The 68,997-nt window shown below is 44.3% G+C and overlaps 3 protein-coding genes and 2 pseudogenes across 3 annotated transcripts; all 5 read left to right on the top strand.

The window, feature by feature from the left end:
* The first annotated feature begins 8,252 nt into the window (after nucleotides 1–8,252).
* On the top strand, nucleotides 8,253–15,777 carry LOC122491194 (carbonyl reductase [NADPH] 1-like). Its single transcript, XM_043593642.1, has 3 exons — nucleotides 8,253–8,606; nucleotides 9,162–9,269; nucleotides 15,093–15,777. The coding sequence occupies exons 1-3, from the start codon at nucleotides 8,318–8,320 to the stop codon at nucleotides 15,572–15,574; spliced, it is 879 nt and encodes a 292-aa protein (XP_043449577.1). The 5' UTR covers nucleotides 8,253–8,317; the 3' UTR covers nucleotides 15,575–15,777.
* Nucleotides 15,778–20,280: 4,503 nt separating this feature from the next.
* LOC122491192 lies at nucleotides 20,281–21,395 on the top strand (annotated as a pseudogene).
* Nucleotides 21,396–44,437: 23,042 nt separating this feature from the next.
* On the top strand, nucleotides 44,438–51,037 carry LOC122492252 (carbonyl reductase [NADPH] 1-like). The gene is given in 4 exon segments (XM_043595970.1): nucleotides 44,438–44,497; nucleotides 44,813–45,104; nucleotides 50,497–50,814; nucleotides 50,817–51,037. Coding segments are annotated over 4 exon segments (891 nt in total).
* A 2,153-nt stretch (nucleotides 51,038–53,190) lies between these two features.
* LOC122491191 (carbonyl reductase [NADPH] 1-like) lies at nucleotides 53,191–61,061 on the top strand. Its single transcript, XM_043593640.1, has 3 exons — nucleotides 53,191–53,601; nucleotides 54,172–54,279; nucleotides 60,573–61,061. Exons 1-3 carry the CDS (start codon nucleotides 53,313–53,315, stop codon nucleotides 61,052–61,054), a joined length of 879 nt encoding a protein of 292 aa, XP_043449575.1. The 5' UTR covers nucleotides 53,191–53,312; the 3' UTR covers nucleotides 61,055–61,061.
* A 4,727-nt stretch (nucleotides 61,062–65,788) lies between these two features.
* LOC122491189 lies at nucleotides 65,789–66,903 on the top strand (annotated as a pseudogene).
* The last annotated feature ends 2,094 nt before the right edge of the window (nucleotides 66,904–68,997 follow it).

The following is a 68,997-nucleotide window of genomic DNA, read 5'->3' as shown; positions in this document are numbered from 1 at the left end:
CAGCAGTGCCCTCTGTCCCACTGGCCTTTCACAACTGGCTTCTTCTTCTCCTTTATATCTTCATTCCAAACTCTCCTCCCAGAGGCCTTTTTCTGGCTCTGTGTCCTCACAGGTGCACTTCCCTGGGGATTTCTTCCTGGACCCTTTCTTCTCCCTTTCCCTCCTTCTGAGTGGTTTTATTCAGGCTAGTGGACTCATCCCTATCCAAACTTGTTTAGAGCCTCCTAAAATCCTTCACCTGCCTAGAACATTCCCAGAGCTCCAAACACATAGTTCTCTTCCTGCCTCTCCCTTTCCTCAGGATGTCCTCCCTTCCCTTCTCAAATTGCAGCCCTCCAGTCCCCTACACACACCCCCATCTAAACATCTAAAACATGTCCAGATGACACTTGTACTTTCCTAATATCATCCTGGTCACAGACCCCACCATCCACTCACTATGATAAATGAGCTCACTATGCCCACCTCCTGATTATCACTGACCAGATCCTAACAGTTGTCCTTTGGGTTTGTCCCCACCTTCTCCATTCCAGCTCTTCAAAAGAGACTCGGCTGTCATTTCTGAACCATTGCAACCCTTCCTAAGAGACTCTGCTTCTTCAGTCATTTCCTTTCTGGTTATTCTCTGTACTCTTCGAGTGCTCACTTACTCCCAAAAGTCTTTTAAGAATGAAGTGACCTCTAAGGGAGTTGTAATAGCCTATGCAGCATGATATTTTACCATTACCATCCTTTAAATAGGAGCCATCAGGAAACCATAAAAAATCTGCATTGGTTAGAGGAGTTTCCTGTAAATTGTCATGGGGAGTCAAAAGGTAACCTGTCAGTTGCTAGCAACGCCAAATCCTCGGAGTCCAAATACAGTTCTCATTTCAAGATCTCATGCATTAAGTTTCTGACCTGAGTCTGGGTTAACTGCACTGGTTTCCCTGGAGCCCTTATGTCTCTTTATGGCCCAAGTTTTAACAGGTAGATGCAATCTTCCTGTGAAGTCGGTTGAGAAGGTGAACAGAGAAGCAAATCATCTACATGCTGAGACAAAGGGTAGCCTGCAGAAAACTTACTATCATCCAAATCAGCCTCTAACCATGTGTCAAAACAGAAAGGACTCTCTGTGTAGCCCTGGGACATTACTGTCCCTGTGCATTGCCATTCTTCCCAAGTGAAGGCGAAAAGAGACTGGCTGTCCTTATCAACTACAATCATAAAAACTGTACTGCATAGGGCTATTACAGTGAAAAATTTGCCTTCAGCAGCAATGGATGTCAGTACCTTTGTTCGTGGGTTGGGACAAATAGGGTGCTGAGGTTAACAATGTTATTGGTTGCTCTGGGGTTTTGGACAAACCTCCATCCTCAGTGGTTAGGGTTTTTTGGTTGTTTGTTTTTTCTGTTTTTTACAGGTAAAACAGGTCTGTTACAATGACTTGTGCAGGGGATGAGGCTCTTGAGCCTTGTAATCTATTATGGGCTTGATGCCTTGAAGGGCTTCTCTATTTGTAGGGTGTGGTTTTGAGGGACCTATGTGAATCTTGATGGGATGTACACTGTGGATTCTGCCCATATGGGTTGATGGTTTTACCCATAAGAGGATGATAGCTGATCCAATAGGAATAGATTAACAGCACCCTCAGACTCAGCTATAGTGCCCTCAGAGAACCCACACAGGAAAGGTGCCCAAGGGTCACTTATTTTCCCTTGTTGGTGATTTTGGTTACGACTGTCAAATTCTAGAATCCCTTCCCTTTTCTGGGAGTAATTCTGGTATGATACGTTTCCAGCAAAACTGAGTGCAAGAAATGGATAGGGGCAGGGGAACTAAGAAGAAAAGGGTGTGTATCTGTGCAAGGGGTGAGACGCAAAGGAAAAGGTTCAGAGACAGGAACCTGTTAAAGTTTATTAGAGATCCCTCTATTTCAATTGTTTTAGTACTCGAGGCAGTGGAGCTGCTTTAGAGCAGCGGGGTTAAGCAATGAGAGTGTAGATCCTGTGCCAATAAGGATAGAGAGAGATTCATTCCCAATCTGGAGATGCTTTGCCCAAGCTGATGAAGAGGGAAGATTGGGAAGAGCCCTTATAGTTCCTCAGAGCCCCACCACTGGGAATCAGGAGGACATGGGAAAAGTTGGCTAGTGGGCTAAGGTGCATGAAGTGCTTCCATGTGTTACAGTCTCTTTCCCAAAGTCCTGATACCTTACAACAGTAGCAGAAATTACACTTCCGGTTCTGTTTTGGGGCCTTCATTGGCTGCACATTAAAAATTTCAGTAGGTCCTTCCTATAGGTGATTCATCTAGGGTGACCCCAAGCTGGTTTTCCAGGTCTGTTAAATCTGGAGTGGCCATAGTTTCCCATGCTATCCTGGTCCTTTTGACTAAAAGGGAAAGATCCCAAATCAGCCCAGTAAGAAACACAGACTGAAATGCTACCCAGGTGGACTCACATCTAAAGGAAGACCAGAAGTTTTCTTTAAAGACATTTTTGAGTTGACTGCAATTATTATGAACAGATTCATCAGGCCTTTGTATACAACCCTGAATTTTGTTCCAATCAACGGGCTTAGGAAAAGCCACTGTCCTTGCTCAGTGGACATTTCCAGCGAGTATCGTAGCAGAAGTTCAGGGTCTGTTCTTTATATCCTGTTCAAGATGTTCTTGCTGAGCTAGTTTCATCCAATGTTTTGCCTGGCCCTCACCAACAAGCATGTGACCAATTGAGAAACCTGTTGGTAACGTTTGGCTAATTACGTTAAATTCTTCAGCAAACGTATGGGTGTTCTCAGTGACTTTAGGAAACTCTTTGACTCTGAATTCAGCCTTAGTCCAGGGAATATAAGAAATGTGGGGTCTATTTAGATCTTTAGAAGACTTAACTTGAAAGGGGCAGGTTTGAGTAGGTTCAGGAGAGGAGGAAGCAGAAGGAGCTTCAAATGAAAAGGAAAGTTCAGCAAAAGGATCAGAATGAGAGGGCCCAGAGAAAGAGGAAGGTGCAGAGACAGAGGAAGATGGCTGCCTCCTGTCTGTAAACGAAGAAGGTAGACATGAGGGAAAGAGGCCTCAGAAGCCATTTTGTTTAAAAAAATGTTTTAAGTTTATTTATATATTTGGGGGGGGGGGGGGGCGGTCAGAGAGAGAATCCCAAGCTGGCTCCACAGTCAGCACAGAGCCTGACTCTGGGCTTGACCTCCCAACGGTGAGATCGTGACCTGAGCCAAAACCAAGAGTCAGATGCTTAACCGATTGAGCCACTCAGGTGCCCCATCATTTTGCCTCTTTCAATTGTGTGCCTCAATGAATTTAGAAACAGTACTTTCCAAAGAGGCAAACAGAATCCAAACACATCTGCAAGAGTCAAGTTATCCTTTAAATTTTTTTTTTAAGATTATTTATTCTTGAGAGACAGAGAGAGACAGAGCATGTGCAGGGGAGGGGCAGAGAGAGAGGAGGAGACACAGAATCCGAAGCAGACTCCAGGCTCCGAGCTGTCTGCACAGAGCCCAATGCGGGGCTCGAACTCACGAACCGCAAGATCATGACCTGAGCCGAAGCTGGACGCTTAACCGACTGAGCCACCCAGGTGCCCCAAGGTACCATTTAAAATAGACATCTCATTCTTTTTTTGTTTTGATTTTATCTTCTTTCAAGAAGAAACAGTTTTTTAACTTAATTTTGAGTAAACCAAGTTTGGAGATATTGAAAGTCCTCCATTATGGCCACTGAAGTTTCTGAAAGTTTGTAACAAAAAACCTCACTAAAAATGGAATCAGGAGGTGTCTGCAGGGAAAGTTCTCATGCCCTACCACTCCTACTCAATTGCAGGCTCAACTGCAGACTCAACAAGAAGAGACGAACTTGACCTTAGAAGGATTTGACCTTGCCCATGGCTACTACTCTACTATACCAGCCAGAAATAGAGACACTTTCCTTTTCCCCCTAGGCAACACTCAGCCACTGAAAAGCCACTGCACTTCAGACACCCAGTTTATGCCAAGGGACTTTTAATTTATAAAAGCCTTCCCAACTGCCCCTTTTCTTCTTAAAAAAGCATACCTGTCCTTTGTTCCCTGGACTTGTCTCCAGGTTTTGCTGCAGCTTGATTTTCCTGACTTGCAGTTCTCTTCACTCTTTTTTTTTTTTAATTTTTTTTTTTCAACGTTTATTTATTTTGGGGACAGAGAGAGACAGAGCATGAACGGGGGAGGGGCAGAGAGAGGGAGACACAGAATCGGAAACTGGCTCCAGGCTCCGAGCCATCAGCCCAGAGCCTGATGCGGGGCTTGAACTCCCGGACCGCGAGATCGTGACCTGGCTGAAGTCGGACGCTTAACCGACTGCGCCACCCAGGCGCCCCTCTTCACTCTTGAATGTATGCATCTGTTACTGGTAAATTAACTGGCAGTTTTACTTTTAAGGTTAACAAGTCCTGAAATGCTTTTGTTTAAGGCGGTCCATTTAGTTAGGAATGTGCCTACAGAACAACCATAGATTTTAAACATAAAATGAGCCATAGTCCCAAAGGGGAGGGGTGTCACGAAGCATTTTCTTGCAGGGGATCCCATTTTCTTTAGCAGTTTTCCGGGAACAACCGAGTTCCAGAATGACTCAGACCAGAGGCCAGCAGGTTCCAAGAGGAATAGTCCAGTACCAAACAGAACTCGGACCCAAGGCTAGTGCACTTCCAACTGGCACAGTTCTAACTGCAACAGTCCAATCCCGAAAAGAATTTAGACAGAAGGCCTATGCAGCTCCAAATGGTACCATTCCAACAGGAACAGTTCAATCCCAAAGCAGAATAGGACCAAAGACCAATGCAGTTCAAACTGGTACTTTTCCAACAGGAGCAGTCCAATCCCAAAAGGAATTAGACCAAACGAGAAAGGAGTTCCGTTAGGAACAGTTTGATTCTGAGAAGGAATCAAAGGCCAAATGAATACTCTCAGAGATCTAAAAAAACAAAGAAAGAAATCACAGACAAAAAGCATGGAGCTGGAAGTCCAGGAGAAAAGCTTACCCTCAAACCCTATGGTTGGTGAGAAAGCAGTGAGCCCAAACACCTCCATGGATACCACACCTGCTTGCCCACCAGAGTAAGAGGCCTTGGGGATCTTCCCTGGATCCCCACATGTGTCACCAAGGAATGTTAGTTGTAAAAATGTAACCTGCCAGTTATTTCACCAGCAAAGTTGGGTTTCTTCGGGAATAAAGAGAATTGCAATCTGGGAAAACCAAGCTGTGGCAAAACTATAGGCAAGTCCAGGGAACAAAGGACAGGTACATTTTTAAGGAGAAAAGGGGTAAGTAGGGAGGGCTGTTTTAAACTAAAAGTCCAATGGAGTAAACTGGGACTTAGAAGCGTAGTGCTTTTCATTGGCTGGGCTGTTGCTCCAGGGATTTAAAACAAGCATATTTTACTCTGTCTGGAGTAGTACAGTTGTGTTCATGTGCAAGGGCAGCTCCCTTGATCAAGTCTCTCTCTCTTCTTGTTGGGACTGCAGTTGACTGGGAGTGGTAGGGCATGAGTTGCTCCCACTGCTGGCTTCCTGACTGCATTTAGTGAGGTTTCCCATTACCGATTTTCCACAAAAGATAAAGATGGGTGGATTGGAATTGAGCACATGCAGGTACATCTTACTCTCAGTTCTGCCCCCTTTCCCTGTCCTGTCTGAAAAAGTTCTACTATTTGTACCAGTACTGAGTTCACTGAGTTCACCTCAAACAAAGGGCAGCTCTCAAATCTCCCCTGACTCCTTTACTCACCACAACATTGATGAGGGACAAGTTCTTTGTGCCATCACCACACATCCTACACATATCCCCCTTAGAAGGCAAAAATCACTTCTGGCTGATTGTTTTCTCACTTACTCAATAGTGTCATCGCCTGCTGTGTATTTGGTCGTGGACCAGAATGAGGAATGAGTGTTCTTCTGCATTTGCTAAGGCAGGCTCTAATCAAATATTGATCTTGCCTCAGGAAAACTAGACTCAGGGCCATGAAAATGCAAGCTCTGTTCTCAGTGTAAGACCAGGGTTCCCTTGCCTTTGGAAATAAGAGAGTTCTTCCATTATTTGAGGGGATGGCAGCCACAGTGGTTCATGTTATCAGGACATTATCCTCTTTGGGGAGACTATCTGGGAGAAGTCCTAGCTAGGGAAGCCAAAGGAAATGCTGTCCCTCCTCCCCCATACTTCAGAACCTTAGATACAAAAAACAGTCTTGAATGTTTTGCACCAGATCTCTGTGGGGGCAGAACACATCCAAAAAGTCAATGTTTACCTTGTTGTTTACCTTGGAAGGAGAATATCAGAGTAGGATGACCTTATGGATAGGATACCAAAGGATAATAGATGTGGATTTCTTCTTCTTACTTTTTTAAAAAAAATGTAAAAAATGTAAAAAAAAACTTTTTTTAAAAAAATGTAAAAAAATGTAAATTTCTTTCTTTTTAAAAGAAATTTCTTCTTACTTTTTTATTTATTTTGAGAGAGAGAGAGAGAGAGAGAGAGAGCAAGGGAAGGGCAGAGAGAGGGAGATAGAATCCCAAGCAAGTTTTGCAATGTCAGCCCAGATCTAATGTGGAGCTGAAACTGATGAATCATGAGATCGTGACCTGAACCAAAATCAAGATTTGGACGCTTAACCGACTGAGCCACCCAGGAGCCCAACTTCTCCTTACTTTTTAATGCTTTCTGTAAAAACAGTGTTTCTGAAATAACCTAGCCACAGAAGATATAAGAATCTACAGCGACCAGTAGCCCACCCTCTATCTTAACCCATCAATCAATGTCAGGGCCATGGAAACCCCTTCCCACATTCCATGTCTTTTCCCTCTCATTCCCCCAGAATTCCTCTTCCTGATTTTGGAGAATATTCTCTTTAATGCTCATTAGCTGTTATTCTTCTTTTTTCTCATTAAATTATAATATGCATTTATTTCCAAAATATATTATGGAATGACCATTCTGAGGAATCAAGCACACCTGTGAAATCTGAACACTCTTGTTCATCATACAGTAGCTGTAAAAGTTCTAGGAGCAAAACAGTCTTGTTAAGGCACACACACTATGTAAACCTTAAAGAAGGTGTTATCAACCTTGATTTGAGGTACTGCTTTTCAATGTCCAATAGTCTGGAAAATCACTAGAGGAATCAGCTGGCAGGGGGGAATTACCACAGTAAAGGCACCTCCCTCACACACCCACACTCTGACATATTATAGTTCTAGAAAGGTGGGGTGTATGGACATTACTACATTTGATGTGCTAGGCATTTTGTATATTGTCCCCATCAAGAACATGAAGGAAAAACAGATCTCAAGGTCCCATGCACAGCCTGATGTAGACCAAGTTCATGTAGCTTCCAGCCTAATGGTTCTTCTCACTACTCAGGGTCCTCAAATATTTTATGCTGAGGATCCTGTTCCTCAAGTGATTTCTTGCCCAGTAAGGCTAGAGGGACAGCCGATAAAGAAACTCACCTTGACTGGGGCCAATGGCTTCCCACCACAGAGCCCCTTGATACTTTGAAAATAACACCTATTTATATATAACACATTAACTGTAACCTTAAACAGAACCAAAAAGTAGGGATTTCAGGAAAAAGGGGCTAATGTAACCATTAAATCAAACATTCCAAACAATTTGTTGGCCACAGTGAGCTTCATAAACATTCCCTCCCACCCAGGACCCACTGAAAATCACACAGAGGGAGGAGCCCTGTCCACACCCCCATCACAGCACAGGACCTAATTCTCTGTTCCTCACTATTGAGATTCTCCGAAAAAAGTAAAGGGACTGTGTCCTCAGAGGCAGTTCCCCTGTGCAAGCAACTTCATTGCATCTTGGAAGAAAGCAACCTTTCCCATTCTGCAGAGGAAGAAGGACACATTCCCAAGACAATATCTGTACTCCTTTTTTACTTTTGAGGGTTTCCAAAAGTAATTTTAACTCGCCTACCATGAATCACTAGCCCCCTATTAACCCCAGGGCCAACCACCTTAGTTTGGGGAGCACATCAGTTGACCTCAAACCATTGCTTGGCTCAGAGGTAGCATCCTAAGAGGACACAGTCCTGGTTGGGCTCAGGGTACAGCCCCAGTAGGTATGGATTTGATACAGCTTCATTAAACTACTGGAACTCTGGCCCCTCCTTTCATGGAGGGTTGGGGGTGGGACCTCAGCTCTAGGAGCCACAGCGCTGGATCCAAGAACACAGTTCTACTGGCATCACTGACTGTGGCCAGGCCTCCGCACCACTAGCCCTCGGTGTGGCCCACAGCACCATCGGCTCCACACACGGGCCTCCCTAGCAATCCACACAGTCATGTCGTCACACATCCGCGTAGCGCTGGTGACCGGGGCCAACAAGGGCATTGGCTTCGCCACCGTGCGCAACCTGTGCCGGCAGTTCTTCGGGGATGTGGTGCTTACGGCACGGGACGAGGCGCGGGGACGGGCGGCCGTGCAGCAGCTCCAGGGCGAGGGCCTGAGTCCGCGCTTCCACCTGCTGGACATCGACGACCTGCAGAGCATCCGCGCCCTGCGTGATTTCCTGCGCAAGGAGTACGGGGGCCTGGACGTGCTGGTCAACAACGCGGGCATTGCCTTTGATAGTAAGAACGTGGGAACTAACTCTTAGGCCAGGAGACCTCCCTTAGGGGACCAGCCAGGGTGGGTTTGGGGCTGGTGTCTAAACCGCTGCTCTGGGGTCCAGACCTCTGAGGGCCTCCCTAGGGAAGAAGATGGACTGGAGACACAGGGAGAGCAGGACCTTCCAGCAGTTGCAAGCATTTCCAGCCAGAGGACCTTGGCATTGTCATAGATTAGTCTCTCAGGGATGTCACCCAGGTTTTTGCAAGTGTCTCTCTGACTGAATCTGAGTCATTTGGTAAAGATTTAACCTATTTTGCAATAAACAACAACACATTTAAACAAGGATACACAGAAATACCATTGTGCATCCTTCCTTTAGCCTCCCCACAGAGTGCCCACTTACAAAGCTGCACAGCATCAACCAGCCAAATAATTCACACCCAGACAGTGGTGTTACCTAACACAGAAATTGCTGAAAATTCACCAGTTTGCACATAAAAAAAAGTTATTGTCACTTCATGGAATATTTTCACAAGGCTACTACTTACTAACCTATTCTCCTTCTCCCCTACAAGGTGGTGACCCCACCCCCTTACATATTCAAGCGCAACTGACATTGAAAACAAACTTCTTTGGTACTCGAGACATGTGCACAGAACTGCTGCCTCTAATGAAACCACAAGGTAGGTGTGACAACTCACAGCGGTACTGTTTCTGGAATGATCTGGCCCCCAACTCTCTGACCTCATCTACAGGCCCTGCTCCCTCTCCCTGCTGTGTCCCCACCTGCACAGGTGCCCTTCTCCTCAGGACTCTGTACACGTGTGTCCAGCAGCGAGCAGTGCCTTCTGTCCTGCTGGCCTTTCACAACTGGCTCTTTCTTCTCCTTCACATCTTCATTTCAAACTCTCCTCACAGAGGCCTTTTCTGCACTGTGTGCCCCTCACAGGTGCACTTCCTGGGGATTCCTTCCTGGACCCTTTCTTCTCCCTTTCCCTCCCTCTGAGGATTTAATGCAGGCTAGTGGAATTTTCACTATCCAAACATGTCAGGCTCCCCTAAAATCTGTCACCTGCCTAGGACATTCCCTAGAACATTCTCTTCCTGTCTCTCCTACTCCTCAGGATGCCCTCCCTTCCCTCCTCAAATCTGACCCTTCCTGCCCCTCACCCTCACCCCCATCTAAATATCTAAAACATGTCCAGATAACACTTGTGCTTTCCCAATATCATCCTGGTCACGGAACATTCCATCCACCCACCATGAAAAATGAGGTCACCATGCCCACCTCCTGATTGTCACTGACCAGGTCCTAGAGTTGTCCTATAGATTTTGTCCCCCAAGCTATCCTCATCCCAACTCTCCTCCAACAGAGACTCAGCTGTCGTTTCTGGACAATTGAAACCTTCCTAGAGACACTGTTTTTTCTCTTTTCCTTTATGTTATTCTCTCTACTCCCCGAGTGCTCACTTACTCCCAAAAGTCCTTCACGATCAAAGGCAGCCTGAGCACAACTTGTAGGGATCCGTCTTGTCAGACCTGCCAAAGTCCAGGCCCATCAACCTCCCTTCACCTTGATCATTGTTTGCACAAACAAACTGCCACAATTCCTTGGTTGTTAACTACTGCAATATTTACCCCCACATTAATGTGATGGGGGAACCACCACCCATTCAGTACACTGACTAAATAAGCCGACACTTTTAGAAAGATTAGGGTTTCTGGCTTGAATGAGTACGTGCATGTACAGTTTACCCTCAGTTCTGTCCCCATTCCCTCTTCATTCCTGGAAACTTCCATCACTTCTACCACTGGCTTCATTGGCACCCAAAGGGCAGCTCTCAAATGTCCCCCGACTCCTTTACTCACCACAACGTGGATGTGGGATGAGTTCTGTGTGCCAGCATCACATCCACCACCTTAAGGCAAAAATCACCCTTGTGGCTGACTGTTTTCTCACTGACTACAGAGTGTCACTGCCTGCTGTGTATTGGCCTCAGGCCTGAATGAGGAATGAGTGTTCTTCTGCATTTGCTAAGGCAGGCTCTAATCAAATATTGATCTTGCCTCAGGAAAACTAGACTCAGGGCCATGAAAATGCAAGCTCTGTTCTCAGTGTAAGACCAGGGTTCCCTTGCCTTTGGAAATAAGAGAGTTCTTCCATTATTTGAGGGGATGGCAGCCACAGTGGTTCATGTTATCAGGACATTATCCTCTTTGGGGAGACTATCTGGGAGAAGTCCTAGCTAGGGCAGCCAAAGGAAATGCTGTCCCTCCTCCCCCATACTTCAGAAACCAGGATACAAAGAACAATCTCCAATGACACCCACCAGTTCTCTGCGGGTCAGAACACATGCAAAAGGCCAACGTGTGCTCTGTTTTTAGGTATGTAAGGACAAGCCAAAAGACAGAATTGTGACTTTAGGGATGTTGAGAGATAGTACCTACTGATTCTTCTTATTTTTTTTAATCAATTAAACCAATACTCAACAAATTGAACCACCCATGCACCCCTCTCCTTATGTTTTTTTAAGTGTATTTATTTATTTTGAGAGCAAGAGTGCCAGTGGGGAGGGGCAAAGAGAGTAGAAGAGAGAATCCAAGCAAGCCCCATGCTTTCACTGCAGAGCCCAAAGAGGCCTTGAACTCATGAACCATGAGATCATGACCTGAGCAAAATTAAGAGTTAGACGCTTACCCAACTGAGCCACTCAGGCACTGCATTTCTTCGATATTAATTCTTTCTTCAATAACAGCTGTAGTTAATATTTTAGGCAGAAAACGAAGATAAGAATTTGCAACAACCAGGTGCCCAACACCAATCAGTCTAAAGCATGTAATTAGTATCAAAGTCATATAAATCCCTTCCCACATTCCATAACTTTTCATTCTCATTCCTATTCCTGAATTTGAAAGATATTCTCTTTAAAAGGATAAGCTGTTGTTATTCTTTTTGTCATAAATTACACTTATTTCAAAAATCTATTAAGATAGAAAGCACTCTAAGGAATTGAACAAACATTGAAAATATGAGCACTCTTTGCATCAGACATAAACTTAAAATAGTACGTAGAAATATGATCTTATTAAGGCTACTGTAACCAAGGAAACCTTACAGAAGTTGTTCTCAACCTTCCTTTGAGAAAGTACTGCTTTGCAATATCCCGTAGTCTGAAAAACCACTAGAGGAATTTGGTGGGAAAATTATAATAGTAAACATATCTCAGTCACACACACACTCTGACATATTGGTTCTATAAAGGATAGGTGGCTGGACATTTCTAGATGTGATGTGCTAGGCATTTTATATATGGTCCCCATTAAGAATCTGGAGGAATAATGGATTTCAAGGTCACAAGCACAGCTGGCTGAAGACCGAGGTCATGTGACATCCAAACTAGTGGTTCTTCCCACTACTCAAGGTCCTCAAATCATTTTCCCTACATATCCCTTCTTCAAATGAAGCCTTACCCAGTAAGGCAAGAGAAACAGAAAATAAAAGGACTCTGCTCTATTAGGCCAATGTCTTCCTTATGGCAAGACTCCCGGGTACCTCATGGAAAACCACAGGAGGCACATTTCAAAACTTGAAGTGTTTTCTGAAAAACCCTTATCAGTCAAGACACTAAAGAACTGGTCCTCTTGATATTAGAAAACATGGATCTTCCAGGGAATGTGACAAATGTTAAATCATCAAAGGTCATGAGAACCAGCTTGGGCTTACAGATTCTGAATAGCCTTGAGAGTCAAATGCTGCCCTTGAAGTTTGTGACCCCAGATGAGATGATGTCTAAAATACCTTGTGGTGTGGAGATCACTGTGGCTGTGCTTTAGGACACTGAAGTTTGGAGAGGGAGAGATGTTCCTAAATAGATCCCTGGCCACATACAGAGTAATGGCCTGGATAGACTATAAGCCTGAGACACACGCCAGCCCCACCAGAACAAGAGTCCTTTCGTATCTGGGTGACATGCTTTCACACTGATTGTGACGGGGCAATTCCTTTACACGCTACCTCATACAGGTCACACACTTACAGTCACACATCCAGTCTCTTTCGCACACACTCACATGCAGACATACGACACACTCAAATGCACTCACACACCCTTATCACAAGGTCTTATGGATGGTCCATAAACTTCTTTTCTTTTAAGTTTACTTACTTATATTTGACAGAGAGGGCACGAGTGAGGGAGGCAGAGAGCGAGAATGAGCATCCCAAGCAGGCTCCAAACTGTCAGCACAGAGCCCAACGTGGGGCTCCAACCCATGAACTGTGAGATCATGACCTGAGTTGAAATCAAGAATCAGTTGCTTAACTGACTAAGCCATCCAGGCGCCCCACCCTTAAACTTTGTAGCGCATGGGCTGTGTGCATTCCAGCGCAGAGTTCTCAAAATGACACACGAAAGCCATGAGTCTACTCTGGAGACATAATGTTTGGATCAGACACTTGGCTGTATAAACTCCATAAGTACTTCCTATTCCTGCACTTGTGTTTCCTGTCCTGAGCTGTCACACCAGAGGGTCTACCATCTCACCCAGCTCTGAGGTGAAGCCCGCTGACAGCCAGCCTGCCACTTGCAAATGTGGTCAGTGCAGGGGACAGGCCTGGGTTGAGGGAATGGTTGCAGCATCTACTATAAGGAATTTACCTACAAAACCTTTTACTCCCTGTCAGACTCCCTGAAATACACAGGTAAGCATTTTCACAGGTGATTCTAGACTTCCTGAGATAGACAATACAGAATAGACAAGAGGGCATCACTTCATTATACATTATACACAGCCTGCAGAAAGTTTGTAGAGTTTCTCCATCTAGTGTCTATAGTAAAGGTACATAAGAAAATGGCTCCAAGCCCCTATGAGTAAATGTTGCTGTCTTTCTGGTATACCAGTTACCCAGGGTGGGTTCCTCTGCCTCTGTCTTATTTCATAAACTTCTGTGTTTTGCAATTTTGAAACATTAATGTGTATTATTTTTATTTTGAGACAGGCAGATGATATTTTTAAAATAAAATAAATCTAATTAGTTAAGTAATCAAACATGAGAGGTGCTTACTAAACCATTTAACACATAAGTTCCGTTAAAGTGACACTTAACATGTTTTAGATGAAAGGAAGGACTGGAATAACTGACCCCTTTCTAAAAGGTGTTTATGTTAGAAAACTGTTACATTAATAAGGTACTTTCTAGAAATCATTTTAATTATCTGTAAACACCACCAATGAGAGTCACAGGGTCATGCATTATCTCTCCCACTGAACTTGTATGGCACTGACATTCCTTAGTGGGATGGAGCTCAGAGTTAAGTGACCATGACTGTCTTTCCCGGATATTTACATAAAATAGGGATAGTTTCCTAATTTATTGAAGCTCTTATTGTTTGTAAATTCTCATAATCTTTCTATTAGGCTAAAGATACTCATGTAGATGGAAAAATAGTAAACTATTTATACATGTCAATGTAAGTTCACATTTATGAATAATAACTATATTTTTGAAAAAGAATTAGTGAGAACTATGTGATTAACACTTTTAACCACTTTACTGAGATAAAATTCACACATCATACACTTCACCCATTTCAGGTATGCAATTCAGTGGAGTTTAGTAAATGGACAGAGGTGTGGAGCAATCACCGCTTCAAGATTAGCACACTGTCATCACCCCAAAGAGAACCTGGACCCTTAGCATCAGCCCTCTGGTCCTGCATTCCCACTGCCCTAAGCAACCTCCAATCTATTTTCTGCCTGAACATTTACTTTTCTGGACATCCCATATATAGAGAATCATATAATGAATAGTCTTTTGTGACTGGCCACTTTCTTTTGGGTAATGTTATCAAGATTCATCCATGTTGTAGCATTTCTTTTTATACCATCTCTTTAACACGTGACTCTTCCGTTGCCCCTCTCCATGACCTTATTGCCTGGTGTGTTCTCACTGCTCCTGAGTTGATGAAATCCCAACATAGAGTAAATAGCATGCACCTTAGCCCACTGAGGAGATTTGTTTTTACCTGGTTATAGCAGAAAGACAGCCCACAAAACCTATGCAGGTGCTCTCCTTCAAAAGGTCATCAATAAACTGATCAGTTGTTTGTTGGTTGATACACACTCATTCATAGAGCACTGGCCATGGGACCATAAGATGTTAAGATGGTCCCAAAGGGGACCTGTGAAGAAAAGTGTCTCTCTACTCATGATTGCAGTGAGCACCTACTTACTTTCTGGAGCACGTTCCTGTATAAGGGGCTGTCTTTTCCTTATGGGACATCTAGGCACTGCACTCCCCATTAGATCATTTTTCTGACATCCTCTGAGACATTATGAGTGTTACAAGGTTCAAGACTGTATTGTGTCCTTCACTTATATAGGAAGACTACATTCACACTCCTAGCAAACTGGTAATTGTCTCCCAAATAGACAAATCCAAGGGATTGTGGTATTCATCATTATTGTGCATGCCATTCTATGTAACTACTTGTGTTCTTTTTTAGGCAGAGTGGTCAATGTGTCTAGCATAATGAGCTTAGTAGCTCTTAAGAACTGCAACTCAGGAATGCAGCAGAAGTTCAGAAGTGAGACTATCACAGAGGAGGAGCTGGTGGGGCTCATGAACAAGTTTGTGGAAGACACAAAGAATGGGGTACACAGGAAGGAGGGCTGGCCTGATATGAGGGCATTCACATATGGAGTGTCAAAGATTGGTGTCACGGTTCTGTCCAGAATCCATGCCAGGAAACTGAGTGAGCAGAGGAGGGGAGACAGGATCCTCCTGAATGCCTGCTGCCCTGGGTGGGTGAGAACAGACATGGGTGGACCTACAGCCATTAAAAGCCTGGAAGAAGGAGCAGAGACTCCTGTCTACTTGGCCCTTTTGCCCTCGAATGCTAAGGGACCTCACGGGGAGTTTGTAATGGAGAAGAAAGTTGAACAATGGGCCCCCCCCTCTCAGTTCCCTCCATGGGTCCCATTATGATACTTCCATGATTTGACCATGAGATTACACTATCAGCAATGTCCTTGTCAAAGAAAAGAAAGAAAGAACCTTTATTTGTATCAAGTACTCACCTTGAATTAGCTACTATTTCTGTGAAGTCTTCTGTGATATATGAGAAGGAAAAGTGGACTTAATGACAATAGTGAATGAACATCATAGATGAATAAAGAGTTATAAGTAAATGTCCATGTGTGCAGCTTATTGCTTGCCAACCAGCCCAAAACACTAACAGAACCTAAGTTAGGTCAAGAGAAGGGACATTTTAACACAGGAGTTGATAAATATTAGTGAAAGAGCCACAGAGTGAATGTATTTGCCTTTGCAGGCCAATGGCTTCTGTTGGGCGTACTCATATCTGCTGTTGTAGCTTTAAAGTTACCAAAGATGATATATAAACCCATGAATGGGGATGGACTTCCCTTGCTAGCATACTTTATCAGCCTCTACTATGACATGTGCACCCCACCACAAAAAGACATTCTGTGGTCTCTTTAAATATCAAACTCACTGGGGAAAAACAATTTCAAGTTGTGAAAGGGAAGTAGGCTCTTACGATGCATCCATAAGACAACCTGAGACAAGGGAGAAAAGGAAATATGGATTGGTATCAATGAATATGAATTACCATCAAATCTCCTCAAGGCGAATGCACTATTCATGTACAGATAACGAGTCACCAAGTTTGTAACATTAACAAGGTCCAGAAAGATCTCTAGAGAACATAGAGGATAGTAAAATACTCGTCATAGATGAATCTGGTTTGGTTGATACATGGGTGTCTACCGTCCCAGTCTTTCCACATACCTCTTTCAAAGCTTTAAAGACAAACATCTGGAAACAAAAACGTCCTGGCCCTGCCACCTTATGGGGTGACCTTGAGCAAAATCCTGCATGTTGCTGTACATCGGTCTCCTAAGTGTACAATTCTGGGGAAGTCATAGGATTTCCATGAAGAGTAAATGAACTAATACAGGTGAACAGGCTGAAAACAAGGGTGATGCAAAGTGCCCCCTATAAGCATCCCCAGACTGGGGCTTGACACATCCAGGGCCCAGAGGGGAGCTTCTTACTGCCCCATACCCAGCCTGGCTCCTGGGGGCCTCCGTGAATGCCCATCACCTCCCGCCCCTCACAGAAGCATCCATGTTGTACAGACTTCCTCCCCTCATGATTATTTTTCAGTCTTCACCAGGGGTTTCAGGCTGACAGAAATGAGAACTGATGGGCCCTGCAAGCAAGGGTTGGGTCCATACTTTATGTCTTTCCCTTCGGGGGCGCTTGAGTGACTCAGTCAGTTGAGCGTCTAACTTTGGCTCAGGTCATTATCTCAAGGTTCACGAGCCCCACATGGGACTCTGCCATCAGCACAGAGCGCACTTCAGATCTCTCTCTCTCTCTCTCTCTCTCTCTCTCTCTCTGTCCCCCTCCCCTGCTCTTTCTCTTTTTCTCTCTTTCAGAATAAATAAACTTTAAACAACCTAAAAGTCTTTCCCTTCAAAGGGGCTATTAATTTTCTCTCTGTTATCTGGCTTTTCTAAACTGACCCATGAGGAGCATCAATGTCTAGGACAAAACAATAGCATGTCAACTGCTGGTTTGGAAATGTATCCCAGTATCACAGAGATCTCTTTTCCTTGATACCTTAAAAATAACACCAAATTATATATAACACTTATTAACTAAAACCTTGGTCTACACCAAATATAAGCACTTTATAACCATTAAAGCAGACATCCCAAGCAATTCCTCAGCCACAGTGAGCTTCACAAACATTCCCTCCCACTCGGGGCCCACTGGGAATCACACTGAGGGAGGAGTCCTGCCCACACCCAAGTCCCAGCACAGGACCTCATTCTCTGTATCTGTCTCTTGAGTTTCTACTGAGAAAGCAGGGGATCTGTGTCCTCAGAAGCACTTCCCTGTACAACCAGTTTCACTGCATCTTAGAAGAAGGCAAACTTTCCCATTCTACAGAGGAAGAAGGACACATTCCCAACACAATGGCTATATTCCTTTCTTCCTGATGGGGTTTTCCCAAAATATGTTTAGTTCTACTACCATGAATCTCTAGCTCCTATTAGCCTATGACTACCCATTTTCTTTCCGAGGAGCACATCAGTCCATCCTGAACCACTGCTGAGCTCAGAGGAAGGATCCTAAGAGTGGAGAGTTCTGGTTGGGTTTAAGATACAGACCTGGGAGAGACAGACCTGGTATAGCATCATTAGGGAACCATCTGGAACCTTTGGCCCCTTCTTTGATGGGTGATGGAGGCAGGGCCTCTAGCTCTAGGGGTAACATCCCCAGATACCAGAATACACCTGTGCCAGTGCACGGGGCCCACAGCACACCCCAAGTGTCTTACCATGTCTGCTTTCTGCACTCTAATGCCTCACTCAGCCTAGTAGACCTACAGCCATGTGGTGCTGGTGACTGGGCCCAACTAGGCTTCACCATCATGGGTGTTCTGTGCCAGCAGGTCTCGGGGAACATGATGCTCCCAACCATGCTTCCCCCTGCCTGACATCCATGACCTGCAGAGCAGCCATGCACTGCTTGACTTCCTACTCAAGGAGTGTGGGGGTCTGGAAGTGCTGGTCAACAACATGGGCATCGTCTTCCAACCCTCCTCTCTCTGTGTGATCTAGTCAGGTTAGTGGAACCTCACTACCTCCAGTTCATAAGGCCGGCCTAAAACCTATCACCTGCCTAGAATATTCCAGGATCTCCAGAGCACATATTTGTTTTCCTGCCTCTCCACCTGCACCTATGCCCTCCCTTCCTGCCTCAAATCCCTCTAACCCCATCTAAAACCAACATTTCCTGAGGACACTGCTTTTTCCATTTCCTCCATTCACTATAGCTTCTCTCTGGTTTGTGCTCCTCTGGAAGACTGCAACTTATTAACTAGATTCAGGACCTCCATCAATTTGGTGTTTCTGTGGGTAAACCAGGGATAGGACTTCCTACTCTGCCATCTTGCTGATGTTACTCTACAGATGCTTTTTGGCCTGAATCTCCCTGATTCTCTCTTCCCTGAATCTCCAGCCTGCAGGCCTCCCTGCTGATTTTGGACTCGTCAGCCTCCATAATTGTGAGTCATTCCTTACAATTCTTTAAAATAAATCACTCTCGCTCACTCTTTCCCTCTCTTCCTCTAAGCATGTGTATGCACACACACCCTATCAGTTCAGTTTGCTCTGGAGATTCTAGACTGATTAACACATGTGGCAAAAGAATAAATGTTACTCTATATTGTCACAAATGCATTAAGTTGGGATTTCAAGCAGTGGAACCCATCCTGGATTATCTTGGAGGGTCCTCGATGCCATCACATGTACCCTTATTTACAGAGGTGAGGAAGTTTTGAGGATGAAGAGGAGGCCTGTGAACATGGAAGCAGTGAGTGGACTGATGTAGCCATAAGCAAAGAAACACCTTTAGCCACCAGAAGGTGGAAGAGGTAAGGAAGAGTCTTCCCTAGAAACCAGAGAGTGCACAGTCCTGGAAGCACCTTGATTTCAGACCTCTGGCCTCTGGAGCTTCAAGAGACTAGATCGCTGTTGTTTTAACTGGGTACAGTTTGTAATCATTTGTTATGGTAGCCCCGGAAAAGTAAGATCCCCATGTTCCTTGTTTACTTAGCAGTTTGGCCACATTGGTGACTCAACGTAAGTTTTGGCAGATTACCTTAAAGATCCCCCAGGGAAAAACCTCTGGCATTTCTTCCTGGCAGCTCTCCCTAGGATTACCAGTTGTACCAAAGTATTGCTCTTGAAGAACAAAGAGTTCGGATGGTTCTTTGCCTTCAGTCAAAGGCAAGGAACACACACACTCAGCAATTATGTCTCCACTGCTCACTCGCTGTCTGTCTCTCTCTCTCTCAAAACTAAATAAACACACACACACACAAAAGAGGAGATCATGCTAGATCAGGAAGGGCCCTAAGTCCAATGACTGGTGTCTTTATAAAAAAGGAGGAGGACACAGAAGAGAAGGCAGGGGTTGGGATGATGTAACCACAAACCAAGGAATCCCAAGGAGTGCCAGTGACCACCTGAAGCTGGAAGAGGCAAGGAAGGATTCTTTGCTAGAGTTTTAAGAGGGAGAACGACCCCGTCAACACCTTGATATTGGACTTCTGCTCTCCAGAACCGTGAGAAAATACCTTTCTGTTAAGCCCCAGCTTGTATGATGGTCACAGAAATGGATCCAGACGCCATGTAGTTTGGCCACTAAACCACCAGAGGGCACTGTCTACCAACAAGTACTGCATACACAGACACTAGGACCCAAAAGAATTACTGAAGTTTACAGACACAACCATGCCGTGTTCAGATCAAACACTTGTACTTTTGATGATGGGAAACAACTTGTAATGTATCACTTAGAAAAATTACAACCGTTATCATCTTGCTGGATAATTTTGTGGCCTTTGCAACAACTTGGCTGGGAGCTTTTAAAGAACATCCTTGCCCTGCTGTCATTTTGTACCCCAGGGAGGGTATCTGTAGGATCAATTCCACCCCCCCCCCAAAAAAAAAAACACAAAAACAATTTCCCTTCCAGGAATAGATGCATGTCCTTCATTTCCATAGACAGGTCCTACTGGCTCTGAGGTGGCTACAAGGCTAGGTCGCAGTGAGTGTAAGTTCTGCCCCAGTCCTAGGTGGCCTTGGGCATCTTGGTGCTGAACTGGGGAAATCTGTGGTCTATCAAGAGACCAATGGAGAAGCAAGACTTGAAATAAAAGAATCTATTCATGGCCAAGATATTTTCATTATACAGACAAGAACCAGAGATGTGAATACAGCTGTGATGGAGTTACTGAGCATGGCTTAGGCACTGAAGACAGCCCGTGCCAGGAACATTACTAGAGTCATCCCTTATTTCCCCTACAGCAAGCAGAGCAAGGTGAGGAAGAGGGGTTCATTCCACTGTGTGTAAATTCTTGGTGAACACTCTGGCAAAAGCAGGTTTAACTCACATGATCACCAAAGATCTTCATCAAAAGTAAATACAAGGCGTTTGCAGCTTTCCCATGTACAACCTTAGAGCCTCACCCTTTGTGTTGCAGTATAACCAGGAAGAAATTGCGAATTACAGGAATGCGGTCATTGTAGCAAAGTCTCCTGATGCTGCCCAGTCATATGCTGAGAGACTCCATCTGGGGTTAGCTGTAATCCACGCAGAAGCCCAGGGTACAGAGCAGGACATGGATGAAGGTCGTCATTCTCCCCCAGTAGTCAAAAATGCTACTGTCCACCCAGGTCTGGAGTTGCCGCTGATGATGGCCAAAGACAAGCCGCCGATAACTGTAGTCAGAGATGATGGTGGGCACACTGCATGGTGGATGACATTACGGATGATGCAGGAAGATGTGTTGCTTCTGCGGAGACACTGAAAGAGAGAGGGTTTACAAGATCTATGTCATGGTCACTGATGGCATCCTGTCTGCAGAGGACCCTGCCTGAGTGAGGAGTCCTCCATTGATGAGGTGGTGGTGACGAATACTGTCCCTCATGGCATGCAGAAGCCACAGTGTCCCAAGATAGAGACTGCGGATATCAGTCTGATTCTTTCTGAAGCAATTCGGAGAATCCACAATGGGGAGTCCATGGCCTACCTTTTCCCGAAACATTACTGCGGAAGACTAGGTGCCACAGTTGCCTGGACTGTGGAGCTCCCGAGGAAAACGTGTGGAAAGCGGTGCCATCAACTTACATACAAAGTGTTTCCTTTCAGGGGAGGACTACAAACAGCCTGGAATCAGATGGTCTCTCTTGCCAGGTTTGGTAGGTAGGAGGCATTAAGATGGTCAAGGGGAAGACAGAGTTCATGGATAAATGGCCTGAAATGTCTGCCAGTGTCATTCTGTCCCTTAAACAAAAGTTACAGACACTTTCCTGAAAAGAATCTCCAAATCTTATTAATATGGAAAAGGGGCAAAAGGCAGATAAGGTCTTAACTCCGTAATTGGCAGTCGTTTCCACCGCAGAGACATGCGTGTGTCGATGTGGATCTTGATTAGGGAAGCTGAGTGCCCTGGCACTGTTGCCAGTCTAGTTGTCCTCTACCCGGTTAACCTCACACGAACCTTTTGTGGAAAACCCTAGTAGTCTGTGAGAAGCTGCTATGTCCACAGCCAGTGAACAACGAAGCATGTGTGGCACGACCCCTAGCAAGGAGGTCCGATTAGACAGTAGCATCCTTTCTCTCTCAATACCTGTGTTGCTCTTCAATGGAAAAGAAAAGAATCTGTGGTCTTCCTAGTCTGTTCACTACACTGCAGAGCTGCCCACTCTCCCGCCTTCATGGTGACTGACTTCTGTCCAGACTGTGCAGAAAACAATGCCTACAAAATAAAAGGTGTTCCAGGTCCACGGATGGTCCCAAACCCTAGACGTGAGGCTCCATCTGTACGTTCCACCCCCTTCCTGAGCATCAAAGTCAAATCAGTGTTGGAATATTGGACTTAAAAACCTAAAGTTTTAAAATATAGAACTAACCATATACTTTTTCTTGTGTGACAGGTGACACTTTTGTCAAGTGCATTACTTAGGGCTGCACTTGACCTTTCTATCCAGCATTTAAAATTACCTAGTCATCGGGTGTCTGGGTGGCTCAGTCGCTTAAGCATCAGACTCTTGATTTCAGCTCAGATCACGTTCTCATGGTTCGTGAGATCGAGCCCTGTGTCAGGCTCTTCAATGACAGCGTGGAGCCTGCTTGGGACTCTCTCTCTGTTCCTCCCCTGCATGTGTGCACGTGCATGCTCTTTCACTCTCTCAAAATTGGTAAAACATTTTTTAAAAATTAAAAAATTATAAAACACATGTTCATGCTCTCTCACTCTCTCACAATTGATAAACATTTTTTTAATTAAAAAATAAAATTTAAAAAAACATACAGGAACTAATTCCTCTGCAAAGAGGTAATAGTATGTTACATATTCACCAGAAATATACAGAAATGGTGGTTTCTCTAACCTTGGCAATACTGCTCTAGAACAAACAGTGGGGTGGGTCCTAAGGACAGGGCTAAGGGCCCTTAGACCATCATCTCCCAGTTCAGCTGCCTCACCAGTGTTATGGGTAATACAGATCCCCAGTCTTCCAGAAACTCTTCTCCAGCCTAGCATGGGCACAGTTGATTCCCTCTTCAGCCATGGAGTCCAGCCTCTCAGACACAGCCCTGATACTGGTTCATACCAACTGCAGGGAGAACGTCTTCCTCCAAGTCCACAGTGTTCCCAATAAGTATAAGCAGCACCCCTTTTCCCTGAGTCCCTCTGAATACAGAGGCCTGAAACCAATTCCAGGGTGCCACAGGGATAGCCACCATGGTGGCCTCAAGAACAGCCCTCACACCCAAGCATGTTTGACGAAGGAGCCAAGAATACTCAATGGAGAAAAGACATTATCTTCAAAAAATGGGGCTGGGGGGCATCTGGGTGGCTCAAAGGAATGAGTGTCCGACCCTTGATTTTGGCTCAGCTTGTGATCTGGAAGTTTGTGGGATTGAGACCCATGTGGGACTTCAGGCTGACAGTGTGGAGAGTGCTTGGGGTTCGTTGTCTCCCTCTCTCTCTGCCCCTGTCTCTCAAAATAACAAACATTTTTTTTTTAATTGTGGTGGGAAAATTGCATAGTCCCATGGAAAAAAATGAAACTAGACTTCTACCTTACACCACTCACAAAAATTAACTCATAATGGATTAAAGATACTTACATGTAACACCAGAAACCATAGGGCGCCCAGGTGGTTCAGTCGGTTAAGCATCCAACCCTTGGTTTTGGCTCAGAAATCGATATCATTAGTGAGTTCGAGCCTCGTGTTGGGCTCTGTGCTAACAGCATGGAGCCTGCTTGGAATACTCTCTCTCCCTCTCTCTCTGCCTATCTACTCCTCCCCAGCTCACACACACAGTCTCTCTCTCAAAGTAAATAAATAAACTTAATAAAAAACCCTACTCTTGGCAGTGATTTTTTTGACATGATATCTAAAGCACAAGCAACCAAACAAAAAACAAACAAGTGGGACTACATCAAATTAAAAATCTTTTGTACAGCAAAGGAAACCATCAACAAGATGAAAAGACAACCTGCAGACTGAGAAATATTTCCAAACCATACATATATATATATATATATATATATATATATATATATATGTATATATATGTATATGTATATAGTTAGTTAGTTAGTTAGTAAGTTAGAGGTAAATATCAAAAATATATTAAAAAATTACACAACACAATAGCAAAAATACCCACAAAAAAACAAATAATCCATTTAAAAAATGGGCAAAGGATTTGAATAGGCATTTTTCCAAAGAAAATATACCAATGGCTAACAGGTATATTAAAAGATACTCAACATCACTCATCACCTGGGAGATGCAAATCAAAGTCGTGAGATACTACCTCAACCTGTTAGAATGATGATCATCAAAAAGACAAGAGATTAAAACAATGCTGGGCAGGATGTAGAGAAATGGGAATTCGTATGCACTGTTGCTACGAATGTAGGTTGATGCAGCCAATATAGAGAACAGTATGAGGTTCCTTTAAAAACTAAAAATAGAGATGATGGCAGAAGAGCATGGAAGTTTTGTGTGTGTCTCACACCCATGAAATACAGCCAGACCAACACTAAACCATCCTGCACACCTAGAAAACTGATTGGAGGATTACCACAACAATCTGCACAACCTGAACCACAGAATTCAGCAGGTATGCGGCGCGGAGAGGTGAACTTGGGGAATGAGAAGTCCCGGTGGGCAGGGAGCTGCTTTTGTGGGCAAAGAGAGGACAGAGACAGGGGGAGGGGGAGGGGGGATACAGGAAAAGCACCCCTCCCCAAAAGCAGCTGGACAGAAAGTGGAAAAGTGGAAACAGCCGCAGGGACTAAACTAACAAAGGAGAAAGCAGAGGGTTTAAATTCCATTGAGACCGTAAACAAGGGGAGCACAGAGTCTGCAACTCCGCAGCTCCATACCTGGAGGTGCTCTGGTGGGAACAGCGAATCCCTAGGAACAGAGTGGGGTCTGGCAGGTTCACAGGCCACGCGGGGAGAAGCGGTTCCACTGCTGGAAGGACATTTGGTAGAGGCTGCGAGGCAACCTGGGCCCAGCAGACCCCAGAGAATGGCCACATTTGCTGGTGCTGGAACACGGTCGTTAAGGGTGAAGCCTGGTGCCAGATGTGTGTTGTGATTTCCCATAATCCCTGAAACGCTGCTGCTACACTATCTTGCACACTTTTCCTGAGGCAGGCTGGCACCTGGCCACAGTCTCGGGGCACCGGCAGCAACAGGGTACAGCAAGCGAGCGTTCCTGAGTGCAGCTGGCATTCAGCCATTGTTCAGTGAGACCCTCCCACAGAGGGGCAGAACGGGTCAAAGCCGCAGTCCTTCAGAAGTAAGGGGAAAACAGCCACATCTGAGACAAAATTCGGGACACAGGTACTGCCTGGGACTTGGTCATGGACACTGAAAAACTGGGGAGTGGACAAAAGTTGAAGACAGAGGACGGGTGCGTGATTGCTGATCCGGGAGAACAGAGTTCCGATACTAGAGACTGGGTAGCTGGGTGACGCCATTTTCCCTGCTCCCACGCCTGCGCAAATGCACCTACGGCATCACAACAATCCACCTCAGTAGGCTAGCAGCGCCATCTAGTGGAGAACAGAGCCATTACACTAAGCCCTGCCCAACTGGGCCCACCTCACTCTTCAGGAACACAAGTCTCACGACCTGCTCAGTTTCTGGACTATAAAGTACTTCATAGTCTGAATTCTAGGGGAAAAAAAGCAATTTAAGTCGTATTTTAATCTGTTAGCAGGTCCACCTATTCAATTTTCTTTTTTTTTCTCTTTTTCACTTCTTTTTCTTGAATACAGAAAGAGAAAAAATTCATTTTCAATTTTTATTAAAAATATGTAATTTTTGACTATTTTTTTACTTGTATGTAAATTATTTCAAACTCTCTTTTACTTCCATCACTTTATTTTATTCTCCTTCAGTGTACTCACTTTTTCAAATTTTCAAATGATTTCCTTTTTTTGTTCCCCCCCCCCACCTTTTTTCTCTAATCTATCAAACTACTTTCAACACCCAGACCAAACACACCTAGTCATTTACTCGATTTTGTGTGTGTGTTTTCAATTTTTTGATTTTACTATTTTTTAATTTTAATTTTTATACCTCATTAATTCCTTTTCTCCCTTCAAAATGACGAAATGAAGGAATTCACCCCAAAAGAAAGAGCATGAAGAAACGACAGCCAGGGATTTAACCAACACAGATACAAGCAAGATGTCTGAACCAGAATTTAGAATCATGATAATAGGAATATTAGCTGGAGTTGAGAATAGACTAGAATCCCTTTCTGCGGAGATAAAAGAAGTAAAAACTAGTCAGGATGAAATTTTAAAAATGCTATAACGGAGCTGCAATTACGAATGGATGCCACGGTGGCAAGGATGGATGAGGCAGAACAGAGAATCAGCAATATAGAGAACAAACTTATGGAGAATAATGAAGCAGAAATAAAGAGGGAGATTTAAGGCAAAAGAGCACAATTTAAGAATTAGAGAAATCAGTGACTCATTAAAAAGGAACAACAGCAGAATCATAGGGGTCCCAGAAGAGGAAGAGAAAGAAATAGGGGTAGAAGGGTTATGTGAGCAAATCATAGTGGAAAACTTTCCTAACCTAGGGAAAGACACAGACATCAAGATCCAGGAAGCACAAAGGACCCCCATTAGTTTCAACAAAAACCAACCATCAACAAGGTATATCATAGTCAAATTCACAAAATACTCAGACAAGGAGAGAATATGAAAGCAGCAAGGGAAAAAAAGTCCCTAACCTACAAGGGAAGACAGATCAGGTTTGCAGCAAACCTATCCACAGAAACTTGACAGGCAAGAAAGGAGTGGCAGGATATATTCAATGTGCTGAATCAGAAAAATATGCAGCCAAGAAGTCTTTATCCAGCAAGGCTATCATTCAAAATAGAAGGAGAGATAAAAAGTTTCCCAAACAAAAATTAAAGAGGTTTGTGACCACTAAACCAGCCCTGCCAGAAATTATAAGGGGGACTCTCTGAGGGGAGAAAAGATGAATATGAATATATATATATATATATATATATATATATATATATATATATACACCAAAAGCAACAAAGATTAGAAAGGACCAGAGAACACCACCAGAAACTCCAACTCTACAAGCATTGTAATGGTAGTACTCACTCTAAACGTCAGTGGACTCAATGTTCCAATCAAAAGACACAGGCTAACAGAATGGATAAGAAAACAAGATCCATCTATATGCTGTTTACAAGAGACCCACTTGAGACCTAAAGACACCTTCAGATTGAAAATAAGGGGATGGAGAACCATCTATCATGCTATCATGGTCAACAAAAGAAAGCCAGAGTAGCCATACTTATATCAGACAATCTAGACTTTAAAATAAAGACTGTATCAAGAGAGGCAGAAAGGCATTATATCATAATCATGGGGTCTATCCACCAAGAAGACTTAACAATTGTAAACATTTATGCGCCAAATGTGAAAGCACCCAAATATATAAACCAATTAATCACAAACATAAAGAAACTCATTGATAGTAATACCATAATAGTAAGAGACTTCCACACCCCACTCACAGCAATGGACAGATCATCTAATCAAAAAATCAACAGGGAAACAATGGCTTTGAATGACACACTGGACCAGATGGACTTAACAGATATATTCAGAACATTTCATCCTAAAGCAGCAGAATATACATTCTTCTCCGGTGCACATGGAATGTTCTCCAGAATAGACCACATACTGGGACACAAATCAGCCCTCAGCAAGTGCAGAATGATCGAGATCATACCATGCATATTTTCAGACCATAACACTATGAAACTCAAAATCAACCACAAGAAAAAATTTGGAAAGCTAACAAATACTTGGACTGAAGAACATCCCATGAAAGAATGAATGGGCTAAGGAAGAAGTTAAAGGGGAAATTAAAAGTATATGGAAGCCAATGAAAATGATAACACCACAACCCAAAACGTCTGGGACGCAGCAAAGGCAGTCATAAGAGGCAAGTATATAGCAATCCAGGCCTTCCTAAAGAAGAAAGATCTCAGATACACAACATCACCTTATGCCTTAAAGAGCTGGAAAAAGAACAGCAAATAAAACCAAAAACCAGCAGAAGACAGGAAATAATAAAGATTAGAGCAGAAGTTAATGCTATTGAAACCAAAAAACAGTAGAACAGATCAATGAAGCCAGAAGCTGGTTCTTTGAAAGAATTAACAAAACTGATAAACCACTAGTCAGTTTGATCCAAAAGAAAAAGGAAAGGACCCAAATAAATAAAATCAAGAATGAAAGAGGAGAGATCACAACCAACACAGCAGAAATAAAAACAATAATAAGAGAATATTATAAGCAATTATATGCCAATAAAATGGGCAATCTGGAAGAAGTGGACAAATTCCTAGAAACATATACACTACCAAAACTGAAACAGGAAGAAATAGAAAATTTGAACAGACCCATAACCAGTAAAGAAATCGGATTAGTAATCAAAAATCTCCCAAAAAACAAGAGTCCAGGGCCAGATGGCCTTCCAGGGGAATTCTACCAAACATTTAAGGAAGAGTTAATGCCCACTCTCTTGAAGCTGTTCCAAAAAATAGAAATGGAAGGACAACTTCCAAACTCCTCCTATGAAGCCAGCATTACCTTGATTCCAAAACCAGACAGAGACCCCACTAAAAAGGAGATCTATAGACCAATTTCCCTGATGAACATGGATGCAAAAATCCTCAACAAGATATTACCCAATCAGATCCAACAATATATTAAAAAAATTATTCACCATGACCAAGTGGGATTTATACCCGGGATTCAGGGCTGGTTCAATGATCGCAAAACAAGTAACATGATTCATCACATCAATAAAAGAAAGGACAAGAACCATATGATCTTCTCAATAGATGCAGAGAAAGCATTTGACAAAATACAGCATCCTTCCTTGATAAAAAAAAAAACGCAAGAAAGTAGGGATAGAAGGAGCATACCTCAAGATCATAAAAGCCATATATAAACCACCCAAGGCTCATATCATCCTCAATGGGGGAAAACTGAGAGCTTTCCCCCTAAGATCAGGAACAAGACAGGGATGTCGACTCTCGCCACTGTTATTCAACATAGTATTGGAAGTCTTGGCCTCTACAATCAGACAACACAAATAAATAAAAGGCATCCAAATCGACCAGGAGGAGGTCAAACTTTCACTCTTCGCAGATGACATGATACTCTATATGGAAAACCCTAAAGATTCCACCAAAAAACTGTTAGAACTGTTCATGAATTCAGCAAAGCTGCAGGATATAAAATTAACGCACAGAAATCGGATGCCTTCCTATACGCCAACAATGAAGCAACAGAAAGAGAAATCAAGGAATCGATCCCATTTACAATTGCCCCCAAAACCATAAAATACCTAGGAATAAACCTAACCTAATAGGTGAAAAATCTATACACGGAAAACTACAGAAAGCTTATGAAAGAAATTGAAGAAGACACAAAAAAATGGAAAAAGATTCCATGCTCCTGGATAGGAAGAACAAATATTGTTAAAATGTCGATACTACCCAAAGAAATCTACATATTCAATGCAATCTCTATCAAAATAACACCAGCATTCCTCACAGACCTAGAACAAACAATCCTAAAATTTGTATGGAACCAGAAAAGACGCTGAATAGCCAAAGCAATCTTGAAAAAGAAAACCAAAGCAGGAGGCATCACAATCCCAGACTTCAAGCTATACTACAAAGCTGTAACCATCAAGACAGTATGGTTCTGGCACAAGAACAGACACTCAGATCAATGGAACACAATAGAGAACCCAGAAATGGACCCACAAACGTACGGCCAACTCATCTTTGACAAAGCAGGAAAGAATATCCAATGGAATAAAGACAGTCTCTTCAGCAAGTGGTGCTGGGAAAACTGGACAGCGACATGCAGAAAAATGAACCTGGACCACTTTCTTACACCACACACAAAAATAAACTCAAAATGGATGAAAGACCTCAATGTAAGGCAGGAAGCCATCAAAATCCTCAAGGAGAAAGCAGGCAAAAACCTCTTTGATCTTGGCCACAGCAACTTCTTACTCAACACGTCTCCAGAGGCAAGGGAAGCAAAAGCAAACATGAACTACTGGGACCTCATCAAAATAAAAAGCTTCTTCACAGCAAAGGAAACAATCAGCAAAACTAAAAGGCAACCGACAGAATGCGAGAAGATATCTGCAAACGACGTATCAGATAAAGGGTTAGTATCCAAAGTCTATAAAGAACTTATCAAACTCAACACCCAAAAAACAAATAATCCAGTGAAGAAATGGGCAAAAGACATGAATAGACACTTCGCCAAAGAAGACATCCAGATGGCCAAGCAACACATGAAAAAATCCTCAACGTCACTCATCATCAGGGAAATACAAATCAAAACCACAATGAGATACCACCTCACACCTGTCAGAATGGCTAACGTTAACAACGCAGGCAACAACAGATGTTGGTGAGGATGCAGAGAAAGAGGATCTCTTTTGCATTGTTGGTGGGAATGCAAGCTGCTGCAACCACTGTGGAAAATAGTATGGAGGTTCCTCAAAAAACTAAAAATAGAACTACCCTACCACCCAGCAATTGCACTACTAGGTATTTATCCGAGGGATGCAGGTGTGCTGTTTCGAAGGGACACATGCACCCCAATGTTTATAGCAGCACTATTAACAATAGCCAAAGTATGGAAAGAGCCCAAATGTCCATCGATGGATGAAAGGATAAAGAAGATGTGGTATATATACATATATATACACCACACACACACACACACACACACACACACACACACACACAGTATTACTCGGCATACAAAAAAAATGAAATCTTGCCATTTGCAACTACGTGGATGGAACTGGAGGGTATTATGCTATGTGAAATTAGTCAGTCAGAGAAAGACAAGTATCATATGACTTCACTCATATGAGGACTTTAAGAGACAAAACAGATGAACATAAGGGAAGGGAAACAAAAATAATATAAAAACAGGGAGGGGGACAAAACATAAGACTCATAAATATGGAGAACAAACTGGAAGGGTTGTGGGAGGAGGGATGGGCTAAATGGGTAAGGGGCACTAAGGAATCTCCTCCTGAAATCTTTGCACTACATGCTAATTTGGATGTAAATTAAAAAAAATTAAAATGAAATTCTCATTAAAAAAAAAAAAACTAAAAATAGAGGGGGTGCCTGGGTGGTTCAGTCCGAAGAGCATGCACCTCTTGATCTTGGAGTCATGAGTTCAAGCCCCACTTGGGGTGCAGAGATCACTTAAATAAATAACACTTAGCAGCTCTCCTGTCCGTGGGTCCTGGACCTGTGCTTTAATAAAAGTACCTTTTTACACCAAAGACATCTTAAGAATTATTCCTTGGCTGTCAGCTCCGAATGCCATGAACCCCACCATCATCTCAAACTGCCTCAACTGCAAATATCTTCTCCCATTCCGTTGGTTGCCTTTCAGTTTTGCTGATTGTTTCCTTTGCCGTGCAGAAGCTTTTTATGTTCATGAGTCCCAATAGTTCATTTTTGCTTTTGTTTCCCTTGCCTCCGGAGACGTGCTGAGAAGTTGCTACAGCTGAGGTCAAAGAGGTTTTGGCCTGCTTTGTCCTTTAGGATTTTGATGGCTTCATGTCTGACATTAGGTATCCTGTTGTTGACTGGGGCAAGAGGTCAGACTTGCGCACCTTTCCACCTGTGAGACCCTTCCGTTTTGCATTTGGCTTGCCTGTCATTGTTCCCCAACCTGTGTGGGTTCCAAGTCCTGTGACGCCTAGCTGCTAGAATGCCCCCTCCAGCTACAAATGATAAATGACTCAGATCCAACATGGCGGAGCAGTAGGGGGACCCAAAGTTCCCTCGTCCCTCAATCACAACAGGGTTGAGGCCAAAGGACTTTGAATTCCAAGAGTCCGGGCTGCAGAGTGACTGAGACATCTCCAGGGGCCCACAGGGACAACCTGGCAGGTCAAAGGTGTGTGATTGTGAACTGGGAGAGATACAACAGGGAGCATAGGCACAGATGGGAGGGATTCCCTTCTGTGGCGAGACAAAGGGAAGAGAAGAGGGGCTGTGGAAGTGTAGGACTGTATATGGACTAGAGAAAAACGATGGACCAGGACAGAGAAAGATTCAATCTCTAACCGTGGGGCTTTCAGGGCACCCAGCAGTTTTGCATTTTCTGATTTAACTCTTGGACAATTTTTATTATATATGTTTTCTTTTTTCCTTTTATCCTTATTTCTTCCCTCCTCTAGTCTGGTTATTCTGTTTGTTGGTTTGCTTAAACAGACATATGTAATCTGTTCTCTTCACACCTGTTCTTTATCTCCTTTATTTTCCTCCCTCTCTGGATTAAGCCCTATAGTTTCTCTGCCTGATCAATTTTCTTTTCTTTCCTTTTTCCTCGCCCCTGTCATTAATCTCTTTGTATGGGATAAGACCTCTTCCATAAACACCACCCCCACCCCATTGTTTTTTTGTTATTGCTGGTATTTTGTATGTTTTTTGTGGGTTTTTTGTTTTTCTTTGTTTGCTTGTTTTTTGTTTTGTTTGTTTCCTTTTCCAGGGCTACTTCAAGGCACACCTGGTGGAGGGTCCAAAACATCGCTACTGAGTAGGAAGATAAAGCAACCAGGGTCACGACAACAGAGAGCAAGTAACACACCCCAAAAAACACCTGCTGAAAGGCCAGGCCCTGGATAATGTACGACCCATCTTTAACATAGTACTGCTCATGGGTGTGGGACACATAACAAGCTTTTAAAACACATAAGGAACAGAAAATGAGCCAAAATGGTGAAATGGAAGAACTCTCCTCAAAAGAAATTCCAGGAAGAAATGACAGCTAAAGAATTATCAAAACAGATATAAACAATACAACTGATAAAGAATTTAGAATAATAGTCGTAAGATTAATTACTGGGGTTGAAAAAAGCATAGAAGACAGTAGAGAATCTATTGCTATAGAGATCAAGGAACTAACAAATAGTCATGATGAATTAAACAATGTTGTAAATGAGGTGCAAAATAAATGAGGTAGTGACAGTGAGGATTGATGGGGCAGAGAGGAGAATAAGTGAAATAGAAGATAAAATTATGGAAAAGATGAAGCTGAGAAAAAGAGAGATAAAAAAAATTCTAGACCACGAGGGGAGACTTTGAGAACTAAGCGATTTGATGAAACATATTATCTGTATCATAGGAGTTCCAGAAGAAGAAGAGAGAGAGAAAGGGGCGGAAGGTGTACTTGAACAAATCATGCTGAGAACGTCCGCAATCTGGGGAAGGAAACAGACACTGAAATCTAAGAGGCACAGAGAGCTCCCTTCAGACGTAACAGGAATTGATCTTCTGCACAACATATCATAGTGAAACTGGCAAAATACAAAGATAAAGACAGAATTAGGAAAGCAGCTAGGAACAAAAGGGCCTTAACCTACAAGGGTAGACACAGAAGGGTACTAGCAGACCTATCTGCTAAAACTTGGCAGGCCAGAGGAGAGTGGCAGAGGAAATATTCAACATGATGAATAGGAAAAATATGCAGCCAAGGATCCTTTATCCAGCAAGGCTGTCATTCAGAATAAAAGGAGACATAAACGTTTTCCCAGACAAACAAAAACTGAAGGACTTCATCAATACTAAACCAGTCCTACAAGAGATCCAAAGGAGGACTCTGTGAGTGGAATGTTGCAAAGACCACAAAGGACCAGAGACATCACTACAAGCATGAAACCTACAGACAGCACAATGACACAAATCCATATCTTTCAATAATAACACTGAATGTAAATGGACCAAATGCTCCAATCAAAAGACATAGGGTATCAGAATGGTTAAAAACAAAACACAAGACTCATCTACAAGAGACCCATTTTAAACCTGAGGACACCTTCGGATTGAGAGTGAGGGGATGGAGAACTATCTATCATGCTACTGGAAGTCAAAAGAAAGCTGGAGTAGCCATACCTGTATCAGACAAACTAGATTTTAAAGTAAAGGCTGTCACAAGAGATGAAGAAGGGCATTATATAATAATTACGAGGTCTATCCATCAAGAAGAGCTAACAATTATAAATGTTTGTGCACCCAATTTGGTGACACCCAAATATATAAAACAATTAACCACAAACACAAGCAATCTTACTGATAAGACTGTGGTAATTTCAGGGGACTTTAATACTCCACTTACAACAATGGACAGATCAACTAGGCAGAAAATCAATAAAGAAACAATGGTCCTGAATGATACACTGAACCAGATAGACTTCACAGATATATTCAGAACTCTTCACCCAAAAGCAGCAGAATGCACATTCTTCTCGAGTGCACATGGAACATTCCCCAAGATACATCACATACTGGGTCACAAAACAGCCCTCAATAAATACAAAAGAACTGAGATCATACCATGCACATTTTCAGATCACAACGCTATGAAACTTGAAATCAACCACAGGAAAAAGTTTGGAAAACCTCCAAATGCATGGAGGTAAATGAACATCCTACTAAAGAATGAATGGGTCAACCAGGCAATTAAAGAAGAAATTTAAAAATATATGGAAACAAATGAAAATGAAAACACGACCGTCCAAACCCTTTGGGATACAACAAAGGCAGTCATAAGAGGAAAGTACATTGCAATCCAGGCCTATCTCAAGAAACAAGAGAAATCCCCAATACAAAATCTGATAGTATATCTAAAGGAACTAGAAGCAGAACAGCAAAGAAACCCCAAGGCCAGGAGCAGAAGAGAAAGAATGAAGATCAGAGCAGAAATAAACAATATAGAATCCAAAAAAAAAAAAAAAAACCAAAAAAAAAAAAAAAAAAACCAGAACAGATCAATGAAACTAAGAGTTGGTTCTTGGGGGAAAAAAAAAAAACCAAAAAACAAAAAACAACGCCCCAGCAATACAAACAATTATCAGAGAATACTATGAAAAATTATATGCCAACAAACTGGACAACCTGGAAGAAATGGACAAATTCCTAAACATCCACACGCTACCGAAACTCAAACGGGAAGAAATAGAAAATTGGAACAGATCCATAACCACTGAAGAAATCTAATCAGGTATCAAAACTCTCCCAACAAATAAGAATCCTGGGCCAGATGGCTTCCCTGGGGATTTCTACCAGACATTTAAAGCTGAGACAATACCTATCCTTCCCAAGCTGTTCCAAGAAAACAGAAATGGAAGGATAACTTCTGGACTCATTCTGTGAAGCCAGCATTACCTTGATTCCCAAACCAGACAGAGACCCCACAAAAAAGAACTACAGGCCAATATCTCTGATAAACATGGATGCAAAAAATTCTCAACAAGATACTAGCATATCGAATTCAACAGCATATAAAAAGAATTATTCACTTGGGATGCCTGGGTGGCTCAGTCGGTTAAGCCTCTGACTTGGCTCAGGTCATGATCTCGCACAAAGGTCATGACTGGCACAAAAACAGACACATAGACCAATGGAAGAAAACAGAGAACCCAGAATTGGACCCACAAATGTACAGCCAACTAATCTTTGACAAAGCAGGAAAGAGTACCCAATGGAAAAAAGACAGTCTCTTTAGGCAATGGTGCTGGGAGAACTGGACAGCAACATGCAGGAGAATGAACCTGGACCACTTTCTTACACCATACACAAAAATAAACTCAAAATGAATGAAAGACCTAAATGTGAGACAGGAAGCCATCAAAACCCTAGAGGAGAAAGCAGGCAACAACCTCTCTGACCCCAGGCACAGCAATTTCTTACTCAACTCATCACCAAAGGCAAGGGAATTAAAAGCAAAAACGAACTATTGGGACCTCATCAAGACAAAATGCTTCTACACTGCAAAGGACACAATCAACAAAACTAAAAGGCAACCAACAGAACGGGAAAAGATATTTGCAAATGACATATCGGATAAAGGACTAGTATCCAAAATCTGTAAGAACGTAACCAAACTACACAGCTGAAAAACAAACAATCAAATGAAGAAATGGGCAGAACACATGTATAGACACTTTTCCAAAGAAGACATCCAGATGGCCAACAGACACATGAAAAGATGCTCAACGTCACTCATCATTAGGGAAATACAAATTGAAGCCCACACTGAGATACCACCTCACAACAGTCAGAGCAGCTAAAATGAACAAATCAGGAAACTATAGATGCTGGCAAGCATGTGGAGAAACAGGAACCCTCTTGCCCTGTTGGTGGGAATGCAAACTGGTGCAGCTGCTCTGGGAAACAGTGTGGAAGTTCCTCAAAAAATTAAAAATGGAACTACCCTATGACCCAGCAAAAGCACTCCTACAAATTTATCCAAAGGATACAGGAATGCTGATTCACAGGGCACATGTACCCCAATGTTTATATTTGGCTTTCAACAACAGCCAAATTATGGAAAGAGCCTAAATATCCATCAACTGATGAATGGATAAAGAAAATGTGGTCTATATATATACACAATAGAATACTACCTGGCAATGAGAAAGAATGAAATCATGCCATTTGAAGCAATGTGGATGGAACTGGAAGGTATTATGCTAAGTGAAATATGTCAGACAGAGAAGGAAACATATCATATGTTTTCACTCATATGTGGATTTTGAGAAACGTAACAGAAGACCAGGGGGAAGGGAAGGGGAAGAAAATAGCTACAAACAGAGAGGGAGGGAGGCAAACCATAAGAGACTCAAATACAGAGAACAAACTGAGGGTGCATTGGGGGGGTGGGGGAGAGGAGAAAATGGGTGATGGGCATTGAGGAGGGCACTTGTTGGGATGAGCACTTGGTGCTGTGTGTAAGCGATGAACCATGGGAATCTACCTCCAAAACCAAGAGCACACTGTACACACTATATGTTAGCCAATATGACAATAAATTATATCAAAAATTTTTTAAAAAATAAAAATAAATTAAAAAAATAAAGTTGGAAAAGGGGACGCATATAATAGTTGGAGAGTTCAGAGCTGCGGATCCAGGGAACATTCCATAATGCTGCTTGATAACAATGTGGCAGTACAAAATCAAAATGATTAAGGAAAATAAAAAAAATAATCAAACAATAAATAAATAAATAAATAAATAAGTAACACTTAACAAAAACTAGAAATAGAACTACCACATGATCCAGCAATTCTACTTCCGGGCATATGGAAAATGGAATCAAAGAGATAGCTGCATTCCCATGTTTATTACAGCATTATTTATCATAGCCAAGACATGGACACAACCTAAGTGTCCACAGACAGATAAATGGATGCAGAAAGTGTAGTATATACACGATGGAACATCATTCAACCACAAAAAAGGAGGATATCCTGCTGTTTGCGACAACATAGATGAACTTACAAGGTCTACGTGATCCCACCGCAGGAAAGCCTCCCTGATTCCCCATGTAAAGTATCTACCAAGCCATTATCCTTTGCCACAGCACCCTGCTTCTCCTCTTCAAGGTGCTAATCACAATCGACTTAATCTATGTGTTTGTTGGTTGCCATATGGCCCATCTTCCCACTTGAATATACGTTCAACAGGGGCAGCAACCTGGTCATCTCCTTTGCCATCATATCACCAGCACCAAGCACAGGGTCAAGGCTCAATGAACATGGAATGGATGGATGGATGGGTGGATGGATGGATGGATGGATGAATTTGCACCAAATCTATTTATGAGATGTCCTCCCCCTGTCAGAAGGTGCTTAGTGCTGATGTGCCCTGTCCTTGGTGTCAAGCAGGAACACACTTCCCCATGTACGAGATCCTTATTTGCACTTAACCCACTGTGATATCCACACCTTGGTAACAGTGCTCCAGCACCCGTCTTCCCAAGCCCAAGCCTCTTCTCCATCCTTGAAATGTATACCAATGCTTTTCAAGCAGTCTATTTGTGTGGTTCAGAGCAGTGGCCCACGTGCCTTTGAGAAAAGCTACATGTGTCTGTGAATAACCATCAACAAAGGATTCCTTTTTTTTTTTCATCACTGGCACCAAAAGATCAAAACTGTGCCTCCTTTTGATACAGAACTTCTGAAGAGTTTCCATCTTCTGATCTGGCTTGTTCGTCCTCTTGCCATCTTCATATTAAAATTGCAGTTTCTTGGGGCGCCTGGGTGGCGCAGTCGGTTAAGTGTCCGACTTCAGCCAGGTCACGATCTCGAGGTCCGTGAGTTCGAGCCCCGCGTCAGGCTCTGGGCTGATGGCTCAGAGCCTGGAGCCTGTTTCCGATTCTGTGTCTCCCTCTCTCTCTGCCCCTCCCCCGTTCATGCTCTGTCTCTCTCTGTCCCAAAAATAAATAAACGTTAAAAAAAAAAAATTAAAAATAAATAAATAAATAAAATTGCAGTTTCTGTTCAGGTGCCCAATCTAATATAAAAGCTTTTTCTTTGCCTTTCTTTCCAGTTGTATGATAAGCACTGTTCTTTGTACCTACAAGGATTTAAATACACGAGCTTACATTATTTGCTAAACCATTACCCTAGTGGTTTTCAACACAAAACATTTCTACTCTGAGCTACATCATGATTCCTTGTGCAGAAAGGCACTGCCCATTATACTGCTCCCTTTAAAACACTTCTATCTTGAGGCGCCTGGGGGCACAGTTGGTTAAGAGTCGAACTCTTGATCTCAGCTCAGGTCATTATCTTACAGTTTGCGAGTTGGAGCCCCACATTGGACTCTGTGCTGATGGTGGGGAGCCTGCCTGGAATTTTTTCTCCTTCTCTCTGCCCCTATGCAGCTTGTGTTTCTCTCTCTTTCTCTCCCAAAATAAACAATCAAAAAAATTAATATAAATAAATAAATAAATAAATAAATAAATAAAAGTTTTCTTTTAAGGTCCAACTAAATGCTGATTAATCATCAAAATCCACATAACTGATTTCACAACTGTTTGCTTTGGTGACTTACATATCTCAATACTAATCAACATTTACTAAGCACCAACCAAACATAATTTGAAAAGACAGTAGCCATGAAGCTTCCATCAGCTAGGAAACATTAGAGGAGAAAAAAATCTGGGCGCCTGGGTAGCCCAGTCACTTAAGAATCTGACTGTTGATTTCCGCTCAGGTCATGATCTCACAATTTGTGACACCAAGCCCCACATCAGCTCTTTGCTACCATTTTAATATATTTTTTTAAAAACCCTCTTTCAGGCTCGCCTGGGTGGCTCAGTCGGTTAAGCGTCCGACTTCGGCTCAGGACATGATCTCACAGCTTGTGAGTTCGAGCCCCACGACGGGCTCCGTGCTGACAACTCAGCCTGTTTCAGATTCTGTGTCTCCTTCTCTCTCTGCCCCTGACCCACTTGCATTCTGTCTCTGTCTCTCTCAACAATAAACATTAAAAAACAAAAGCAAAAAAAACCCTCTTTCAATGTGAAGTAAATACTTTGTTCTTAGAACCAGGATCCTGAAATCAATATAAATAATGGGTGTTTGCAACAGATTATGCAGGAATGAGAGCCAAGGAGGCACACAAAGCAAAGAAGTGATCAAAAAATCTAAGATGACTATGGGAATATTACTTGGTACTCAAAAAAAGGAAATCTTGCCATTTGCAACAACATGGATGGAACTAGAGGGTAGCCCTAAGTGAAATAAGTCAGAGAAAGACAAGTATCATATGATTTTACTCATATATGGAATTTCAGAAACACAACAGATGAACATAGGGGAAGGGAAGGAAAAATAAGATAAAAACGGAGGGAGGCAAACCATAAGAGACTCTTAAATACAGAGAACAAATTGAGGGTTGCTGGAGGTTGCACCCACCTCCCCTCCTGAGGGTGATAGGCATCAAGGAGAGTTAAAAGGGTGATAGGCATCAAGGAGGTCATTTGTCAGGATGAGCACTAGGTGTCCTATGTACGTGATGAATCACCGGGTTCTACTCCTGAAAGCAATATGACACTATATGTTAACTAACTTGAATCTAAAAACAATACAAATAGGGGTGCCTGGGTGGCTGAGTCAGTTCCAAGACACTCTTGGGATCAGGTCATGATCTCCCTGTTGGCGAGCTGGAGCCCTGCATCAGGCTGGCTACTGTCAACGCAGAACCAGTTTCAGATCCTCTGCCCCCCTCTCTCTGCTCATCACCTGCACACCCTCTCTCAAAACAGTAAATATTTTAAAAATTAAATAAATAAATAAAACATTTTCTCATAAATACATTAACAAATAAAAAACAATTACGTAGCCAGTAACAAGAAGGTATGCGTTGTATTCAAGATACATTAAGTTGAAAAAAAATTAAGCTGCAGAATATTCACTGATCCCGTTGGGGTTGGCTTTTGACGCGTCCTGTACGTTTATAAAACAAGAGGATTTAAGGAAGGTTATTCCAAAGACGTGCCCGGGCAGGGGGCCTTTGCTATTACTTTGGCAGCCTCCTGCTCTCTGCCTTACCTATGTCTCAACACATAAGTGACACAACAGGAATATTCCTTAGGGGCGGGCATATGCATGCAGCGTAACCACACGACTGCTTTTAAACTCTTGGACTCATAAACACCGGACGGAAACGAGGAAGAAGTCCTGGCGCCACGGCGACCCCACCCCCGCGGGGGAAGGCTCGCCGATCTACCCAGAGTCCCGAGGCCAACCGCGGCCCGTCCCCTCCGGTGCCCAGCGCTCCGCCCGCACCCGGACGCCGGGTGACAGCGCGACGAACGCCACGGGCCTCGCTCCCACAGGCACGGCCTCGCACGGGAGGCCGGGTCTCGGCCCCGGCGGTACGAACTCCCGGCCGCAGGCTCCCGCGCACCCCCAGCGCGACTCGACCGCGGTTGAAGGGGCTACACCCGCTGAGGGATGGCCAGGTGACGGGGGTGACGGCCGTCGCAGCGTAACGCCAGGCCTGGTGGGGGTCTGCGAGCTGAGCTGTTCTCTTCACCCCGAACAGTGAAAACATACGGAGAGCTCCAGCGCTCCCCGATCCCGGGACCGGGACCCCGGGTTCAACGCTTTCCGTCTCCCCGTCGGCCTTCCGGCTCACCTCGCGGCGGCGGCGCCGGGCACACCGCACGAGGAAACCAAAATCAGCGCGCCAGACAAACGTGGGTTAAGGCAAGAGCCCAGCGGCACACGGAGACGTCGAGCTGCCACGCCCGCTTCGAGTCCTGACCAACCCAAGTCCTCGGGCGACCCGCGGAGCTCTAGCGGTGCTGTAGCCCCCGCCTCCTGGCGTGCGACTGCGCCTGCGCCTTCGTGTGCGCGTGCGCCCGGGTTCCCGGAAACGCCACGGCCGCTCCGCCCCGGCCCGCCCAGCCGGAGTCAGGGATGAGAAGACCCAGCGGTCCCGGGGCGTCGAGGCTGGGTTCGACCGGGTAGAGCTGGCCTGCGGAGGCTTTCCTTCCCTAGTAGAGGGAACGGAACTCCTAGGGCGCGCGTCCCGCCTCGGCTCGGCGCGTAAAGCCGCCAGGCCCCGCCCGATCCCTCCATCTACTGACCTCCGCCTCGCACTCGAGCCCAGGTAGCGTCCGGCCCTACCAGGCAACCTTTGCCTGAACTTCGCCAGGGGAAAGCCAGTAAAATCCAAATAAAGCACGGAGCATAGTCACTACTACTGTTCGACGTTGCCTTTTTACTTCTGCCAAACGTGACCAATAAAAGTAAGCTGTTGATATAGGGAGAATTTGAGGACGAGTACACGGGAATTCTCTACTACATTTGCAACTTTTCAGTGTATTTTTCTAAAATTACGTGTTTTGAAAAGGAAGGGGGGAAGGGGGGCCTGGAAATAGTTGGATCCAGATTTGGACCTATGATTCATGCCGTCATCGAGGATCAAGGCTCTCTCTAATTTTCATCTGTTAGTTTGCTTCCTCATGGTGTCAAGACAGTTTTGCTGCAGCTCCAAGTATCACATTCTCACACAAATGCGTTCGAGATAGAAAAGGATCAGATGAAACAAGTATTTTCCTCTTATGAGGGAGGAGAATAATACCTACTCCCATTTCAAGATGGGAATTGACAAAGATGCTGTCCTCAGCATTCTCCAGCCGGGCTGTTCTGGGGCTTCTCAACTAAACCTCAGCCCTGACCTATAAAAAGTACAAACTCAGCCCAACTGATTTCATCCACTCCCCCCCCCCACACACACACATATTAAAACACTTAACATCATATTTTTAAAAAGCAAACACAGAGTTTCTTCTTAAAAAATATTTTTTGAATGTTTACTTATTTTTGAGTGAAACAGAGTGTAAGCAGGGGAGGGGCAGAGAGAGAGGGAGACACGGAATCCAAAGCAGGCTCCAGGCTCCGAGCTGTCAGCACAGAGCCTGAGGCGGGCTCGAACTCACGAACTGTGAGATCATGACCTGAGCCAAAGGCAGACACTTGGCAGACTAAGCAACCCAGGTGTCCCTAACATGCTTTTCAACAGCTCAAGCCACATCCCTAAATGACCCTCGCCCTCTATACCTGCCAAAAGAATTTACTATTTGTTCTAACCAACAATTGATCCTAGGCCCTTCACCACCCTTTCTTAGAGGATTTACTAAGGATTCACGATTTGCGGGTCCTTCCTTTGTCCGTTTGAGGTAGATATCTATCTCCTACAACCGAGTCGTGTCTTTCTCAAGCACTGGAAAGCCCTTCCTTTGAAATGTAATCATCAGAAAAGATAGGGCCTCGGTCTCCCAGACTCTGTGCGGCACATACAGCTGGCCTAATGGCATTTACACGACCCACTCTGGGTAATTTTTCATTTCCCTGACTCTACTCAAGCCCCTCCATTCCCCATCTCTACACCCTTATTCACCCTTTAAAACACTCGGCCACCTCTGTACAAATCCAAGTTGAGTTCAGTTCATGCTGGACCCAATTCTCTATTTCAGTAGTATATTACTGATTAAAATCTGCCAAGTCCAAGGGAAATCACAGCACTTTTCATCCAGAGCGACCTTTGGTTTCTCGGACTCCGGATTATTTCCAGGTTGTCACACGGTTTCTCTGGGATTGGACTTTAGGGCAGTTGGGTGAATTTTTAATACAGGATGAAATAAACAAGAAAATGGCACAAACTGGTGAACACAGATCCCATGTGTGCACCTTTCACCCACCCTCCCCAGATGGTGCCATCTTACAACATTCTACAACATCATCAAATGAGGACATTGTCATTGGCACAATACTACTAACTAGAGGCCAATTTTACACAAAATTCACCAGATTTCACGTGCACTCTTCTTCTATATGTCAGTCTGTGGAATTTGGCCACACGGCTGCTATTATGCTTCTCTTTCTCCCGAGAAGCAAATGATCCGACACCGTTTCACATTCAAGCAGAAGTGATGATGAAAATAAACTTCTTTGGTAGCTGAGGCGTGTGCACAAAACCGCTGCCTCCAATGAAACCCCAAGGTGGGTGTGATGCTGGGCCCAAGTGGTGGTATTTCTGGCATGAGCTAGCAAGTGCCTTCCATTTCGGTCCACTCACATGCGTATAGGATACGGCTGCCCAGGTCCCAAACGAGCTGGTGTCTCAATACTACACAGTGCAGCTACATTCACTGTGTCCCCAGTTTCGCCAGATGGGGAAAGGCACAATATACTCCATTGTGCCCTTAGGAATTCTGACTAAAGTTTTAAAGCTTATGATGCCAGATTCTTGCCCAGAGATAAGCCTTGCTTCCCGTGTCCACAGTTGCAGCTCTGGTCCCGGGACCACGGTATGAGTTAGAAGCAAAGGAAGTTGGGAGGATGTAGGGAAGAATTGTATACTCAGTTCGGTATCCCCCCCCCCCACCCCCTGTCCCCCACACTCCCCAGCGAAGCCGAAAACGCTGTCCAGTGAGGGATCTCCCTCGGCCCCGCTCATGTTGAGCGTGAATCCTTGCTCGTGAACGTGTGTGAGCCCTACATACCCTTGCCTCCTGTTTGACACAACCAAGGTTTCCGATGCCTGTTACAGTTCCCTGTGGAACCACTTCTCTGCAGGTGAAAATGTGTTGCTTGGCCTGCAGAAACGTATCTCGTCAGCGCAAATTGTTCCGGTATCTTCTGCTCTCCTCTCGCTCTACACCGGCATCTTCTGCGTACACAAACCCACGTCCAGAAATAGTGTGTTGTCTGGACCATTAGTAGCCTCCCAGGCTACGACCTTCACCCAACCGGCCAGCTGTGGACAGTCTCTCCCATAACCTTCTACAACCTTGGTCTGTCTTACAGAGAAACATAAGGGTCCTCGGCAATTTTTTTGCCTCAGAGGGTGCAAGAGTCCCTGTCCACAATTATCCCATCTCTGCATTGCTGGCTCTCCCCCACCTCCACGCATGTCATGGATTCGCCTGCCACTTCCCACAGACACACTGGAATAGCCACCTGCTTGGCCCAGTCCCATTCCAGTCCTGGAAGCAGTTCTAATGATGAGCACTGGCGTGTCCTAGGCTAATCCCTCCCCTTCATTCCCATTGTGACTTCCACAGGGCCACGCCCAGTATTGGCACCCTTCCATCCCCAGCTTTCCACTGCCTCTCCCCATGACCATATTCTCAGGCCGTAACATTATAGACACGCAACTTAGAGACCCAAACAGACAGAAATCACCGTGCAAGTCAGCCCACTCTACTAATTTGCTTTTACCATCCTTGAGCAGAGTAGATGTAGCTGCCCTCCTTAAACCAGTCAGCTCTTTGTTGGTTGGTAGAGATCTGTTTGTAGAGCATGGCCCAAGCGACCATGAAATCCTCGGGTGATCCCAGAGGTGGCCTTCAGGGGAAAGAGGTACTCCGCTCATGAAGGCAGTGAGTGTCCTTTATATTCTCCTTAGCCTGTTCTTGTAGGAGCCATTTCCGATTTCCTGTGGAGCATCTGCTTGGCGCCCTCCCCACCAGAGCATTTCTCAGGCATCATCGGAGACATTATGGGTATAACAAGTTAAGGACCATCCTGTCCTTGACTCATGCAGGCAGTCTTCATTAATGCTCACAGCAAACTCATGATACTTCAGTGGAAATTTTCTAGTACCAAATCTTAGAGAAACTGGAATTCATCTTTCTTTGCCCTTCTCCATAACATTTTGTGTTGTATTTTAGGCAGATTGGTCGATGTGTGAGCATAGTGAGCCTCAGATCGCTTAAAAACTGCAGCCCAGGACTGCAGCAGAAGTTCAGAACTGAAACCATCACAGAGGAGGAGCTGGTGGGGCTCATGAACAAGTTCGTGGAAGACACAAAGAACAGGATGTACAGGAAGGAGGGCTGGCCTGATACTGCATACGGAGTGACAAAAATTGGTGTCACGGTCCTGTCCAGAATCCATGCCAGGAAACTGAGTGAGCAGAGGAGAGGGGACAAGATCCTCCTGAATGCCTGCTGCCCTGGCAGGGTGGGTGAGATCATACATGGCTGGACCTAAAGCCTCTAAAAACCCCAAAGAAGGAGAGAGACCCTCATCTCCTTGCCCGTTTGCCCTCTGATGCTGAAGGGCCTCATGGGAAGTTTATTAAACAGAAAAAAGTTCAACAGTGGAGAGCTGAATTCACACCTCCATCCATGGGCCCCTCTGTGATACCCCCTCCCTTGCCCAAAAGGACTCTTTCAATGTCAATAGTATCCCTACCCAAAGTGTGAAATATCCCTACTAGTATTTAATTTCACTAGGTTGCTAATTCTATAGAGGATTTTTTTTATTTTTATTTTTATTCATTTTTTTCCAAATATGAAATTTATTGTCAAATTGCTTTCCATGCAACACCCAGTGCTCATCCCAACAGGTGTCCTCCTCCATAACCAATACCCACCCTCCCCTCCCTCCCACCCCCCATCAACCCTCAGTTTGTTCTCAGTTTTTAGAGTCTCTTATGTTTTGGCTCCCTCCCGTTCTAACCTCTTTTTTTTTTTTCCTTTTTAAAATTTTTTTCTGTGAAAAGGCAGAGACAAAAGAGATCAGTGAAATAGTGAACACCAGAAATGGATAAATGGTTCTTTATGAATGCCTGTGTGTATAGACTGTATATTCAAAACTTCCTGAAAAATCTAATACACCTAATTAGATCAAGAGAAGTTACACACAGTTTAGTTCAAGGGGAAGCAAACATAGAAAGGGACAAATAAGTGTTTTACATTTGCAGGACACGGAGTCCCTATAGGATCTACTCAGATCTGCTCTTATAGCTGAAAGAACCTAGAGCCAATGCGCATGGTTGGATGTGCCAGGCAGCATTTTTCACCAGCCTCTAGTATATCATGGGCAACACATCTGCTGTTGTCCATGTTCTAACATCCCTGTTCTAAAGGTGCCTCTACTCACTGATTACTTTTCACTCTTCACCAGGGATTTTCAGGCTTACCCAAATGAAAGTTGGTAGACCCAGAAAAGAAGGGTAGGGTCCTCATTTTAAAAGTGTTTCACATCAAAAGGGCTAATAATTTCCTCCCTGTGAACTTGTATTTCTACACTGACTGTGAGGAAACTCAATGTGTAGAGCAACACAGTAGAATCTCAATTGCTACTTTGGCAATCCATGACAAACATCTTCTTTCCAGGATACCATAAAAACAACACTATATACATATGTACGTACATATATATATATATATATATATGTATGTACATACGTGTATATATATAACTGCTACAGGCTACAGGCTCCAACACTTACAAACCATGTGATCATGACCTGTGCTGACATTGGACACTTAACCGATATAGCCACCCAGGTGCCCTGAAAATTATTCTCTATAGAGAAATAAGCTGTTGCTCCCATTTATTCTCTTTAAATTATTCTGTGGTTTTATTTCAAAAAGATATTACAGTATCCTCATCTCTAAAGAATCCAGCAAATGTTGGAAATATGAACATTCTTCATCAGATATTAACTTAAAGTACTCTAAGGAATTGAGCGAACGTTGGAAATCTGAACATTCTTCTTCAGATACTAACTTAAAGTAGTAGTTGGAAATACAGTCTTATTAACGCTACACTTACCAAGGAAACCTTAAAGAAGGTGTTCTCAACACTCATTTAAGAAGGTACTGCTTTGGGGCGCCTGGGTGGCGCAGTCCGTTAAGCGTCCGACTTCAGCCAGGTCACGATCTCGTGGTCCGGGAGTTCGAGCCCCGCGTCGGGCTCTGGGCTGATGGCTCAGAGCCTGGAGCCTGTTCCCAATTTTGTGTCTCCCTCTCTCTCTGCCCCTCCCCCGTTCATGCTCTGTCTCTCTCTGTCCCCAAAATAAATAAACGTTGAAAAAAAATTTTTTTGAAAAAAAGAAGGTACTGCTTTGCAACATCCTATAGCCTGAAAAGCTATTGAGGAATTTGGTGGCAAAAATCACAATAGTAAAGGTATCTCACTCACACACACACACATAGTCTGACATATTGATTCTAGAGAGGATAGATGGGCAGACATTCTAGATGTAATGTGCTGGGCATTTTATATATGGTCCCCATTAAGAACATGGAGGAATAATGGATCTCAAGGTCACAAGCACATCTGGTTGCAGACGGAGGTCATGTGACATCCAAACTAGTGGATCTTCTCACTCCTCGAGGACCTCACATCATTTTCCCTACATCTCCCTTCTTCAAATGAAGCCGTACAAAGTAATGCCAGAGAAACAGAAAATAAGAGGACTGTGCTTGATCGGGCCAATATCTTCCTTATTACAGGGCCCAGGTATTTCATGGAAAACCACAGGAGGCACATTTTAAAACTCTGAAGTGTTTTCTAAAAATCTCTTGTCAGTCCAGAGGCTTAACAACTGGTCCTCTTGATATTAGAAAACATGAATCTTCCAGGGAATGTGATGAATGTTAAATCATCAAAGGTCATGAAAACCAGCTTGGAATTATAGACAGACTCTGAATAGCCTTGAGAATCAAGTAATGCACTGGAACTTTGTGACCCCAGATGAGATGGTGTCTAAAATATCCTGTGTTGTGTAGATCACTGTGGCTCTGCTTGAGGACAGTGAGGTTTGAAGAGTAGGAGACGGTGAGAGATTTCCTAACAATAAATCCCTGGTCACATACACAGTAATGGTCTGGATAAACTGTAAGCCCAACACACACCCTGGCCGCACCAGCGCAAGAGTCCTTTCTTACCTAGGTTATCAGCTTTTCACAGTGACTGTGACAAGGCAACCCTTTTACATACCACCTCACACACAGTGTCACACACAGTCACACACACAGTCTCTTTCTCAAACACACTCACACATCACTCACTCCCATGCACTCATACACCCATAAAACAAGGACATCGGGATGGCCCATACACTTCTTTGTGCATAGACTGTATGCATTTCAGTTCACAGTCCTCACAATAACTCTTAAAAGCCATGAGTCCACGCTGGAGACAAAATGTTTGGATCAGAATCTCTGCTGTGTAAACTCTACAAATGCTTCCCATTCCTGTGTGTGTCCTGTTCTGGACTGTCAGACCAGAAGGGTCTACCATCTCTCCCAGTTCCAAGGAGAAGTCCCCTAACAGCCCCCCTGTCCATTTGGGGATGTGGTCAGTGGGTGGGATATGCCTGGGAAGAGAGAATGGTTGTGGCATCCACATCTAGGAATTTCCACACAAAACCTTTTACTCCCCATCTGACTTCTCTCATATACCCTAGTAAGCATTCTCACAGGTGATTCTAAACTTCCTGAGATAAACAATACAGAATAGACAAGAGGTCATCACTTCAGTACAGAAAATTAGTAGAGATTCTCCCTCTACTGACTATACTAAAGGTACATAAGAAAATGGTTCCAACCCCTGTGAGTAAATGCAGCTGCCTTTCTGGTATACCAGTTACCCAGGGTGGGTTCTTCTGCCCCCATCTTTTTTTATTTCAAACATTTCAATGTGTTGCAATTTTGATTCCTAAAACATATTTTATTTTTATTATTACACAGGCAGATAATATTTTTGAAAGTAAAATAAATATGATTAGTGGTCAGTAATAAAATCTGACAGGTACTTATTAAACATTTGACAAATATGTTCCATTAAACTTACACTTAACATGCTGTAGATGAAAGGAAAGACTGGAATCACTGACCCCTTTCTAAAAAGTGTTCACCTTAGAAAATAGTTACATTACTAAGAGAGTTTCTTTAACTCATTTTAATTATCTCTAAACACCACTTAATGAGAGTCACAGGGTCATGCATTGTCTCTCCCAGTGAACTTATGTGGCACTGCCATTCTGTCTTTCCAGGATATTGACATAAAACAGGGACAGTTTCCTAAATTTCTTGAAGCTCTTATCATTGGTACATTCTCATAACCTTTCTATTGGGCAAAAGATACTCATTTAAATACAAAAATAGTAAACTATTTATACATGTCAATAACCGCTCACTTTTATGAATATTTATATTTTTAAAAAGAATTAGTGACAACTGTGAAATTGGTTTACACTTTTAACAGTTTTACTGAGATACAATTTACATATCATACACTTCCCCCATTTCAAATATGCGATTCAGTGGAGTTTAGTATATGGACAGACTTGTGGAATGATCACTGCTTCAAGATTAGCATATGGTCATCACCCCGAGGAGAACCTGTGCCCTTAGCACCAGCCCTCTTTTCCTGCAATCCCACTACCTGAAGCAACCTGCAGTCTATTTCCTGTCTGAACATTTACTTTTCTGAACATCCTGTATAAAGAAAATCATATAGGGGCGCCTGGGTGGCGCAGTCGGTTAAGCGTCCGACTTCAGCCAGGTCACGATCTCGCGGTCCGGGAGTTCGAGCCCCGCGTCAGGCTCTGGGCTGACGGCCCAGAGCCTGGAGCCTGTTTCCGATTCTGTGTCTCCCTCTCTCTCTGCCCCTCCCCCGTTCATGCTCTGTCTCTCTCTGTCCCAAAAATAAATAAACGTTGAAAAAAAATTTTTTTTAAGAAAATCATATAATGAATAGTCACTTTTGTGACTGGCCACTTTCTTTTGGGTAATGTTACCAAGATTCATCCATGTTGTAGCATTTCTTTTTATAGCACCTCTTTAACATGTGACTGTTCCACAGCCCCTTCCCATGACCATATTGCCTGGTAATTTCTCACTGCTCCCAAGTTGATGAAATCCCAACATAGAGAAAATAGCCATGCACATTAGCCCATGAGGTGATTTGTTTTTACCTGGTTACAACAGAGCAACAGCCCACAAAACCATGCAGTCTGTTCTCCTACAAAAGGTAATCAATAAACTGATCAATTGTTTCTTTGGTATAGACAACCATTCACAGAGCACTGGCCATGGGACAATAAGATGTTAAGATGGTCTCAAAGGCGACCTGTGAAGAAAAGTGGTTCTCTACTCATAATTGCAGTGAGTGCCCCCTCACGTTCAGATGGCATGTTCCCATATAAATCACTCTCTTTTCTTTTGTTTTTAATTTATTTTTAGTTTTCAGACAGAGAGAGACAGAGCATGAGCAGGGGAGGGGCAGAGAGAGAGGGAGACACAGAATCCAAAGCAGGCTCCAGGCTCTGAGCTATCAGCACAGAGCCCGACGCGGGGCTCGGACCCATGGACCATGAGTTCATGACCCGAACCAAAGTCAGCCACTGAACGGACTGAGCCACCCAGGTGCCCCTCACTCTCTTTTCTTTATGGGACATCTGGGCACTGTGCTCTCCCAGTAGATCATTTCTCTGACATCATCTGAGACATTATGAGTGTTACAAAGGTCAAAACTGTATCGTATCCTTCACTTATATAAGAAGACTACATTAACACTCTTAGCATACTGCTAATTGTCTCCCAAATGGACAAATGCAGGAATTTTGGTACTCATCATTCTCATGCATGTGATTCTATGTGACTATTTGTGTTGTATTTTAGGCAGTGTGGTCACTGTGTCTAGCATAACGAGCTTCATAGCTCTTAAGAACTACAGCTCAGAACTGCAGAACTCCAGAAGTGAGACCATCACAGAGGAGGAGCTGGTGGGGCTCATGAACAAGTTCGTGGAAGACACAAAGAGTGGGGTACACAGGAAGGAGGGCAGGCCTGATACGAGGGCACTCACATATGGAGTGTCAAAGATGGGTGTCACCGTCCTGTCCAGAATCCATGCCAGGAAACTGAGTGAGCAGAGGAGGGAGACAGGATCCTCCTGAATGCCTGCTGCCCTGGGTGGGTGAGAACAGACATGGGTGGACCTACAGCCATTAAAAGCCCAGAAGAAGGAGCAGAGACCCCCGTCTACTTGGCCCTTTTGCCCTCAGATGCTAAGGGGCCTCACGGGGAGTTTGTTACGGAGAAGAAAGTTGAACAATGGGGACCCTACCCTCAGTTCCCTCCATGGGACCCATTATGATACTGCCATGATTTGACCAAAGAACTCTTACACTGTGAACAATTTCCTTAAGCAAAAAGATAAATAAATAAAAGGAAGAATCAGTGTCCATACCGAATACTCACAATGAACTGGCTACTAATTCTGTGAAGTCTTTTGTGATTTCTTCTGTGATATATAAGGGGAAAAAATGAAATTGATGAAAATAATAAATGAACATCATAGATGAATAAACAGGTTAAGTAAATGTCCACGTGTGCAAATCGTTTCGTGCCAACCAGCCCAAATTCTAACAGACCATAAGCTAGGTCAAGAGAAGGGACAGTTTAACTCAGGGGTTGGTAAACATTAGTGAATGAGCCAAATAGTGAATATTGTTGTCTCTGCCGTTCTAGCTTGAAAGTCAACAGAGACGACTTATAATCTCATGAATGGGGCTGGGTGTCCCTAGCCAGCATACTTTATCAGCCTCTACTATGACATGGGCAACCCCACCACAGATAGACATTCACTGTGGTCTCGTTAAATATCAAAGTCATTGGAGAAAAAGGAGCTGCAAGGTGTGAAATGGGAGTGGGCACTAGAGGCATATCCATGAGACAACCTGAGACAAGGGGGAAAAGGGAATATGGATTGGTATCAATGCATATGAAAGAAGTACTGTCAAATCTCCTCAAGGCTAATGTGCTATTCATGTGGGGATAAATGGTCACCAAGTGTGTAACATTAACACAGTTCAGCAAAGCCTCCGCAGAAGATGAACATATAAGGAAAGTGAAATACTCATCATTGTTGGGGCTAGTTTGGTGGATACATGGGTGTCCGCAGTCCTATTCTTCCCACTTTTCTCTCTGAGAGCTTTCAAGACAAACATCTGGAAATAAAAAGGTCTTGGCTCTGCTGCCTTACGTGACGACCTTGCACAAAACCCTGCCTGTTGCTGTCTGTCAATCCCCTCAAGTGTACAATTCAGGGGAACTCATAGGATTGCCGAGAAGAGTAAAGGCACTAATACAGGTGAGCAGGCTGCAAACAAGGCCGGTGCAAAGTGCCCTCCGTAGGCATCCCCGGACTGGGGCCTGACACCTCCAGGGCCCAGAGGGGAGCTTCTTACTGCCCCACACCCAGCCTGGCTCCCGGGGGGCCTCCCACCACCTCCCACCCCTCACAGAAGCATCCATGTTGTACAGACTTCCTCCCCTCATGATTATTTTTCAGTCTTCACCAGGGGTTTCAGGCTGACAGAAATGAGAACTGATGGGCCCTGCAAGCAAGGGTTGGGTCCACACTTTAAAAGTCTTTCCCTTCAGAAGGGCTATGATTTTCTCTGTTATTTGGCTTTTCTAAACTGACCCACGATGAATAACAAATTCTAGGACAAAACAGTAGCATGTCAACTACTGGGTTGGAAATGTACCCCAGTATCACAGAGATCTTTTTTCCTTGATGCTTTAAAAATAACACCTATTTGTATATAACACTTAGCAACTGTGACCTTGGACAAACATAAGAAATAGGCAGTATAGGCAAACAGGAGATTATGTAACCATTAGATCAAACATTCCAAGCAACTCCTTGGTTTACACTCCACAGTAAGTGTTCCTAAACATTCCCTTCCACTTGGGGCCCACTGGGAATCACACAGAGGGAGGAGCCCTGCTCACACCCAGTCTCACCACAGGACCTAATTCTCTGTTTCTCCCTCTTGAGATTCTCCTAAAAGAGCAAAGGGGACAGTGTCCTCAGACCAAAGGGGACTGCGTCCTCAGACGCAGTTCCCCTGTGCAAGCAACTTCACTGCATCTTGGAAGAAAGCAACCTTTCTCATTCTGCAAAGCAAGAAGGACAGGGGATATTGTCCCAAGACAATATACGTACTCCTTCTTTACTTTTGAGGTTTTCCGAAAATAATTTTAACTCGCCTACCATGAATCACTAACCCCCTATTAACCCAAAGCCAACCACCTTAGTTTGGGGAGCCCATCGGTCGACCTCAAACCATTGCTTGGCTCACAGGTAGCATCTTAAGAGGACACAGTCCTGGTTGGGCTCGAGGTGCAGCCCCGTGAAGTACGGATTTGACACAGCGCCATCAGGAAAACTTCTGGCGCTCTGGCCCCTCCTTTCATGGAAGGAAGGGGTGGGGCTTCGGCTCTAGGAGTCACAGCACTGGAACCAAGAACATAGTTCTAGTGGCATCTCTGACTGTGGCCAGGCCTCCGCACCACTAGCCCTCGGTGTGGCCCACAGCACCATCGGCTCCACACACAGGGCCTCGCTCGCGTTCCCCACAGCTATGTGTTCAGACACCCGCGTGGCCCTGGTGACCGGGGCCAACAAGGGCATCGGCTTGGCCATCGCGCGTGACCTGTGCCGGCAGTTCTCCGGGGACGTGGTGCTCACGGCACGGGACGAGGCGCGGGGACGGGCGGCCGTGCAGCAGCTCCAGGGCGAGGGCCTGAGTCCGCGCTTCCACCTGCTGGACATCGATGACCTGCAGAGCATCGGCGCCCTGCGTGACTTCCTGCGCAAGGAGTACGGGGGCCTGGACGTGCTGGTCAACAACGCGGGCATTGCCCTTGATAGTAAGAACGTGGGAACTAACTCTTAGGCCAGGAGACCTCTCTTAGGGGACCAGCCAGGGTGGGTTTGGGGCTGGTGTCTAAACTGCTGCTCTGGGGTCCAGAGCTCTGAGGGGATCTAGAACGGCTTCCCTAGGGAAGAAGATGGACTGGAGACACAGGGAGAGCAGGACCTTCCAGCAGTTGCAAGCATTTCCAGCCAGAGGACCTTCACACTGGCATGGATCAGATTCTCATGGACCTCACCCAGGTTTCTCCAAGTTTCTTTCTGTTTGGGTCTGAGTCATTTGGTAAATATTAACCTATTTTGCAATAAACAACATATTGTAAACAAAGGTACACAGAAAACCCATTGTGCACCCTTCCCTTAGCATCCCCAAGTGGTGCCAAGTTACAAAGCTACACGGCATCAGCCAGCCAGATAATTCACACCGGGACAACAGTGTTACCTAACACAGAAATGGCTGAGAATTCACTTTTGCAAATGAAAAAAAAAAAAAATGCTATCGTCACTTCATGGAATATTCTCAGGAGGCAACTGCTTACTGACCTATTCTCCTTCTTCCTTACCAGTTGATGATCACACACCCTTACATATTAAAGCAGAATTGACAGTGAAAACAAACTTCTTTGGTACTCGAAACGTGTGCACAGAACTGCTGCCTCTAATGAAACCCCAAGGTAGGTGTGATCAGGGGCCCAAGCAGTGCCATTTCTGGAATGATCTGGCTCCTGCCTCTCTGACCTTATCTAAGGGCCCTGCTCCCTCTCGCTTCTCAGCCACACCCGCTTCACTGCTGTGTCCCCACCACACAGGTGCCCTTCTCCTCAGGACTCTGTACACGTGTGTCCAGCAGCGAGCAGTGCCTTCTGTCCTGCTGGCCTTTCACAACTGGCTCTTTCTTGTCCTTCACATCTTCATTTCAAATTCTCCTCACAAAGGCCTTTCCTGCCTCTGTACCCCTCACAGGTGCACTTTCCTGGGAATTCCTTCCTGGACCCTTTCTCTTCCTTCTGCCTTCCTCTGAGTGATTTTATTCAGGCTAGTGGACTCTTCACCATCCAAACTTCTCAGGCTCCCCTAAAATCTGTCACCTGCCTAGAACATTCCCTAGAGCATTCTCTTCCTACCTCTCCTTCTCCTCAGGATGCCCTCCCTTCCCTCCTCAGATCCGACCCCTCCAGCTGCCCACCCAATCCCCCACCTAAGCATCTCAAATGTGTCCAGACGACACCTGTGATTTCCCAATATCATCCTGGTCATGGACCACTCCATCCACCCACCATGAAAAATGAGGTCACCATGCCCACCTCCTGATTATCACTGACCAGGTCCTAACAGTTGTCCTATAGATTTTGTCCCCCAAGCTTCCAACGTGGGGGAAAGCTTCCAGCTTTCTCCATCCCAACTCTCCAACAGAGACTCGGCTGTCATTTCTGGACAATTGAAACCTTCCTAAGAGATGCTGCTTCTTCTGTCTTTTCCTTTCTGGTTATTCTCTGTACTCCCTGAGTGCTCACTTTCTCGCAAAAGCCCTTCAAGAGCAAAGTCCAATCCCGAGCACAATTCATAGCGATCTCTGTCATCAGACCTGCCAAAGTCCAGGCCCATCAACTTCCCTTCACCTTGATCATTGTTTGCACAAACAAACTGCCACAATTCCTTGGCTGTAAACTACTGCAATATTCACCCCCACGTTAATGTGATGGGGAACCACCACCCATTCAGTACACTAATTAAATAAGCTGATACTTTTAGAAAGATTAGGATGTCTGGCTTGAATGAGTACATGCGTGTACAGTTTACCCTCAGTTCTGCCTCCATTGCCTCTTCATTCCTGGAAACTTCCACCACTTCTTCTACCACTGGCTTCTCTGGCACCCAAAGGGCAGCTCTCAAATGTCCCCCGACTCCTTTACTCACCACAACGTTAATGTTAGACGAGTCCCGTGTGCCAGCCTCACACATCCTACACGTATTCCCCTTAAAAGGCAAAAATCATACTCTGGCTGATTGTTTTCTCACTTACTAAGCAGTGTGGGTGCCTGCTGTGTATTAGGCCTCAGGCCTGAATGAGGAATGAGTGTTCTTCTGCATTTGCTAAGGCAGGCTCTAATCAAATATTGATCTTGCCTCAGGAAAACTAGACTCAGGGCCATGAAAATGCAAGCTCTGTTCTCAGTGTAAGACCAGGGTTCCCTTGCCTTTGGAAATAAGAGAGTTCTTCCATTATTTGAGGGGATGGCAGCCACAGTGGTTCATGTTATCAGGACATTACCCTCTTTGGGGAGACTATCTGGGAGAAGTCCTAGCTAGGGCAGCCAAAGGAAATGCTGTCCTTCCTCCCCCATACTTCAGAAACCAGGATACAAAGAACAATCTCCAATGACATCCACCAGTTCTCTGCGGGTCAGAACACATGCAAAAGGCCAACGTGTGCTCTGTTTTTAGGTGCGTAAGGACAAACCAAAAGACAGAATTGTGACTTTAAGGATATTGAGAGATAGTAAATGTTGATTTTTCTTATTTTTTTAACCAACAGAATCATCCAGGCACCGCTATTCTTACATTTTTTTCAGATTATTTATTTATTTATTTATTTATTTATTTATTTATTTATTTTGAGAGAGAGAGAGAGAGAGAGGAAGAGAGAGAGCCAGTAGGGAGAGGCAGAGAGAGTAGGAGAGAGAGAAGCCAGCCCCATGCTTTCATTGCAGAGCCCAAAGGAGCCTTGAACTCATGAGCCAAGAGATCATGACCTGAGCAAAATTAAGAGTTGACGCTTAACCAACTGAGCCACTCAGGGACTCCAATTCTTCTTATATTTTAATCCTCTTTTCAGTAACGGTTTTAGTTAAACCATTTAGGCAGAAAATGAAGATAAGAACTTAAAACAACCAGGTGCCTATCACCAGTCTTAACCATGCAATTAGTATCAAAGTCATATAAATCCCTTCCCACATTCCATATCATTTCACTCTCATTCCACCAAAATTCCTATTCCTGAATTTGAAAGATATTCTCTTTAAAAGGATAAGCTGTTGTTATTCTTTCACTCTTTAAATTATACTCTACATTTATTTCAAAAAGATATTAAGGTATAATCATCTCTAAGGAATTGAACAAACATTGGAAAGCTGAGCACTCTTGCTCATCAGATATAAGCTTAAAATACTAGGCAATAATATGGTCTTATTAAGGCTACTGTAACCAAGGAAACCTTACAGAAGTTGTTCTCAACCTTCCTTTGAGAAGGTACTGCTTTGCAATATCCTATAGTCTTAAAAGCCACTAGAGAAATTTGGAGAGAAAGTTACAATAGCAAATGTATCTCACTCACACTCCCTCTGACATATTGACTCTAGAAAGGATAGGTGGCTGGACATTTCTAGGTGTGATGTGCTAGGCATTTTATATATGGTCCCCATTAAGAACCTGGAGGAATAATGGATTTCAAGGTCACAAGCACAGCTGGCTGAAGACCAAGGTCATGTGACCTCCAAACTAGTGGTTCTTCCCACTACTCAAGGTCCTCAAATCATTTTCCCTACATATCCCTTCTTCAAATGAAGCCTTACCCAGTAAGGCAAGAGAAACAGAAAATAAAAGGACTCTGCTCTATTGGGACAATGCCTTCCTTATAGCAAGACCCCCAGGTACCTCAGGGAAAACCACAGGAGGCACATTTCAAAACTTGAAGTGTTTTCTGAAAAACCCTTATCAGTCAAGACACTAAAGAACTGGTCCTCTTGATATTAGAAAACATGGATCTTCCAGGGAATGTGACAAATGTTAAACCATCAAAGGTCATGAGAACCAGCTTGGGCTTACAGATTCTGAATAGCCTTGAGAGTCAAATGCTGCCCTTGAAGTTTGTGACCCCAGATGAGATGATGTCTAAAATACCTTGTGGTGTGGAGATCACTGTGGCTGTGCTTTAGGACACTGAAGTTTGGAGAGGGAGAGATGTTCCTAAATAGATCCCTGGCCACATACAGAGTAATGGCCTGGATAGACTATAAGCCTGAGACACACGCCAGCCCCACCAGAACAAGAGTCCTTTCGTATCTGGGTGACATGCTTTCACACTGATTGTGACGGGGCAATTCCTTTACACGCTACCTCATACAGGTCACACACTTACAGTCACACATCCAGTCTCTTTCGCACACACTCACATGCAGACATACGACACACTCAAATGCACTCACACACCCTTATCACAAGGTCTTATGGATGGTCCATAAACTTCTTTTCTTTTAAGTTTACTTACTTATATTTGACAGAGAGGGCACGAGTGAGGGAGGGGCAGAGAGCGAGAATGAGCATCCCAAGCAGGCTCCAAACTGTCAGCACGGAGCCCAACGTGGGGCTCCAACCCACGAACCGTGAGATCATGACCTGAGTTGAAATCAAGAATCAGTTGCTTAACTGACTAAGCCATCCAGGCACCCCACCCTTAAACTTCGCAGCGCACGGGCTGCGTGCATTCCAGCTCAGAGTTCTCAAAATGACACATGAAAGCCATGAGTCTACTCTGGAGACAAAATGTTTGGATCAGACTCTTGGGTGTATAAACTCCATAAGTACTTCCTATTTCTGCACTTGTGTTTCCTGTCCTGAGCTGTCACACCAGAGGGTCTACCATCTCACCCAGCTCTGAGGTGAAGCCCGCTGACAGCCAGCCTGCCACTTGCAGATGTGGTCAGTGCAGGGGACAGGCCTGGGTTGAGGGAATGGTTGCAGCATCTACTATGAGGAATTTACCTACAAAACCTTCTACTCCCTGTCAGGCTTCCCTCATATACACAGGTAACCATTTTCACACCTGATACTGGACTTCCTGAGAGGGACAACACAGAATAGACAAGAGGGCAACAGCCTACAGACAGTTAGTAGAGTTTCTCCATTACTGACTATACTAAAGGTACAGAAGAAAATGGCTCCAAGCCCCTATGAGTAATGTTGCTGTCTTTCTGGTATACCAGTTACCCAGGGTGGGTTCCTCTGCCCCTGTCTTATTTCATACACTTCTGTGTTTTGCAACTTTGAATCATTAATGTGTATTGTTTTTATTGTCAGACAGGCGGATGATATTTTTGAAAATACAATAAATCTAAATATTGGTAAATAATAAAACCTGAGAGGTGCTTACTAAAACATTTGACAAATAAGTTCCATTAAACTGACACTTAACATGTTGTAGATGAAAGGAAGGACTGGAATAACTGACCCCTTTCTAAAAGGTGTTTATGCTCTTTCCATCATTTGGCTATTGCTGAAAGTGCTGCTACAAACATTGGGGTACATGTGCCCCTATGCATCAGCACTCCTGTATCCCTCGGGTAAATTCCTAGCAGTGCTATTGCTGGGTCAATGGATAAAGAAGATGTGGTTTATATATATAATGGAATACTACTTGGCAATGAGAAAGAATGAAATCTAGCCATTTGTAGCAATATGGGAGGAACTAGAGGGTATTATGCTAAGTGAAATAAGCCAGGCAGAGAAAGACAGATACCATATATTTTCACTCATATGTGGATCTTGAGAAACTTAACAGAAGACCATGGGGGAGCAGAAGGGGAAAAAAAAGTAACAGAGAGGGAGGGAGGCAAACCATAAGAGACTCTTAAGGACTGAGAACTAAGGGTAGATGGGGGAGGGGGGGGAGGGAGAGGGGAAAGTGGGTGATGGGCAGAGAGGAGGGCTATAGTGTCATGCATTCTCTTTTTCAAGAAACTTGTATGACACTGCCATTCCTTAGTGGGATGGAGCTCAGAGTTAACTGACTATGACTGTTCTTCCTGAATATTTTCATAAAACAGGGACAGTTTGCTAATTTTAGTGAAGCTCTTATTGTTCATAAATTCTCATAACCTTTCTATTAGGCTAAAGATACTCATGTAAATAGAAAAATAGTAAACTATTTATACATGTCAATATAAGTTCACTTTTATGAATATTGACTACATTTTTGAAAAAGAATTAGTGAGAACTGTGAGATTAACACTTTTAACAGATTTGCAGAGATACAATTCACACATCCTACACTTCACCCATTTCAGGTATGCAATTCAGTGGAGTTTAGTAAATGGACAGAGGTGTGGAGCAATCACCACTTCAAGATTAGCACACTGTCATCACCCCAAGGAGAACCTGTGCCCTTAGCACCAGCCCTCTGGTCTCACATTCCCACTGTCCTAGCAACCTCCAATCTATTTTCTGTCTGAACATTTACTTTTCTGGACATCCCATGTATAGAGAATCATATAATGAGTAGTCTTTTGTGACTGACCACTTTCTTTTGGGTAATGTTATCAAGATTCATCCATGTAGTAGCATTTCTTTTTATAGCATCTCTTTAACATGTGACTTTTCCATCGCCCCTTCCCGTGACCATATTGCCTGGTGTTTTCTCACTGTTCCTGAGTTGATGAAATCCCAACATAGAGGAAATAGCCACGCACATTAGCCCATGAGGTGATTTGTTTTTGCCTGGTTACAGCAGAGCAACAGCCCACACCATGCAGTTTTTCTCCTTCAAAAGGTCATCATTAAACTGATCAGTTGTTTGTTGGTTGATAGACACTTGTTCATAGAGCACTGGCCATGGGACCGTAAGATGTTAAGATGATCTCAAAGGTGACCTGTGGAGAAAAGTGGTTCTCTACTCACGATTGCAGTGAGTGCCTCCTTACCTTCAGAGAGCACGTTCCTATATAAATCACTCTCTCCTCTTAATGGGACACCTGAGCACTGCACTCCCCATGAGATCATTTCTCTGATATCATCTGAGACATTATGACTGTTACAAGGTTCAAGACTGTATCGTGTCCATCACCTATATAAGAAGACTACATTAACCCTCCTAGGAAACTGGTAATTGTCTCCCAAATGGACAAATGCAGGAATTTTGGTACTCCCCATCTCGTGCATGCAATTCTATGTGACTATTTGTGTTGCATTTTAGGCAGAGTGGTCAATGTGTCTAGCATAATGAGCTTGGTAGCTCTTAAGAACTGTGGCCCAGAACTGCAGCAGAAGTTCAGAAGTGAAACCATCACAGAGGAGGAGCTGGTGGGGCTCATGAACAAGTTTGTGGAAGACGTAAAGAACAGAGTGCACCAAAACGAGGGCTGGCCTGATATGCAAATGCTTACATATGGAGTGTCAAAGATGGGTGTCACCGTCCTGTCCAGAATCCATGCCAGGAAACTGAGTGAGCAGAGGAGGGGAGACAGGATCCTCCTGAATGCCTGCTCCCCTGGGTGGGTGAGAACAGCCATGGGTGGACCTACAGCCATTAAAAGCCCAGAAGAAGGAGCAGAGACCCCCGTCTACTTGGCCCTTTTGCCCCCGGATGCTACGGGGCCTCACGGGGAGTTTGTTACGGAGAAGAAAGTTGAACAATGGGGACCCCACCCTCAGTTCCCTCCATGGGACCCATTATGATACTGCCATGATTTGACCAAAAGAACTCTTACACTGTGAACAATTTCCTTAAGCAAAAAGATAAATAAATAAAAGGAAGAATCAGTGTCCATACCGAATACTCACAATGAATTGGCTACTAATTCTGTGAAGTCTTTTGTGATTTCTTCTGTGATATATAAGGGGAAAAAATGAAATTGATGAAAATAATAAATGAACATCATAGATGAATAAACAGGTTAAGTAAATGTCCACGTGTGCAAATCGTTTCGTGACAACCAGCCCAAATTCTACCAGACCATAAGCTAGGTCAAGAGAAGGGACAGTTTAACTCAGGGGTTGGTAAACATTAGTGAATGAGCCAAACAGTGAATATTGTTGCCTTTGTACACCAATGGTCTCTGTTGGACCTACTCAAATCTGCCGTTCTAGCTTGAAAGTCAACAGAGACGACTTATAATCTCATGAATGGGGCTGGGTATCCCTAGCCAGCATACTTTATCAGCCTCTACTATGACATTGGCACCCCACCACGGATAGACATCCACAGTGGTCTCGTTAAATATCAAAGTCATTGGAGAAAAAGGAGCTGCAAGGTGTGAAATGGGAGTGGGCACTAGAGGCATATCCATGAGACAACCTGAGACAAGGGGGAAAAGGGAATATGGATTGGTATCAATGCATATGAAAGAAGTACTGTCAAATCTCCTCAAGGCTAATGTGCTATTCATGTAGGGATAAATGGTCACCAAGTGTGTAACATTAACACAGTTCAGCAAAGCCTCCACAGAAGATGAACATATAAGGAAAGTGAAATACTCATCATTGTTGGGGCTAGTTTGGTGGATACATGGGTGTCCGCAGTCCTATTCTTCCCACTTTTCTCTCTGAGAGCTTTCAAGACAAACATCTGGAAATAAAAAGGTCTTGGCTCTGCTGCCTTACGCGACGACCTTGTGCAAAACCCTGCCTGTTGCTGTCTGTCAATCTCCTCAAGTGTACAGTTCAGGGGAACTCATAGGATTGCCGAGAAGAGTAAAGGCACTAATACAGGTGAGCAGGCTGCAAACAAGGCCGGTGCAAAGTGCCCTCCGTAGGCATCCCCGGACTGGGGCCTGACACCTCCAGGGCCCAGAGGGGAGCTTCTTACTGCCCCACACCCAGCCTGGCTCCCGGGGGGCTTCCCACCACCTCCCGCTCCTCACAGAAGCATCCATGTTGTAGAGACTTCCTCCCCTCATGATTATTTTTCAGTCTTCACCAGGGGTTTCAGGCTGACAGAAATGAGAACTGATGGGCCCTGCAAGCAAGGGTTGGGTCCATTCTTTATGTCTTTCCCTTCGGGGGTGCTTGAGTGACTCAGTCAGTTGAGTGTCTAACTTTGGCTCAGGTCATTATCTCAAGGTTCACGAGCCCCACATGGGACTCTGCCATCAGCACAGAGCGCACTTCAGATCTCTCTCTCTCTCTCTCTCTCTCTCTCTCTCTGTCCCCCTCCCCTGCTCTTTCTCTTTTTCTCTCTTTCAGAATAAATAAACTTTAAACAACCTAAAAGTCTTTCCCTTCAAAGGGGCTATTAATTTTCTCTCTGTTATCTGGCTTTTCTAAACTGACCCATGAGGAGCATCAATGTCTAGGACAAAACAATAGCATGTCAACTGCTGGTTTGGAAATGTATCCCAGTATCACAGAGATCTCTTTTCCTTGATACCTTAAAAATAACACCAAATTATATATAACACTTATTAACTAAAACCTTGGTCTACACCAAATATAAGCACTTTATAACCATTAAAGCAGACATCCCAAGCAATTCCTCAGCCACAGTGAGCTTCACAAACATTCCCTCCCACTCGGGGCCCACTGGGAATCACACTGAGGGAGGAGTCCTGCCCACACCCAAGTCCCAGCACAGGACCTCATTCTCTGTATCTGTCTCTTGAGTTTCTACTGAGAAAGCAGGGGATCTGTGTCCTCAGAAGCACTTCCCTGTACAACCAGTTTCACTGCATCTTAGAAGAAGGCAAACTTTCCCATTCTACAGAGGAAGAAGGACACATTCCCAACACAATGGCTATATTCCTTTCTTCCTGATGGGGTTTTCCCAAAATATGTTTAGTTCTACTACCATGAATCTCTAGCTCCTATTAGCCTATGACTACCCATTTTCTTTCCGAGGAGCACATCAGTCCATCCTGAACCACTGCTGAGCTCAGAGGAAGGATCCTAAGAGTGGAGAGTTCTGGTTGGGTTTAAGATACAGACCTGGGAGAGACAGACCTGGTATAGCATCATTAGGGAACCATCTGGAACCTTTGGCCCCTTCTTTGATGGGTGATGGAGGCAGGGCCTCTAGCTCTAGGGGTAACATCCCCAGATACCAGAATACACCTGTGCCAGTGCACGGGGCCCACAGCACACCCCAAGTGTCTTACCATGTCTGCTTTCTGCACTCTAATGCCTCACTCAGCCTAGTAGACCTACAGCCATGTGGTGCTGGTGACTGGGCCCAACTAGGCTTCACCATCATGGGTGTTCTGTGCCAGCAGGTCTCGGGGAACATGATGCTCCCAACCATGCTTCCCCCTGCCTGACATCCATGACCTGCAGAGCAGCCATGCACTGCTTGACTTCCTACTCAAGGAGTGTGGGGGTCTGGAAGTGCTGGTCAACAACATGGGCATCGTCTTCCAACCCTCCTCTCTCTGTGTGATCTAGTCAGGTTAGTGGAACCTCACTACCTCCAGTTCATAAGGCCGGCCTAAAACCTATCACCTGCCTAGAATATTCCAGGATCTCCAGAGCACATATTTGTTTTCCTGCCTCTCCACCTGCACCTATGCCCTCCCTTCCTGCCTCAAATCCCTCTAACCCCATCTAAAACCAACATTTCCTGAGGACACTGCTTTTTCCATTTCCTCCATTCACTATAGCTTCTCTCTGGTTTGTGCTCCTCTGGAAGACTGCAACTTATTAACTAGATTCAGGACCTCCATCAATTTGGTGTTTCTGTGGGTAAACCAGGGATAGGACTTCCTACTCTGCCATCTTGCTGATGTTACTCTACAGATGCTTTTTGGCCTGAATCTCCCTGATTCTCTCTTCCCTGAATCTCCAGCCTGCAGGCCTCCCTGCTGATTTTGGACTCGTCAGCCTCCATAATTGTGAGTCATTCCTTACAATTCTTTAAAATAAATCACTCTCGCTCACTCTTTCCCTCTCTTCCTCTAAGCATGTGTATGCACACACACCCTATCAGTTCAGTTTGCTCTGGAGATTCTAGACTGATTAACACATGTGGCAAAAGAATAAATGTTACTCTATATTGTCACAAATGCATTAAGTTGGGATTTCAAGCAGTGGAACCCATCCTGGATTATCTTGGAGGGTCCTCGATGCCATCACATGTACCCTTATTTACAGAGGTGAGGAAGTTTTGAGGATGAAGAGGAGGCCTGTGAACATGGAAGCAGTGAGTGGACTGATGTAGCCATAAGCAAAGAAACACCTTTAGCCACCAGAAGGTGGAAGAGGTAAGGAAGAGTCTTCCCTAGAAACCAGAGAGTGCACAGTCCTGGAAGCACCTTGATTTCAGACCTCTGGCCTCTGGAGCTTCAAGAGACTAGATCGCTGTTGTTTTAACTGGGTACAGTTTGTAATCATTTGTTATGGTAGCCCCGGAAAAGTAAGATCCCCATGTTCCTTGTTTACTTAGCAGTTTGGCCACATTGGTGACTCAACGTAAGTTTTGGCAGATTACCTTAAAGATCCCCCAGGGAAAAACCTCTGGCATTTCTTCCTGGCAGCTCTCCCTAGGATTACCAGTTGTACCAAAGTATTGCTCTTGAAGAACAAAGAGTTCGGATGGTTCTTTGCCTTCAGTCAAAGGCAAGGAACACACACACTCAGCAATTATGTCTCCACTGCTCACTCGCTGTCTGTCTCTCTCTCTCTCAAAACTAAATAAACACACACACACACAAAAGAGGAGATCATGCTAGATCAGGAAGGGCCCTAAGTCCAATGACTGGTGTCTTTATAAAAAAGGAGGAGGACACAGAAGAGAAGGCAGGGGTTGGGATGATGTAACCACAAACCAAGGAATCCCAAGGAGTGCCAGTGACCACCTGAAGCTGGAAGAGGCAAGGAAGGATTCTTTGCTAGAGTTTTAAGAGGGAGAACGACCCCGTCAACACCTTGATATTGGACTTCTGCTCTCCAGAACCGTGAGAAAATACCTTTCTGTTAAGCCCCAGCTTGTATGATGGTCACAGAAATGGATCCAGACGCCATGTAGTTTGGCCACTAAACCACCAGAGGGCACTGTCTACCAACAAGTACTGCATACACAGACACTAGGACCCAAAAGAATTACTGAAGTTTACAGACACAACCATGCCGTGTTCAGATCAAACACTTGTACTTTTGATGATGGGAAACAACTTGTAATGTATCACTTAGAAAAATTACAACCGTTATCATCTTGCTGGATAATTTTGTGGCCTTTGCAACAACTTGGCTGGGAGCTTTTAAAGAACATCCTTGCCCTGCTGTCATTTTGTACCCCAGGGAGGGTATCTGTAGGATCAATTCCACCCCCCCCCCAAAAAAAAAAACACAAAAACAATTTCCCTTCCAGGAATAGATGCATGTCCTTCATTTCCATAGACAGGTCCTACTGGCTCTGAGGTGGCTACAAGGCTAGGTCGCAGTGAGTGTAAGTTCTGCCCCAGTCCTAGGTGGCCTTGGGCATCTTGGTGCTGAACTGGGGAAATCTGTGGTCTATCAAGAGACCAATGGAGAAGCAAGACTTGAAATAAAAGAATCTATTCATGGCCAAGATATTTTCATTATACAGACAAGAACCAGAGATGTGAATACAGCTGTGATGGAGTTACTGAGCATGGCTTAGGCACTGAAGACAGCCCGTGCCAGGAACATTACTAGAGTCATCCCTTATTTCCCCTACAGCAAGCAGAGCAAGGTGAGGAAGAGGGGTTCATTCCACTGTGTGTAAATTCTTGGTGAACACTCTGGCAAAAGCAGGTTTAACTCACATGATCACCAAAGATCTTCATCAAAAGTAAATACAAGGCGTTTGCAGCTTTCCCATGTACAACCTTAGAGCCTCACCCTTTGTGTTGCAGTATAACCAGGAAGAAATTGCGAATTACAGGAATGCGGTCATTGTAGCAAAGTCTCCTGATGCTGCCCAGTCATATGCTGAGAGACTCCATCTGGGGTTAGCTGTAATCCACGCAGAAGCCCAGGGTACAGAGCAGGACATGGATGAAGGTCGTCATTCTCCCCCAGTAGTCAAAAATGCTACTGTCCACCCAGGTCTGGAGTTGCCGCTGATGATGGCCAAAGACAAGCCGCCGATAACTGTAGTCAGAGATGATGGTGGGCACACTGCATGGTGGATGACATTACGGATGATGCAGGAAGATGTGTTGCTTCTGCGGAGACACTGAAAGAGAGAGGGTTTACAAGATCTATGTCATGGTCACTGATGGCATCCTGTCTGCAGAGGACCCTGCCTGAGTGAGGAGTCCTCCATTGATGAGGTGGTGGTGACGAATACTGTCCCTCATGGCATGCAGAAGCCACAGTGTCCCAAGATAGAGACTGCGGATATCAGTCTGATTCTTTCTGAAGCAATTCGGAGAATCCACAATGGGGAGTCCATGGCCTACCTTTTCCCGAAACATTACTGCGGAAGACTAGGTGCCACAGTTGCCTGGACTGTGGAGCTCCCGAGGAAAACGTGTGGAAAGCGGTGCCATCAACTTACATACAAAGTGTTTCCTTTCAGGGGAGGACTACAAACAGCCTGGAATCAGATGGTCTCTCTTGCCAGGTTTGGTAGGTAGGAGGCATTAAGATGGTCAAGGGGAAGACAGAGTTCATGGATAAATGGCCTGAAATGTCTGCCAGTGTCATTCTGTCCCTTAAACAAAAGTTACAGACACTTTCCTGAAAAGAATCTCCAAATCTTATTAATATGGAAAAGGGGCAAAAGGCAGATAAGGTCTTAACTCCGTAATTGGCAGTCGTTTCCACCGCAGAGACATGCGTGTGTCGATGTGGATCTTGATTAGGGAAGCTGAGTGCCCTGGCACTGTTGCCAGTCTAGTTGTCCTCTACCCGGTTAACCTCACACGAACCTTTTGTGGAAAACCCTAGTAGTCTGTGAGAAGCTGCTATGTCCACAGCCAGTGAACAACGAAGCATGTGTGGCACGACCCCTAGCAAGGAGGTCCGATTAGACAGTAGCATCCTTTCTCTCTCAATACCTGTGTTGCTCTTCAATGGAAAAGAAAAGAATCTGTGGTCTTCCTAGTCTGTTCACTACACTGCAGAGCTGCCCACTCTCCCGCCTTCATGGTGACTGACTTCTGTCCAGACTGTGCAGAAAACAATGCCTACAAAATAAAAGGTGTTCCAGGTCCACGGATGGTCCCAAACCCTAGACGTGAGGCTCCATCTGTACGTTCCACCCCCTTCCTGAGCATCAAAGTCAAATCAGTGTTGGAATATTGGACTTAAAAACCTAAAGTTTTAAAATATAGAACTAACCATATACTTTTTCTTGTGTGACAGGTGACACTTTTGTCAAGTGCATTACTTAGGGCTGCACTTGACCTTTCTATCCAGCATTTAAAATTACCTAGTCATCGGGTGTCTGGGTGGCTCAGTCGCTTAAGCATCAGACTCTTGATTTCAGCTCAGATCACGTTCTCATGGTTCGTGAGATCGAGCCCTGTGTCAGGCTCTTCAATGACAGCGTGGAGCCTGCTTGGGACTCTCTCTCTGTTCCTCCCCTGCATGTGTGCACGTGCATGCTCTTTCACTCTCTCAAAATTGGTAAAACATTTTTTAAAAATTAAAAAATTATAAAACACATGTTCATGCTCTCTCACTCTCTCACAATTGATAAACATTTTTTTAATTAAAAAATAAAATTTAAAAAAACATACAGGAACTAATTCCTCTGCAAAGAGGTAATAGTATGTTACATATTCACCAGAAATATACAGAAATGGTGGTTTCTCTAACCTTGGCAATACTGCTCTAGAACAAACAGTGGGGTGGGTCCTAAGGACAGGGCTAAGGGCCCTTAGACCATCATCTCCCAGTTCAGCTGCCTCACCAGTGTTATGGGTAATACAGATCCCCAGTCTTCCAGAAACTCTTCTCCAGCCTAGCATGGGCACAGTTGATTCCCTCTTCAGCCATGGAGTCCAGCCTCTCAGACACAGCCCTGATACTGGTTCATACCAACTGCAGGGAGAACGTCTTCCTCCAAGTCCACAGTGTTCCCAATAAGTATAAGCAGCACCCCTTTTCCCTGAGTCCCTCTGAATACAGAGGCCTGAAACCAATTCCAGGGTGCCACAGGGATAGCCACCATGGTGGCCTCAAGAACAGCCCTCACACCCAAGCATGTTTGACGAAGGAGCCAAGAATACTCAATGGAGAAAAGACATTATCTTCAAAAAATGGGGCTGGGGGGCATCTGGGTGGCTCAAAGGAATGAGTGTCCGACCCTTGATTTTGGCTCAGCTTGTGATCTGGAAGTTTGTGGGATTGAGACCCATGTGGGACTTCAGGCTGACAGTGTGGAGAGTGCTTGGGGTTCGTTGTCTCCCTCTCTCTCTGCCCCTGTCTCTCAAAATAACAAACATTTTTTTTTTAATTGTGGTGGGAAAATTGCATAGTCCCATGGAAAAAAATGAAACTAGACTTCTACCTTACACCACTCACAAAAATTAACTCATAATGGATTAAAGATACTTACATGTAACACCAGAAACCATAGGGCGCCCAGGTGGTTCAGTCGGTTAAGCATCCAACCCTTGGTTTTGGCTCAGAAATCGATATCATTAGTGAGTTCGAGCCTCGTGTTGGGCTCTGTGCTAACAGCATGGAGCCTGCTTGGAATACTCTCTCTCCCTCTCTCT

Source organism: Prionailurus bengalensis, chromosome C2, assembly GCF_016509475.1.
Source record: "Prionailurus bengalensis isolate Pbe53 chromosome C2, Fcat_Pben_1.1_paternal_pri, whole genome shotgun sequence".
NCBI classification, from domain to species: Eukaryota; Metazoa; Chordata; class Mammalia; order Carnivora; family Felidae; genus Prionailurus; species Prionailurus bengalensis.
The sequence above is the reverse complement of the archived record's forward strand: the minus strand, read 5'-3'. Positions and strand labels throughout refer to the sequence as shown.

Excerpts from the sequence above, each read along its gene's own strand:
- LOC122491194 (XM_043593642.1), top strand. The coding sequence starts at position 8,318 with ATGTCGTCACACATCCGCGTAGCGCTGGTGACCGGGGCCAACAAGGGC. Across the intron at positions 8,607-9,161 it reads CGCGGGCATTGCCTTTGATA|GTGGTGACCCCACCCCCTTA; the intron begins GTAAGAACGTGG and ends CTCCCCTACAAG. Across the intron at positions 9,270-15,092 it reads GCCTCTAATGAAACCACAAG|GCAGAGTGGTCAATGTGTCT; the intron begins GTAGGTGTGACA and ends GTTCTTTTTTAG.
- LOC122491191 (XM_043593640.1), top strand. The coding sequence starts at position 53,313 with ATGTGTTCAGACACCCGCGTGGCCCTGGTGACCGGGGCCAACAAGGGC. Across the intron at positions 53,602-54,171 it reads CGCGGGCATTGCCCTTGATA|TTGATGATCACACACCCTTA; the intron begins GTAAGAACGTGG and ends CTTCCTTACCAG. Across the intron at positions 54,280-60,572 it reads GCCTCTAATGAAACCCCAAG|GCAGAGTGGTCAATGTGTCT; the intron begins GTAGGTGTGATC and ends GTTGCATTTTAG.